The sequence below is a fragment of the Salvelinus fontinalis genome, chromosome 13, assembly GCF_029448725.1.
Source record: "Salvelinus fontinalis isolate EN_2023a chromosome 13, ASM2944872v1, whole genome shotgun sequence".
Lineage (NCBI taxonomy): Eukaryota > Metazoa > Chordata > Actinopteri > Salmoniformes > Salmonidae > Salvelinus > Salvelinus fontinalis.
Genome location: NC_074677.1, coordinates 53,610,083 through 53,674,189, shown reverse-complemented (window position 1 = coordinate 53,674,189; position 64,107 = coordinate 53,610,083). Strand labels below are relative to the sequence as shown.

The 64,107-nt window shown below is 42.1% G+C and overlaps 1 protein-coding gene and 1 pseudogene across 1 annotated transcript; both read right to left on the bottom strand.

Annotated features, from left to right (window-relative positions):
- Positions 1-4,129: 4,129 nt before the first annotated feature.
- Positions 4,130-25,219, bottom strand: LOC129867876 (M-phase inducer phosphatase 3-like; annotated as a pseudogene).
- Positions 24,013-36,105, bottom strand: LOC129869035 (UDP-glucose 6-dehydrogenase-like). Its single transcript, XM_055943486.1, has 12 exons — positions 35,920-36,105; positions 34,575-34,743; positions 34,368-34,469; positions 33,986-34,186; positions 33,699-33,896; positions 33,402-33,549; positions 33,144-33,238; positions 32,860-32,990; positions 32,609-32,751; positions 29,913-30,004; positions 29,618-29,728; positions 24,013-29,381 (listed from the first exon to the last, which is right to left on the bottom strand). The coding sequence occupies exons 2-12, from the start codon at positions 34,734-34,736 to the stop codon at positions 29,277-29,279; spliced, it is 1,488 nt and encodes a 495-aa protein (XP_055799461.1). The 5' UTR covers positions 34,737-34,743; positions 35,920-36,105; the 3' UTR covers positions 24,013-29,276.
- Between the last annotated feature and the right edge of the window lie 28,002 nt (positions 36,106-64,107).

Below are 64,107 nucleotides of genomic sequence, written 5' to 3'. Positions count from 1 at the left end.
CGTGGTTCTGGGATTTTTGCTCACCGTTCTTGTGATCATTTTGACCCCACGGGGTGAGATCTTGCGTGGAGCCCCAGATCGAGGGAGATTATCAGTGGTCTTGTATGTCTTCCATTTCCTAATAATTGCTCCCACAGTTGATTTCTTCAAACCAAGCTGCTTACCTATTGCAAATTCAGTCTTCCCAGCCTGGTGCAGGTCTACAATTTTGTTTCTGGTGTCCTTTGACAGCTCTTTGGTCTTGGCCATAGTGGAGTTTGGAGTGTGACTGTTTGAGGTTGTGGACAGGTGTCTTTTATACTGATAACAAGTTCAAACAGGTGCCATTAATACAGGTAACGAGTGGAGGACAGAGGAGCCTCTTAAAGAAAGGTCTGTGAGAGCCAGAAATCTTGCTTGTTTGTAGGTGACCAAATACTTATTTTCCACCATAATTTGCAAATAAATTCATTAAAAATCCTACAATGTGATTTTCTGGATTTTTTTTTTCTCATTTTGTCTGTCATAGTTGAAGTGTACCTATGATGAAAATTACAGGCCTCTCTCATCTTTTTAAGTGGGAGAACTTGCACAATTGGTGGCTGACTAAATACTTTTTTGCCCCACTGTACATCACCTCTACATAGTGTCATAAACTTACTGATGAACTCAATTCTAATACACCTCAAATACTTCCAGCCTGAGCAACAGCAGCATTATCCCACCACTGCCACCAGCAGGGACATCCTGCACCCCAAAAATCTGAGGGGGCTCAAAGTATGTGAGGATGGCTGGGGGGTGGTCCAACCTGGTCTCAGAGCAGTTTGTATTATTCTGTCAGTAAATCTGAGAATATCCAATTAGTATGATATGTTACATTTCATATGGTATTTATTAATTTGTGGATGTCCATCGTCCATTTTATATGATATGTTATGAATTACAATACATATACGTATGTTACAAATACCAATTTCTTGTGGCTAACTTTGACTAGGCTAGGGGTTAGGGGATAAGGTTAGGGTTAAGGTGAGGGTTTAGGAATTCGCTTAAAGTGTTATTAAGGTTATGAGGTACCTTAAAGAGTTAGGGTTAGGGAAAGGGTTAGCTAATATGTTAAGTAGTTGCAAAGTAGATAAAAAGTTATAATAAAGTTGTCCATGATGAGATTCGAACACGCAACCTTTGGGTAGCTAGACATTCATGTTATACGCCCACCCTACCACCCTCATTTCATTTTTGACTTAAGTAACCTTATGTCTTATGTAACCATAACAAACGTAACATATCAAACTAATTTGAGTGCCCCGGATGTACATTTACTATGTTACGTCTAGTCTATGAGACCAGGCTGAGTGGTCAGGAGGGGGGCTAAGCACCTGAAACAGCTTTTTCCCTGCAATCTAGAGCCATAATCATTATGCTTCATTCTCTGTAAAAAAATATTTCTGCATATCTAAACATACCTCTTGAGCTGTCTCTATCCTCCTGACTGGAGGTTATTCTTTTAAAGAAACAAACTATGAATCTCTTCTAAAATCTGTGTAAAAGATTGAAAGGAATGTGAGTCTTATTCAGTACGTTTAGTTATTGCATGCTTTTCTAAAGTCTACCAACCTTGCCAGCACGTATGCCAGCTAAGATAGTTAGACAAGCTACAGTTGAAGTCGGAAGTTTACATACACCTTAGCCAAATACATTTAAACTCAGTTTTTCCACAATTCCTGACATTTAAACCTAGTAAAAATTCCCTGTCTTAGGTCAGTTAGGATCACCACTTTATTTTAAGAATGTGAAATGTCAGAATAATAGTAGAGAGAATGATTTGATTTATTTCAGCTTTTATTTCTTTCATCACATTCCCAGTGGGTCAGAAGTGTACATACACTCAATTAGTATTTGGTAGCATTGCCTTTAAATTGTTTAACTTGGGTCAAACGTTTCGGGTAGCCTCCCACAATCTTCCCACAATAAGTTGGGTGAATTTTGGCCCCTTCCTCCTGACAGAGCTGGTGTAACTGAGTCAGGTTTGTAGGCCTCCTTGCTCGCACACAATTTTTCAGTTCTGTCCACACATTTTCTATGGGATTGAGGTCAGGGCTTTGTGATGGCTACTCCAATACCTTGATTTTGTTGTCCTTCAGCCATTTTGCCACAACTTTGGAAGTATGCATGGGGTCATTGTCCATTTGGAAGACCCATTTGCAACCAAGCTTTAACTTCCTGACTGATGTCTTGAGATGTTGCTTCAATATATCCACATAATTTTGCTTCCTCATGATACCATCTATTTTGTGAAGTGGACCAGTCCCTCCTGCAGCAAAGCACCCCCACAACATGATGCTGCCACCAACGTGCTTCACGGTTGGGATGGTGTTCTTCGGCTTGCAAGACCCCCCCTTTTTCCTACAAACATAACGATGGTCATTATGTCATTATGTTTCATCAGACCAGAGGACATTTCTCTAAGAAAGTACGATCTTTGTCCCCATGTGCAGTTGCAAACTGTAGTCTTGCTTTTTTGTGGCGGTTTTGGAGCAGTGGCTTCTTCCTTTCTGAGTGGCCTTTCAGGTTATGTTGATATAGGACTCGTTTTACTGTGGATATAGATACTTTTGTTCCTGTTTCCTCCAGCATCTTCACAAGGTCCTTTGCTGTTGTTCTGGGATTGATCTGCACTTTTCGACCACCAAAGTACGTTCATCTCTAGGAGACATGAGCGGTATGACGGCTGCGTGGTCCCATGGTGTTTATACTTGCGTACCACTGTTTGTACAGATGAACGTGGTACCGTCAGGTGTTTGGAAATTGCTCCCAAGGATGAACCAGACTTGTGGTCTACAATTTTTTGGCTGATTTCTTTTGATTTTCCCATGATGTCAAGCAAAGAGGCACTGAGTTTGGAGCTAGGCCTTGAAATACATCCACAGGTACACCTCCAATTGACTCAGATGATGTCAATTAGCCTATCAGAAGCTTCTAAAGCCATGACATCCTTTTCTGGAATTTTCCGAGCTGTTTAAATCCACAGTCAACTTAGTGTATGTAAACTTCTGAACCACTGGAACTGTGATACAGTGAATTGTAAAATTCAAAATAATAGTTTGTTAACAAGAAATTTGTGGAGTGGTTGAAAAACGAGTTTTAATGACTCCAAACTAAGTGTACGTAAACTTCCGACTTCAGCTGTATATATATTCTCTAAGAGCGTTGCACACCTGGATTGCACATTATTCTTTTTTTTTAATCTTCAAGCTTTGTCAAGTTGGTTATTGATCACTGCTAGACATCCAATTTCAAGTCTTTCCATAGATTTTCAAGCAGATTTAAGTCAAAACTGTAATTAGGCCACTCAGGAACATTCAATGTCGTCTTGGTAAGCAACTCCAGTGTATATCTGTCCTTGTGTTTTAGGTTATTGTCCAGCTGAAAGGTGAAGTTGTATTCAAGTGTCTGTTAGAAAGCAGACTGAATGAACCAGGTTTTGTTCTAGGATTTTTCCTGTGCTTAGCTCTATTCCGTTTCTTTTTATCCAAACCAAAAAATTCTAGTACTTGCTGATGACAAACACACCCATAACATGATGCAGCCACCGCCATGCTTGAAAATGTGAAGACTGGTACTCAGTGATGTGTTGGATTTTCCCCAATGATAATGCTTTGTACTCAGAACATAAAGATAATTTCTTTGGCACATTTTTTTGCAGTTTTACTTTAGTGCCTTATGGCAAACATGTATGTTTTGGAATATTTTTATTCTGTACAAGCTTCCTTCTTTTCACTCTGTCATTTAGGTTAGTATTGTGGAGTAACTACAATGTTGTTAATCCATCCTCAGTTTTCTCCTTTCCCAGCCAATAAACTTTGTAACTGTTTTAAAATCCCCATTGCCCTCATGGTGATATCCCTGAGCCGTTTCCTTCCTTTCTGGCAACTGAGTTAGGAAGGACGCCTGGTTTTTGTGGTTGAATCTGTGTTTGAAATTCACTGCTCGACTGAGGGACCTTACAGAGTATGGTACAGAGTGTGGTACAGAGATGAGGAAGTCATTTAAAAAATCATATTAAACACTATTATTGCACACAGAGGGAGTCCATGCAACTTCTTATGTGACTTGTTGAGCACATTTCTACTCCTGAATTTATTTAGGCTTGCCATAACAATGAGGTTGAATACTTATTCACTCAAGACATTTCAGCTTTTCATTTTGAATTAATTTGTCAACATGTCTAAAAGCATAATTCCACTTTGACTTTATGGAGTATTGTGTGTCCAGTGACACACAATCTCAATTTAATCCATTTTAAATTCTGGCTGAAACACAATTTTTCTTGTAAAAAGTCAATGGGTGTGAATACTTTCTGAAGGCCAACATGATGTCCTTCTCTATTGAAATGTAATTTGACCCTGCAGAAAATAACTGGACTCCAAAAACGAGCAAATTGTAGTCAGCTATAAGGTTGGATTTCCTCTCACTGTAGCAGTTGGGCTTTTGCACCTGGGCTTCCTGCATATTGCGCTGACAGACAATAACTAATCTCTCCATCATCGGCACTCTAATAATGCCACTTATAAACAAGATGGAATGGATCATTTCACTTTCCCCCCTGTTACCTCTCCACTCTGGACTGCATGACTTGAGGAGCAAGGATTAAGGAACTCAAAATCCATTGGCTCAGTTGAAACCAGCCTGTATATTCCAAACATTGCACCGCACCAGAAAGCATTTTTAGACACATACAGTCATGGTAGTCGACAGGATGATTTTGTTGAGCAAGTGACTTTTGAAAACTGCAATTTGATACCTCCACTTGGACATAGCTGTTGATCTCATGTGATTTCTTAATTCCCAATTTTCTCCAACAATATCCAAAATCCCCTGTCCTCTCATGGCCTTGCCTGGGACTCTGGGTTGTTGTGCCAGAGATATGAGTATGTAGGCCCATACGTGGTATTAAAAACCCATAAAAACTGACTGACAAAAGGTCATTCACTGCAACAGCCAGCCAGTACCAGCCTTCCTTCCTCCTGGGAAAGGTCTGAAGTCTGAACCATGGCCATTCCCACCCTATCTGCTTTCAGTATAGCCGGATACCACTTTTTGGGGCCTGTGAAATCCCACAGTTGTTCCGCAATTACAGCTGCTGTGCATAGAAGAGGGGGGCTTTTTAACAGCGAGGGGGATAGAGTTAACCCAGCTGTGTTGGGGGAGGAATCACAGCTGCAAACTAGACACACCTGTGGCACCGGCAGGGATAAGGACTAAGGATATTCACAAGGACAAGCCTAATAAAAAAAGACTTCTAAAGATTTTTCCTTTATGTTGTGGTTTTACTGTCCATGGGCCATATTATACCCATTGAAATTATATAATTAAAATAAGAGTTACGTTTTTTGGTGTGTTTTTTAATTATAAACGTCATAGTTAATGCATTAATTCATGTGCAGGTCCCTGATATAATCAAAACATTAAAAACTATTCAACCTAAACTCCACGGTCATTCACTCTGGTTAAAAAAATGGTATTCAGAAGAGCTCAAATTAAGTCATGATTCCCATTAATAATAAAAACATACATCCATGATTGACACTGGAAATAATGCCACCATTTTCTGCTCTGCAATGTGGAAATGACATTAAAGCAATTTGAAAAGGCGACCTGCGGTCTCTACTGTAATTAAAATATACTACAAAATGGACAAAGGCATCAGTGAACATCGACAAAGTGCATAGTTTACATGACAGCATGTGAAAAAGGGTTCCATTTGGAAAGCTGGCAAGCACAACAAAAGGGCAATTTGTTATCACATAGTCAAGTAGGTTCCTGTAGGATGATTAAACGGACGATCTCCAGGTCACTGTTTGGATTCAGCTGTCCCTCTGAGTGTCTGTTCTTCTCCCGGACTCCATCCCCGACACGACTGGCTCAGAGTTTGACAAAAGTTTGGATGTGGTGGCGTCTGCGGCGCTCCTAGGCGGAGGCTCGGCTGTGTGTGCGGCACCGCAGCAGCTCCTTTCTGTGGTCCTCGTGGTGCATGGGTCAGTAGGACTTGGGCTCCCAGTGCTCCTGACAGACAGACGAGACCAGGGGAGTGAGAAATAAACTGATCACAGCCTTGCCCAACAGCCCAGAGTCTATTTGAGTATTGGAGCCAAGCTGATCCTCAACACTGGGGCACCTCAGGTGTGCGTGCTTAGTCTCCTCCTGTACTCCCTGTTCACCCACGACTGCGTGGCCAAGCACAACTCCAACACCATCATTAAGTTTGCTGACGACACAACAGTGGTAGGCCTGATCAGAGACAACGATGAGACAGCCTATACGGAGGAGGTCAGAGACCTGGCAGTGTGGTGCCAGGACAACAACCTCTCCCTCAATGTGTGTAAGACAAAGGAGCTGATCGTGGACTATGGGAAAAGGAGGCCTGGTATGGCAACTGCTCAGCAACTGACCGTAAGGCGCTACAGAGGGTAGTGTATCACATCACTGATCACCCAGCACATCACATCACTGAGGACAAGCTTTCTGACATCCAGGACCTATATACTAGGCGGTGTCAGAGGAAGGGCCCCAAAATGTGTCAAAGACTCCAATCCCCCAAGTCACAGACTGTTCTCTCTGCTACCGCACGACAAGGGGCACCGGAGCGCCAAGTCTAAGACCAAAAGGTTCCTTTAACAGCTTCTATCCCCAAGCCATTAGACTGCTGAACAATTAATCAAATGGCCACCCACATGTCAATTTTTTAGTTTGTAAATATTTTCTTAACTCTATTTCTTGAACTGCATTGTTGGTTAAGGGCTTATAAGTAAGCATTTCACAGTAAGGTCTACAACTGTTGTATTCGGCGCATGCGACAAATACAATTTGATTTGATTTATTGTCAGGTCCATACCTGGTGAGAGAAGTCTCTGTAGCCACCCTTGAGGATAGTGCAGGGCTGGGTATTCGTTCATGCTGTGGTCCACACTGCGCAGGAGGCGACAACTACAGAAGGAGAAAAGCACTCTCTCATGAGGAGAGACTTAATCTCAAATGGAATACATGCAGAAAAAAACACATTTCTGGTCAGGAGTCAAAAGCAGATAATAGGTAATCTGCAGATTTGATACACACACACGGACACGAAAACACACACAGGAGGATGTGACAAAAAGGAATGTACGTCACGTTCTGGGTGCTCTTTCGGAGGAGAATTCACAGTGCAGCTCCAACACAAGCCTCTTATCAAATGTGTGGGCTTTTAGCCTCTGGGACAGTATGCTATCCATGGCCTCGTCTGTGTTGGGCAGGCTCAGAGCACCCTGCAGGTGATGAGAGGGATAACACTAACTCAGACGAACACACTCAGTTCACACTCCACATTGATATAAACAAAGATTGCACTGCCCAGGGAATTATTCTCACCATATTGTGTCCTCCCTGATACTCATATGGGTAACAGCAGTCCACCACGGCAAAAGACTCAACCAAGCAGCTGAACTTCCCTTCCAGAAGAACACTCATCTGGGACAATGAGAGAATTAAGTATTTTTAGGTATAATGTATCTTCCTGCAAATGTAAGGTGCACTATGTTAGGAGGAGCACTACATCGCATTACACTTACTGTGTCAACCATCATGTACGTCAAGCCATGGACACGTGAGAAAAGGAAAGGGCAGGGGAGAGATTAAAAATTGGGGAAAAAGGAAGGAGTCTTGTTGGAAGACAGAAAAAAAAGGAAGAAGATCTGGGGAAGAATTATTCAAAGCTGTAGCAACAGAGATTTAACCGTGCATTGAATACAGGTTCAAGATTCACACAGGTGCAAACCTCGCTGCATGATCCATTTAGTGACAAAGATTAACACAATGGGGCAAGAGCTGAAGACAAGTCTATGAGATCCAGATCACGTCATCAGCTTCCTGCTCCAGGATTTCCATGAATCCATCTGGATCCCCTGGAGAGTGCTGGGTTAGGGGGGGGAGATGCAGGGTAGATGGGACTTCCCAAGGCACAGGGCTCACTGTCACCTTGGAGCTGAGAGTCTGGAATAGGCATAAAACACTTTGGCTTGCCCTGAGAACTCTTCCTGGGGCCATCTAAACACAGGGGAAACCACAGCAATGTAGTCATTGTAATTCAGGTGAGATACAGAGAATGCGTAACTCCTCAAAAACACATCCACAACAGAGGTGGAGAAACTTGAGCAATCCCATTCTGTCATCTAGTGGCCATAGTTGAATAAGCCCCACAGGGCACTGAGCTGTTGCTGAAACGTAATCATTTATGCCATTGAAAGGTTCAATCTCTGACTGATGACAGAATTTAAATAAAGCATATTGTAGCCCTGAATGTCAAAATGCATCCGTTCACATTCTCCTTGTTACTGAATGGACGTTCACTGAATGGAAGCTTTGGACTGCTACACAGCAACCTGAGCTGAGTGAGAAGAGAGTGTGGTAAACACACTGAGAATCATATAAAACACATTCATAGGTCGAGTGCGTCCACAGACTGTTCTTTACCAGGAAGGACCGTAACTGGGGCGGCAGCGTAGCCTAGTGGTTAGAGCGTTGGACTAGTAACCGAAAGGTTGCAAGTTCAAATCCCCGAGCTGACAAGGTACAAATCTGTCGTTCTGCCCCTGAACAAGGCAGTTAATCCACTGATCCTAGGCCGTCATTGAAAATAAGAATTTGTTCTTAACTGACTTGCCTGGCAAGGTAAAACATAAACTTCTTAGTGCGACTGCTCCCGGAACAAAGGAGAACATCATCACTTGAGATAGCAACACAATACCACTCCATCCCTCCACAATACCACTCCATCCCTCCACAAATGATAACAGCATTCATACGTGTTTCCAGACTGTTTCTATACACAGGGTTCAAGTTAATGGTGTTCTTGAAGGTGAGAGGAATAAGCCTGGCACCTACAGTAGGTGCAGGAGAGCCCAAGGCCACTGGAGAAGAAGTAGGCTTATCTGCAAACCAACAGGAAATAATGTGCCAAAAAAGCATGAGGATGAGGATGGTGAGGATGGAGTGAAAACAGCATATCACGATGCAACAACATACAAAAGACAAACAAAGTCAAAGGAGTGGCAACTGAAATTAAAATGGTGAAACATTTTACTGAAAGTGCAAAGCCTCTGCTGCTTTACCTGAGTTTGTGGACAGAATATGCAATGCACACACCAGCATAGATGGTCATACACTCTGAACTTATGCCCAGCCAAGACTGGCGTCTCGGGTCTTCCTACCTTGGGAGTTAGAGGTCTTAACGGGTCCAAAAAGTTGGGAATGGATCCATGGCTTTCCCGCCTGACCGATATGCATAAATACATTTTCAAAAAACAGAGACCCGTTCCAAATGGACGCGAGAACAGTCAGACCCTTTCTGAAAAGTAGTGTGGAAAACAGACCCAAACAGACCTGTGCTGGTTCGGATCCGAGACCTGTTCAGATCCTTGCCATTGTCTCCTCTACTTTTCTTTGGGGGTTTCCCTGGGTTGCTGACTTGCTGTCAAGCATGTTTTGTGTGTGAATGAATAGGCCTTTGTAAATGAATTGCTCACCTTTGCGTGGTGATCCCTGTGCAGCAGCATCATCTACACTCCCAGTGCTGAGGTTGGACAGGTCCAGACATCGCCTGCATTACTTAGTTTCACTCCTCTGCGATGTCTAGACATGTCCAACCATCGCCGAGGAGTGTCACTAAGTAATGCAGGCGATGCATGGGATAAAGATGGGTAAATATGGAGGTATAAAGATCATGGTTGTAGGTTTAGCCTCGTCTTATTCACAAGTCATGGCACTAGCTCTCGAGAACTCAAGGGGGCCCAAAATGGCATACAGCCAGTCCCTGTCTTGGGTTCTCAGCTGATTGTATGGACAGCTGGATCCATGTGAAGGAGAATCCAGATAGATATATAAGGGGGGGGGGGGGGGGGGGGGGTACTAAGCTAACATATGGAATTGTTTCAAGATGGTCATACCATGGCCCATTTAGCTATTTGGTTTAGAATTTTAGGACCCCTTTAGGTAAAAAAAAATTCTAAACTAATTATTCGATAAAACATTGAACTTGGCCTTTACTACGATAGAAACACATTGAATAACACACAAGACAGCTCAGGAACGAGTCCCGTTACACTTGTGTTTTATATTAGTTTGCTGTGTTGTAAAGTACTTCAGTAAAAATACTTTAAAGTACTACTTAACTACTAAGTCGTTTTTTGTGTATCCGTACTTTACCATTTATATTTTTAACAACTTTTACTTTACTTCACTTCATTACATTCCTAAAGAAAATAATGTATTTTTTACTCCATATATTTTCTCTGATATCCAAAAGTACTTGTTACATTTTGACAGGGAAATGGTCCAATTCACACACTTATCAAGAGAACATCCCTGGCCATCCCTACTGCCTCTGATCTGGCAGACTCACTAAATCAAATCAAATGTATTTATATAGCCCTTCTTACATTAGCTGATATCTCAAAGTGCTGTACAGAAACCCAGCCTAAAACCCCAAACAGCAAGCAATGCAGGTGTAGAAGCACGGTGGCTAGGAAAAACTCCCTAGAAAGTCCAAAACCTAGGAAGAAACCTAGAGAGGAACCAGGCTATGAGGGTGTGCCAGTCCTCTTCTGGCTGTGCCGGGTGGAGATTATAACAGAACATGGCCAAGATGTTCAAATGTTCATAAATGACCAGCATGGTTAAATAATAATAATCACAGTAGTTGTCGAGGGTGCAGCAAGTCAGCACCTCAGGAGTAAATGTCAGTTGGCTTTTCATAGCCAATCATTAAGAGTATCTCTACCGCTCCTGCGGTCTCTAGAAAGTTGAAAACAGCAGGTCTGGGACAGGTAGCATGTCCGGTGAACAGGTCAGGGTTCCATAGCCGTACTTCTTTTCCCCCATACTTTTGAAACTTACAGTAAGTATATTTAAAACCAAATACTTTTAGACTTTTACTCAAGTAATATTTTACTGGATGACTTTCACTTGAGTTATTTTCTATTAAGGTATCTTTACTTTCACTCAAGTATGACTTTTGAGTACTTTTCCACCAATGTTAGGTTGTAGTTCAAACGGAGCACATCAGCATAATCAAATTGAAACGAGTCCCGTGACACTTGTTGGGGGCGTAGAGCAAAACGGAGTTTCCCCTTTCCATAGCGTGGTCATAATAATTATTGGGATGCCCTACCCCATTGATGTTTACATTTAAAATGGTTAAGGTAAGGGTTATAGTTAGGGTGAGTAAAGGTAAGGGTTTAAGGATCTTTGATTTTTTTTAAATAGAAGAGTGGTAACCATGACAACAATAACACCACATGATTGAAAAATGGAAAAGGGACAAAGGGCGGTTTTCAGAGCAGCAAGCTATATTTCAGCGGTTTGACGACCTAAAACATATTTTCTATCACAAAAATAATACAACTGCTGCTCGCAAATTTAGACAGGAAGCATGGCATAAAATTGCCGATTCAGTCAACGCTTAAGTAGCTGCCATATAGACAACCTACAGTACCCAGTGAGTGGCAAGTTAGCCCCTGTAGCTGTAGCTAATATTATGTTGGATAGAATGTTATGCTAGCTAGCGGTGGATTGATTGGTTAATAAGGACCCAACCGTAAAAAAAAAAAAAAACGCTAAAAAGTCATACCCAAATCTAACTGCCTGTAGCTCAGGACCCGAAGCAAGGATATGCATATTCTTGATGCCATTTGAAAGGAAACACTTTGAAGTTTGTGGAAATGTGAAATTAATGTAGGACAATATAACACATAAAATATAATACAAAGAAAAAAACATGCGTTTTTTGTACAATCATCTTTGAAATGCAAGAGAAATAACATAATGTATTATATTCCAGGCGCAATTTAGATTTTTTCCACTAGAAGACAGCAGTGTATATGCAAAGTTATAGACTGATCCAATGAACCATTGAATGTCTGTTAAAAATGTTGTATCAAGACTGCCCAAATGTGCCTAATTTGGGCCTGCATATTTAGTTAGAAGAAATTCTTGTTAACAGGCAATATTAAGTAGGGAAATTGAGTCACTTCTCTTGTGTTCAGTGCAAGCAGAGTCAGGGTAAATGCAGCAGTTTGGGCCGCCTGGCTCGTTGCGAACTGTGTGAAGACCATTTCTTCCTAAGACCGTAATTAATTTGCCAGAATCTTACATAATTATGACATAACATTGAAGGTTGTGCAATGTAGCAGCAATATTTAGACTTAGGGTTGCCACCCGTTCGATAAAATACGGAACGGTTCCGTATTTCACTGAAAGAATAACCTTTTTTCTTTGTTGAAATTATAGTTTCCGGATTTGACCATATTAATCACCAAAGGCTCGTATTTCTGTGTGTTTATTATATTATAATTAAGTCTATGATTTAATATGATAGAGCAGTCTGACTGAGCGGTGGTAGGCAGCAGCAGGCTCGTACGCATTCATTCAAACAGCACTTTCCTGCATTTGCCAGCAGCTCTTCGCAATGCTTGAAGCATAGCGTTGTTTATGACTTCAAGCCTATCAACTCCCGAGATTAGGCTGGCAATACTATAGTGCCTATAAGAACATACAATAGTCAAAGGTATATGAAATACAAATGGTATAGAGAGAAATAGTCCTATCAATTCCATTAATAACTGCAACCTAAAACTTAACTGGGAATATTGAAGACTCATGTTAAAAGGAACCACCAGCTTTCATATGTTCTCATGTTCTGAGCAAGGAACTTAAACGTTAGGTTTTTTACATGGCACCTTTGCACTTTTACTTTTTTCTCAAGAAAGAATGTGTTTTGCCATTATTTAAACCAAATTTAACATGTTTCATTATTTATTTGAGACTAAATAGATTTTTTTTATTTATGTATTATATTAAGTTAAAATAAGTGTTCATTCAGTATTGTTGTAATTGTCATTATTACAAATATATATAAAAAAAATGGTCTGTTTAAATCGGTATCGGCTTTTTTGGTCCTCCAATAATCAGTATCGGCGTTGAAAAATCATAATCGGTCAACCTCTAATCTGGAGTAAAACAAAGTTGGGTGCAGGTCAAGGTGAAATATAAGAATATGGTACAAACAAGTGAGTTGCACAGTCAGTGCCCCTAACTCTCCACTGTGACGTTTTGTCAAGTGTTACGTTCCCCAGTTTCTGTGTTCTGTTTTGTACACTGCTCAAAAAAATAAAGGGAACACTTAAACAACACAATGTAACTCCAAGTCAATCACACTTCTGTGAAATCAAACTGTCCACTTAGGAAGCAACACTGATTGACAATACATTTCACATGCTGTTGTGCAAATGGAATAGACAAAAGGTGGAAATTATAGGCAATTAGCAAGACACCCCCCAAAACAGGAGTGATTCTGCAGGTGGTGACCACAGACCACTTCTCAGTTCCTATTCTTCCTGGCTGATGTTTTGGTCACTTTTGAATTCTGGCGGTGCTCTCACTATAGTGGTAGCATGAGACGGAGTCTACAACCCACACAAGTGGCTCAGGTAGTGCAGTTCATCCAGGATGGCACATCAATGTGAACTGTGGCAAGAAGGTTTGCTGTGTCTGTCAGCGTAGTGTCCAGAGCATGCAGGCGCTACCAGGAGACAGGCCAGTACTTCAGGAGATGTGGAGGAGGCCGTAGGAGGGCAACAACCCAGCAGCAGGACCGGTACCTCCGCCTTAGTGCAAGGAGGTGCACTGCCAGCGCCCTGCAAAATGACCTCCAGCAGACCACAAATGTGCATGTGTCAGCATATGGTCTCACAAGGGGTCTGAGGATCTCATCTCGGTACCTAATGGCAGTCAGGCTACCTCTGGCGAGCACATGGAGGGCTGTGCGGCCCCACAAAGAAATGCCACCCCACACCATGACTGACCCATCGCCAAACCGGTCATGCTGGAGGATGTTGCAGGCAGCAGAACGTTCTCCACGGCGTCTCCAGACTCTGTCACGTCTGTCACATGTGCTCATGTGCTCAGTGTGAACCTGCTTTCATCTGTGAAGAGCACAGGGCGCCAGTGGCGAATTTGCCAATCTTGGTGTTCTCTGGCAAATGCCAAACGTCCTGCACGGTGTTGGGCTGTAAGCACAACCCCCAACTGTGGACGTCGGGCCCTCATACCACCCTCATGGAGTCTGTTTCTGACCGTTTGAGCAGACACATGCACATTTGTGGCCTGCTGGAGGTCATTTTGCAGGGCGCTGGCAGTGCACCTCCTTGCACAAAGGCGGAGGTAGCGGTCCTGCTGCTGGGTTGTTGCCCTCCTACGGCCTCCTCCACGTCTCCTGATGTACTGGCCTGTCTCCTGGTAGCGCCTCCATGCTCTGGACACTACGCTGACAGACACAGCAAACCTTTTTGACACAGTTCGCATTGATGTGCCATCCTGGATGAACTGCACTACCTGAGCCACTTGTGTGGGTTGTAGACTCCGTCTCATGCTACCACTAGAGTGAGAGCACCGCCAGCATTCAAAAGTGACCAAAACATCAGCCAGGAAGCATAGGAACTGAGAAGTGGTCTGTGGTCACCACCTGCAGAATCACTCCTGTTTTGGGGGGTGTCTTGCTAATTGCCTATAATTTCCACCTTTTGTCTATTCCATTTGCACAACAGCATGTGAAATGTATTGTCAATCAGTGTTGCTTCCTAAGTGGACAGTTTGATTTCACAGAAGTGACATTGACTTGGAGTTACATTGTGTTTTTTAAGTGTTCCCTTTATTTTTTTGAGCAGTGTATTTAAGTGTGTGTGTTTCAGGAGATGGCTTCCTGAAATACTCCCCAACCAGCTGATTGGTCTACCCCCAGGCTAATTGATGATTGGAGCTGACCCCGCCCCCTCGTCAAGAAGCAGCTGACTAATTAACATTGCCACCTGAAGATATAAAAACCAGTTTTCTGTTCAGGAGATTAGAGAGAGAGGAGAGAGATGAGATAAGGAGTAGAGATTTGGAGATTGAGAGAGAAAAATTAGATTGTGATATAGTGTTGGTTGTGTATCAGAAAGTGTGGTATGTACTGTTGTTGTTGGTAGCAGTTTTGCTATGTCCTGTGTTTGTGAAATCGTTAATAATTACTCTGTTTCATTTGTTCCTAGGGGGGAAGGAGAAGGCACTTTGGGAGTGCTTAGGCAAGAGGCCCGCGGGCATACATATACCCGTAGTATATTTACTGTCTAGGCACACTAGGTAAGACCTGGGTGGACCACCCCCTGTATTTTGGTTAGGGCACCAGGCGGTGCTAAGTTAGGTAAGTTAAGTGGGTAGGCAGGTTAGATAGGAGAGGGGGACCTTTGATATTTACTTTCTTTGCTTTGGTTTCGTCCAGCCCCTTTTCCCCATATTACCGTGTATGAAAATAAATCCTAGTAAACGGTAAATTCTGCTTTTGTGTTATCCTTACTCGCACCTACAGTCCATACCTCTTGCACTTCAGAGAGTTGAGTTGTAGCAGGGAGTTGCGTTCCCTCTTCTTAGAGGCGTGCGTAACATCAAGATACAGATGTACAATGTAATCTCTGATTCCAGACCAAATAAAGCAGAGAGGCGTATGACCAGGGAAGGCTCACTACAACCTGTCTTTTCTGCTGCAAAGGAACATATGGATGAAACCCAACAGTTCTGTTCCACTATAGACTGTATGACAGGAGAAACCTCCGAGCTTGAGTCAACACTGTCCCGCTCAAACTTTGTGAGGCAAGATCCTTTGGGATCATCTCTGCGTCTTTTATTAGATCTGGCGTGGACCTCACCATGGTTTTAAGAGCATTATGCTTTTGCAGCGCTAGTAAACCACATGACATCAGAGGAGACAGCAGCAGAATCTGGGTCCAGAGTGTCTTTGAGTAATGTGAGTTATGAAAAGCTATAGAAAACATTCAAGCAGTGGTTACTTAGCCTACAGTACTTTTGTTATTTTGACCGCTGTATGTTTTAGGTACCAGTCATATACATTGACAATGCAGAAGAAATCACGTCAGAATCCTCTAGACATGAGGTAGGCGTAATACCGTTTATTTAGAAGACATTTGTGCGGTTGGAAAATGTTTGTGGAATTTGTTAAATACATTTATTGATGTATACATTATCATTGAAAGTGAAAAAGTATTCTGTAAGTGGCCTAATCAGTAATCAGACATCATGGATAAAGATAATGGCCTAAACATTACACCTCATAGGGTCCAGGCATAAACGAGAACCTGCATGAGGCCACAGCATCCACTTCCAAAACATGGGACAGAGGTAAGATTATTACACTAACTCAATGATAAGTTGTTGAAAAAAAGTGTTTGCCGTATAAGGCCTTATTTCTACATTATGAATACAATGTACTGAGAAAATGGGTGAAATGGCAGCTGTTAAACAATTACAATTATGCATTTGATTTAAATCAATGTTTTTCAGGGTGACAAACAAAGAAAGCCCTCAAATGTCAATATGAAGGACTTGTATATTAAATACTTGCAACAGGAGATCAACTACAGGAAATTCAAGACGCAAAAGATTACCTTGGTGATTAAATTACTTGAGAAACAATTAAATGTACATTTCACAATTTAAAGTTTACAGGATGTCATAAAAAAAGCAGTATCATGTTTGTATAATTGTAGAAGGATGGTTAAATAAATAATAAACTAAGAGCTTTGTATGAACAGTAAGTCAAACTTGGTGGAATTCAAGGCCCAAGATTGGGGAAACTAACTGGATATCCGTTCGGGAATGCATATTAACTTTCCACATCACTTCAACAACCACTTCTCATGTTTCTAATTTAACCAATTTAGGATTTATTCTAGTGATGCACCGATACCCGGTATTTTCTTTGCCCAAAAAAACGATACCTATATTCAACATTTTAGCTGCCTTTTAAGCATTCTAGTAGTTAAATAGTTAACACACGGACGCAGAGGTCTAAGGCACTGCATCTGAGTGCAGGCTGTATCACATCCGGCCGTGATTGGGAATCCCATAGGGCAGCACACAATTGGCCCAGCGTCGTCTGGGGTAGGCCGTCATTGTAAATAAGAATTTGTTCTTAACTGACTTGCCTAGTTAAATAAAAGGTTACAAACACACACACCACACTGACCATAAAATTATTTTGTTGGCATTTACGTATGTTCCCATTAACAGTAAAATATAATCAAAACCTATTTATTTCACTTACTTGCTGTGCTGTTTCGTTGTTCATTTGTTCAGTCGTTCCATTCTCAACCAGGATTTCTATGGAACACCTTTTGAGTCTTTGCGTGTCAAAACAATATACTATTTAACACTACCTGACGTGTCAAATAACACTATTTGACGTGTCAATTAAGCTTGTTGACCAATCAGGACCTGAATATGACTGCACGTCACATAATCATTTAACCACATGAAGCTAGCTGGCTGCTTACAACATTAGCTTTGGGCAACACGGTTAAGTAGCTGGCTAGCTATTTATTTTCATGAACTGAAGTTCAATTTCAATAGACGAACTACATGTGGCAACCTAGCTAATACTTACTCACAAGGATTCCTAAATCATTGCTAAGAATGATGAAAATGACAGCAGTTTCTACTGGTCATTGTTTTCAGGCTGGTTGTATTGGTGCTAGCTAGGTACCAAGCTAAAGCTAGCTACCCCAGAAGTTGCCGTCGAACAAACGATGCTTTATTACAAACGTGGTATTGAAAACACATCGTTCATGGCCGGTGTTTGCTTGTTTGCAGACTTTTTTATATAGCTTTGACAGTACTACTGTATCTTTTTTGACACGCAAAGACCCATAGTATTGTAACGACCCTGGGTTTATAAGCGCGATATCGACTCTGCCGCTGGAGCATGCTTTTGCGGCACAGTCGATAGCACGCTGGACTTTGGGCTAGAAGGTCAAGGGTTCGAGGCCTGCTCCCTGCCTGTTTCATTACATTGGTGTCAGAAGTGATCGGACCTTGCATCCACGACAGTGCGTGTGCTTGGTCGGTGAGCGCGTTCCTATAAGACGTTGAGTCGCAAGCTAGCGCGAGGACACGCTCTTTGAAAGGAGGGAGTAGTGTAACGACCCTGGGTTTATAAGCGTGGATATCAACTCTGCCGCTCGAGTATGCTTTTGGAGCACAGTCAATAGCGCGCTGGACTTCGGGCTAGAAGGTCGAGGGTTCGAGACCTGCTCCCTGCCTGTTTCATTACAGTGTGTATGTCGTGAAGCTAGTAGTAGTGACGCTATTACTGTGTAACTCTGGTAGGGCAACATCTGAAAAATAGCGCACTTGGTAGTGTGTGCTCGACCAGTCGACGAAAGCCAACATCACCCACGACAGAGAACGGTTGATTGTCAAGGGCAATGCATTCCATTATCTTGTCTTTAATGGATGTTGCCATTGAGTTGTCTTGCTGAAATGTTCTTACTATTTCAAATGACTGCTCGACTTGTTGACTGCTCGATCCACACAGCAGACATTGTGGGCTAAGTTAGGAATGCTGTGTTGCACGTGAAGCCTTTGTTTCTCTTCTCAGTCATGAACCACAAGGAACATAAATGAATCATGCTTATGTTGTTATTGCAATCTTCCAGTTTAACTTTTTTAATAAATGTCCCTTTTTCAAATAAACATTTGTCAACAGATTCCTTCTTTCGATATCATTTACTAATCTCTGGAGAGCATATTCTTGCAGTGTCTGTAGTCACAAATTTTTGTTCAGTCACTTAGTGGAGCGAGTCCTCTCTTACCCTTTTGGCTTTTTGGGGTGAAATTATCATAACACTTGTCTGCATGATGTAAAGAGCCAAGCAGCGATGCTATCCCTGATTGCAGTACCAGTTGATCACAGTGAACAGGCTCTGGGTTTTTTGCAGGACATTGATTGAAAAGCTAGAAAAGCTAGAAAAGCTTAACCAAGTTTAATTCTTCCAAAGAGTCGACACAGCTGTATTCAGACCCAAACATGTTTCCAACAATACAAATATACACTGCTCAAAAAAATAAAGGGAACACTAAAATAACACATCCTAGATCTGAATGAATGAAATATTCTTATTAAATACTTTTTTCTTTACATAGTTGAATGTGCTGACAACAAAATCACACAAAAATTATCAATGGAAATCAAATTTATCAACCCATGGAGGTCTGGATTTGGAGTCACACTCAAAATTAAAGTGGATAACCACACTACAGGCTGATCCAACTTTGATGTAATGTCCTTAAAACAAGTCAAAATGAGGCTCAGTAGTGTGTGTGGCCTCCACGTGCATGTATGACCTCCCTACAACGCCTGGGCATGCTCCTGATGAGGTGGCGGATGGTCTCCTGAGGGATCTCCTCCCAGACCTGGACTAAAGTATCCGCCAACTCCTGGACAGTCTGTGGTGCAACGTGGCGTTGGTGGATGGAGCGAGACATGATGTCCCAGATGTGCTCAATTGGATTCAGGTCTGGGGAACGGGCGGGCCAGTCCATAGCATCAATGCCTTCCTATTGCAGGAACTGCTGACACACTCCAGCCACATGAGGTCTAGCATTGTCTTGCATTAGGAGGAACCCAGGGCCAACCGCACCAGCATATGGTCTCACAAGGGGTCTGAGGATCTCATCTCGGTACCTAATGGCAGTCAGGCTACCTCTGGCGAGCACATGGAGGGCTGTGCGGCCCCCAAAGAAATGCCACCCCACACCATGACTGACCCACCGCCAAACCGGTCATGCTGGAGGATGTTGCAGGCAGCAGAACGTTCTCCACGGCGTCTCCAGACTCTGTCACGTCTGTCACATGTGCTCATGTGCTCAGTGTGAACCTGCTTTCATCTGTGAAGAGCACAGGGCGCCAGTGGCGAATTTGACAATCTTGGTGTTCTCTGGCAAATGCCAAACGTCCTGCACGGTGTTGGGCTGTAAGCACAACCCCCACCTGTGGACGTCAGTGTCACGGTTCATGAATCCACTGCCTCTCTCTCTCTCTCTCTCTCTCTCCTGTGTTTGTGTGGGCGTGGTTCCCAATCTTGGCCTGATTGTCTGCGCCAGCTGGAATTAATTATCTTCCCCTTTATATGTTCTGTAACCTGTGTTTCTTGTTGTCAGATCGTTGTTTCTTCCCTGAGGTTGTGTCGTGTGTCAGTGCTCTTTCTCTCGCAGCCCTTGTGGGGATTATCTGCTGTGCTCCTTCCTACCCAGCCGGACTCACTCCCTTGGATTTCTCAGCACGCTATCATCAGAGGATGTGCCCTAGGCCCTGGGTTGTATTCTGTCTGACTATATTCTGTCTGTCCTGTTGATGCTGTAAACTTTTTCATTAAACCATCGTTGCTTGCATCTTGCATCCGCCTCTGTATTGTGACAGTCGGGCCCTCATACCACCCTCATGGAGTCTGTTTCTGACCGTTTGAGCAGACACATGCACATTTGTGGCCTGCTGGAGGTCATTTTGCAGGGCTCTGGCAGTGCTCCTCCCGCTCCTTCTTGCACAAAGGCGGAGGTAGCGGTCCTGCTGCTGGGTTGTTGCCCTCCTACGGCCTCCTCCACGTCTCCTGATGTACTGGCCTGTCACCTGGTAGCGCCTCCATGCTCTGGACACTACGCTGACAGACACAGCAAACCTTCTTGCCACAGCTCGCATTGATGTGCCCTCCTGGATGAGCTGCACTACCTGAGCCACTTGTGTGGGTTGTAGACTCCGTCTCATGCTACCACTAGAGTGAAAGCACCGCCAGCATTCAAAAGTGACCAAAACATCAGCCAGGAAGCATAGGAACTGAGAAGTGGTCTGTGGTCACCACCTGCAGAACCACTCCTTTATTGGGGGTGTCTTGCTAATTGCCTATAATTTCCACCTGTTGTCTATTCCATTTGCACAACAGCATGTGAAATTTATTGTCAATCAGTGTTGCTTCCTAAGTGGACAGTTTGATTTCACAGAAGTGTGATTGACTTGGAGTTACATTGTGTTGTTTAAGTGTTCCCTTTATTTTTTTGAGCAGTGTATATACTCCACTTTAGGCACTCCTCCTTCTCTCCAATCCTTACATCTTATGGTTCGACAGGAAGACGAAGTGACAGAGTAATAAACCGTTCTGTCTCCCTTAAGGTGACCTGACCTGACCTCAACCCCCTTGATGTCTAATCCAAAGCTCTCCACCCGTATCACCTATCGCACTGCCGTGACTCCCTCCCGTCCACCCAGCACATTCCACAGCCACTCTGTCTTTCTACAGAGAACCATTAACCTCTGACATAAAAACCAGTCTCTTCCACTCCTTTATATACTATGCTTATGCGTATAACAATGTTAAAAGTTTACCCCAAATCCAACAGTACTCACCAGACATGACACCCATTGGGCATGTTTGGGATGCTCTGGATCGACATGTACGACAACGTGTTCTAGTTCCCGCCAATATCCAACAACTTCGCACAGCCATTGAAGAGGAGTGGGACAACATTCCACAGGCCACAATCAACAGCCCGATCAACTCTATGTGAAGGAGAGTGTTGCGCTGCATGATTTTGCGCTGGTTTTCTGATCCACGCCCCTACCTTTTTCTAAGGTATCTGTGACCAACTGATGCATATCTGTATTCCCAGTCATGTGAAATCCATAAATTAGGGCCTAATGACTTTATTTAAATTGACTCAGTAAAATCTTTGAAATTGTTGCATTTATATTTTTGTTCAGTGTATTTATCAGAGTTATTGACCTTACAATAAGCCAGATTTGAGTAATTTACATTGTGATGTTAAAACAGCCACGGCACAATCAATCGGAAGTGGACAGCTCATGGTGGTGAAAGTAGGCAAATTCGAGTAGGCATAATTCATTTCAACGTCTTTATTTTAATTAGACTTTACTAACAACGAGGACTTTGTGTTGGAGCATATTTCTTCGTATTTAAGAAATAAGAGGTAGGCCTACCTGTTTGACAGACTAAATTAGTCCATAGGCTGCTATATCCATAGATTTGTCGGTCAATTCCTCCACCGTCCATGCACTCTTTAAATAGCCTACCTCCGTGTCAATTAAGGGCTGTTAAGTTAAAACCAAGACTCCAATTGAGTGGGTATGAGAGGGTCTGCCATATAACTACCTTTAATTAAAGAAAATGTCAAAAAGCACAGGTCTACCCCTTGTTAGCTTAAGATTTTGAAGAAAATAAAATAGATCCGATTATATACAATGATTTACAACAGAGCTTTGTTCCGCGATGCTTTATGCTACAAAGACGTGACTCCAATACATATGGGGATATCATTGTTTAATTTCTTTGACATTCATAGGCTGGCTTTGCTTGGGAAGTAATCTGTCACTGTCAATTGATTAAGCTATTCACTTTCTGTACAATAGATGTTTAAATCCAGACAGCTTTTATGGAAACGCTTGTGACCTTCTCTCGTTGGGTTACGCCACGGAAGAAGAGTAGCGAACAGTTAACGCTTAAATGTTTCTGCATTGATAAGCCTACTCTTGTCTGGGGTGGAAAGGTAGGCCTAACTTTTGAAAGTGCCATGCTCAGATTCCTAATTATTTGCAAACAGGGACAGTTTAGTTTGCAAACAAGACACATTGATTTCGCATTGGGGAAATATGATAAGAGGAAGACATATGCCTATCTCTGTTCATTAGCTCTAGCGACTTCTGGTGGCGGGCCGGGCGCCTGCAGGCTGACCTCGGTCGTCAGTTGAACAGTGTTTCCTCCGACACGTTGGTGCGGCTTGCTTCCGGGTTAAGCGGGCGGGTGTTAAGAACCGCGGTTTTGCGGGTCATGTTTCAGAGGACGCATGACTCGACCTTCGTCTTGCGAGCTCGTTGGGGAGTTGCAGCGATGAGACAAGATCAAAATTGCGTTGAAAAAAAGGGTGTAAAATTGAAAAATAATACGTAGAATTGCATGAAATGTGAATTTTTTCTTGACCTGCAAATAAGATGATAGATTCATGCAATGCTTTTACTATAAAGAAGATCTTTCCAGCCCTACTCTTGTCCACGGTGGTCTACAAACCCATAATCTTCTGTCCCGCAGCCCTGTGCTCTATCAAAATTCCCATGTTGACGTGTAATGCTTACAATAGAATAGTTTCTAAAACGGCATATCTAAGGCTCTGGCCTGTCCAAGAAGTGAGGGTAAACTGTAGACATGCTCTCTGCTATTCACGTTGTTTTAATTATTATTTCAGGTATAGGGGAGGGTTACTTTTTTGTTATGTGTTCAGGGAGGGTTTAGGTCAAATATATTTTGCTGAAGGGAGGGCTATCCATTTTCATTTCAGAGAGGTCCAATTATTTCCATGTAACCCATATTATAAATAACCTTTACAGGTTATCCCCCCCCCCCCCCCCCCCCAGTCCCTATGAGGAATGTATTTTGAGTATTCTATAATACCAATTACATGAGCCTGCATGTCATTAAAATGCTGCCTGTCTCTGAATATGGAGTGGTAGAGATTGCATAAAAGTAACTGAAACTGAATAAGGAAAGCTATGGTGACTTACCAATGCAATCAATCCACTTTGGCATAATCATCCATGGTTTAGCTCTAAGCTGTAATTGAAAGGAAATAGCAGATTTATGATTAACACTAGTGGACAGCACATCAGTGCGTCATGGGCCTTGTTTTGCGAAAGTGCATTTGTCAGAGCCGAACAGATGTTTATGATTAGGTTCATGTGTCACATAAAGCCACTGACCCATGGCTGATCCACAGGAAACCCAGCAGTGGGTCAAGACTGTCGACAGAGGTACGCCGTTCCGTGAGGAAAGTCTTCCCGTTCCCAGAATTAACTGTCAGAATGACTAAGCAAATGCCTGACCAAACAAGAGCCATGCAACTAATAAGGATTGAGTTGAGTTGCTTGCAACTTTGAGTTGACCCAGAGCAACCTTGAATTGTTTTGAATAAAAGCATCTAATGTAAACTGGCAACATCACTACATAGTACACAAAATAATTGAGAGAAAGTGGCATAAAACAACTTATGTTTGAACATTATTATAGTACAGTACAATTGATTCTAGGTATGCAAAAAACATGGATTCACAGATACTAAACATGGTTTTATTTTGCAGGTAAAAAATGTAATGTTTTACTTTACAGAGTTCTTACATTATAAAACAACATATAATTATAATATTGCATATCGGGTACATGTTTACACTAACGCCGCTCAAATTCACATTCAACCAGCACTAGTCACTTTAATAATGTTTACATATTTTTGCTTTACTAATCTCATATGTATATACTGTATTCTATTCTACTGTATTTGTCTATGCCAGTCTGACATTGCTCATCCTAATATTTATATATTCCTTAATTCCATTATTTTACTTTTGTGTGTATTGTTTTGTATTGCTAGGTATTACTGCACTGTTGGAGCTAGAAACACAAGCATTTCGCAACACCCGCAATAACATCTGCTAAACAAATATATGTGACCAATAACATTTTATTTTATTTCATAAAAATTGCTTAGAAGTGAATCAAAACTAAAAGAGCACTGGAATCAGTCATCCAAAAATGCTTTCATACATGACTATTTTGGGGCAAATATTCTTAAAAAGGGAAAATATAGAAACATCTGAAATTTAATTAAGTTGTTTTCCCCCTTGTGTAAGTTAAACATCCAAATCCTGGTAATTATCCAACATGCACAAACAAATAAACGAGGTTGGAGGGGTATTGTTACCACATGTTGCTGACAAACAAGGTCCTCAACCCTAACTTCGAAGCATTGCCCAAAACTTCTTTCATTGTAGCTGACATAATTATTTGTTTCAAGTCACCATATCAAGTTGATGAGGATGCTGAAATGACTAATTAGGGCTGGGCGATATGGCCAAAAAGTAATATAACAATATATATATATTTTTTACAGTATTTGACGGTATTTATTATTTTTTATATATAAACATTTTCTAAATATGCTTTATGAGTAGTTTATGACCCTAGGGTGACATGACATAAATTATATGTGATTTCATTTGGGCTTTCTCCATTGCCCCCGCATGATATGGGGGGAAAAATCTAGGCCTAATAAACTGGTGAACTGTTCGAATTATCAAAAATTAATGATTCTAATGATATTTTAGGAATATAGTGGGCAGCATTTTTAATACATTGTCGTTTGACATGACAACGAATGAAAAAGCCATGGAGGAATTTTTGTGAGCGTTTCCCAAGGGACCCTAATTAGATGCTACATTACATGTTTTCTCTTACTCCATGTAGCTAACGTAAACTCACCCCATTCCGTACAAATGTGCGCAACCACAACATTCAAACGAGGCTACAAAGAAAACTAATGGGACTGTATCGCTACGCTGTATCGCTGTGTTGACTTCAAAATCCGGGGTGTGAACTAGGTTTCTATTCAAGCGTTGATCGACATGGTAATGGCTCTATAGTATTGGAGAAAAGTTGAAAAAACAGACCCTCCGTTACATCTAGACGTGTCATGTCGTAACAGCACGCATAAAGCAATTATTTATGTCTTACAATCTCTCTCCACCAGGTGTAGCACTTCTCTCATCCTTTAAAAACAAGAAATGGACAGTGACGGGGGTAAGGGGGGATACCTAGTCATTTTTTGCGTCTTCATTGCATGCGATCACCATTCTCAAAGCCGCTCTTTACTTCGAAGATCACTTTAGCACCGCCCTAAAAACCCGATTCAAATTCGACACAAACCTTCAAATAGGTATGTAATGACACATTATTTAAACTCTTTATAGTGTTTTATTTACATTTTAGAGGCGATAAGGTGATAAGTTGGACAGATCGAGTGAAAAAAAGCAATTTTCCCACACAATATCTCTCCTTCTCAGTCTCACGCATTAGTTTCCGTCCTTTTTTAAAAAGACCCGATGGGGCTCATTGCCTGCTTGAATTATGCAGAAACGGGCAGCGTTTAGGTCATGTCATTTATTCTGTTGGAAATGGGAGAAATTGTGCTTTACAATGGTATTGACATTACAGTTGATCTGGAAGTATTACGTTTTGGGGCAATTGTACGAACAAAAGCGATGTACGAGTTTACGTTAGCTAGCGCAAGCTACAATATGAATGCTTTGCATATTCCTCTGCTTTAGAAGATACTGTTGCACAAACAACATGCTAATCTAGGCCTACACCAGCACTGGTATCAGTCTGTATTAGCTAGCTAAGTTTGCTCTGATTCTTTGTCCATTTAGCTAGCCAGCTAACACAATTTATTTTTGCAACAACTTGCTAAGACAAGACCCACTAGCTGTTTGCAGACAGTGTCACGGATCCCCCGGTACTGATGCTCATTCTGTTCACCAGTTCCGGCGGTCTACGTCACCGGCTTTCTAGGCTTCACTGAACAGATTCATTCCGAAGAAGACCTGCGCGGAATTCAGACTACTGAACAAGGCCACCGTCAAGTTCAGCTATCCTTTACCCCTTATCCCAACCATCATCGAACAAATGCATGGGGCGCAGTACTTACATTTACATTTAAGTCATTTAGCAGACGCTCTTATCCAGAGCGACTTACAAATTGACTACTTCACGAAGCTGGACTTTAGGAGTGCCTACAATCTGGTATGCATGAATGGAAGACTACCTTTTCCACGACCACGGGTCATTACGAGTATCTCGTAATGCCCTTTGGCCTGTCTAATGCTCCTTCAGTCTTCCAGTCCTTATCAACGAAGTGTTTCGGGACATGCTAGGACGGGGCGTAGTGGTCTATATAGACAACATTTTGATCTAATCTGCTGACCGCGAGCAAGTTGGTATTGATGCTCATTCTGTTCACCAGTTCCGGAGGTCTACGTCACCGGCTTTCTAGGCTTCACTGAACGGGATTCATTATCATCAACCCCGGACTGCCTTGTCTGATTATATTCACCTGGTTCCCATTTCCCCTGATTAGTATGCTATATATGTGCCCTCTCTTCCCTCTGTCTTTGTGGGTTATTGTTCCCATGTCCGTTGGTGGTGCGAGTACCTATGCGTGTTATGCTGCGTGCTTATATATATATATATATTGTATATTACGGGTATCGTCCCGTGTCATTCAGTGAGGTTTACTCTCGCTCTTTTGTTTGGGTACAGCCCAGTGTTTTTGTATACGTGTTTGTTTTGGGTGTATTAAAAACCCCTATTGTGTATCGCCTGCGCCTGTCTTCAAAATCCTTTATACCAGTGTGACAGACAGTAGGATACACAAACTAATAGGGTAATAATAGAACACTTGTAGATTTACAGTGCCTTCGTAAAGTATTCAGACCCCTTGAACTTTTCCACATTTTGTAAGGTTATACAGCCTTATTCTAAAATTTATTAAATATGTTCAATTCTCAGCAATCTACACACAATAACCCATAATGACAAAGCGAAAACAGGTTTTTAGAAATGTTTGCAAAAAAAAGAGACCTTATTTACATAAGTATTCAGACCCTTTGCTATGAACCTCGATATTGAGCTCAGGTGCATCCTGTTTCCATTGATCATCCTGGAAATGTTTCTACAGCCCGCTTGGAGTTTGCCAAAAGGCACCTAAAGACCCTCAAACCATGAGAAACAAGATTCTCTGGTCTGATGAAACCAAGATTGAAGTCTTTGGCCTGAATGCCAAGTGTCACATCTGGAGGAAACCTGGCACCATCCCTATGGTGAAGCATGGTGTTAGCAGCATTAAGCTGTGGGGATGTTTTCAGTGGCAAGGACTCGGAGACTAGTCAGGATCGAGGCAAAGATGAACGGAGCAAAGTACAGAGAGATCCTTGATATAAACGTGCTCCAAAGTGCTCAGGACCTCAGACTGGGGAGAAGGTTCACCTTCCAACAGGACAACGACCCTAAGCACACAACCAAGACAACGCAGGAGTGGCTTCGGGATACGTCTCTGAATGTCCTTGAGTGGCCCAGCCAGATCCCAGACTTGAACCTGACCGAACATCTCTGGAGAGACCTGAAAATAGTTGTGCAGCAACGCTCACCATCCAACCTGACAGAACTTGAGAGGAAAGGGAGAAACTCCCACAATACAGGTGTGCCAAGCCTGTAGCATCCTAACCAAAGTAGACTCCAGGCTGTAATAGTTGCCACGGGTGCTTCAACAAAGTACTGAGTAAAGGATCTGAATACTTATGTAAATATGATATTTCTAAAACCCTGTTTTTGCTTTCTCATTATGGGGTATCGTGTGTAGATTGATGAATAAGAAAAACAATTGAATCAATTTTAGAATAAGGCTGTAACAAAATGTGGAAAAAGTCAAGGGGTCTGAATACTTTCCGAATGCACTGTATATTAAGAAGCAAAGAATAAATCAGCATCATTGTCCCCAACACCTCGTTGCATCTGACCATGCAGACAGAGTGAAAGCAGAGAAGAAGAGGTGAAGCGAGAGGATTTACTCTACCCAAAATTTGTCCACATGAGATAAGCTCTTTTTTGTATGGAAGTCTATGAGTGTCTAATTATGGTAGGCTCATTTGATCTAATAGAAGTTTTGTAATGTTTAGGTTGTTACAAATTTACTGATATAAGTGGATGCACGTGGCATTATATTGACAAGATAGTCAAGTGACCACTCTAACAATGGAAATACACGTCCGCAAAGATGGAAGGCAGGCGGGAGGAGGCGAGATCAGGTGGGACCTTTCTTGCAAACGAGAGGGCAAATATGCGTGTGAACAACAGGCCATAGAGATGTATAGGACTCATCATTTTATCTGTGCATTATAGCAGCTGTGACAGCGAGGGCAACGCCATTGAGGCTATCTCTATTTTAAAGTAGTCAATGATCTTCTTCATTGGCCGATTGCTCCCAACTCATAGGAATCCCTGACTACTTTAAAATGGTGGAACCCCTCAAAGGCAATGTCCATGCTAAACGTTTCCAAAATGCAACGTGCGTCCACTTATATCAGTGCATTTTTAACAACCTAACCAATACGAAAGTTCCATTGATCAAATAATCCTCACGTAGCAAATTAGCAAGTAAAACCTCTCGCTTCACCTCTTCCTCTCGGGCGGCATGCAGGAGGAGAGGGAGAGCGATGGCCCAAGTAGCAAAGGGAGTAAACTATAAAAACGAACATTACACGCGTGAGTCGCGTATCACACATTTAACAAACCAAAACATTGAAACACCGTTAGAAGGTAAAGCAAAAACCCAAACCGGTCCGTGCATCAATACTGGGGTGTATATAGTCAAATACGGTATACCGCCTAGCCATCCCACTGATTTAATATTACATAAAAAAATGATAACTTGGTTTAATATATTACTGCACTGAGCTGGCTCTGTCGCTCCTGTCCCATAAGCCCGCTTCATAGTTTGATCTTCTTCAATGGTTGCTGTTGGTCTATTTCTGACTTGTCCTCAATGGCAGTGAAGTGGATCCTCTGGTTAACTCTTTTCCCAATAGTCTCCACCTGGTAAAAGACAAACAATTACTTTGGAAACTACTGGACTGTCCATTACTTGACATTTCTCAAATACTAATTAGAGGAGCTGCTGCAAATGGATCTTTTTGGCTTTTTGTCAGTGCAGCCTTCCAAAAGCAAAAACAACTCCTTTGTTTGTACCTAGGGTGTTTTCATATTAAAGCCATTACCTCATCAGAATCCTAGATAGTGTTTACTGTCTTTCTGGGGTTGTGGTTACTTGCCTGGAAGCCGATATGCTGGAGTTGGTCGTGCAAGCTGTCCAAGATCCTTCTACCGTCAAAGATGAAGGCAGGTTTCAGCATGGCTTTATAGATCTTCTCATAGTCCAGCTCCTGCAGTACAAATATGGACTCTATGGTTTACATTGAGAGCTCCCTTTAATCCATGTACAGTCCAATGCAACTATGTATGTAATTATCATTGCCACCAAAATATCTGTGTGGTCAGAGTCATCTCCTTGCCATTTGATGTCAGTAATTGATGAGTGAGTAGCTTCAAAAATAAAATAAAACACACCGTGAACATATCCCACTCTGTGCAGATGACAATTGCATGGGCGTTCTCACAAGCCTTGTATGGGTCAGTGACGATGGTGACTAGACGAGAAACTAGGACGAGAGAGTATAAACCAAGTTTACTTCATGCAGATAAATATAAATCAACTTTTTCAAGCAGTTATATAACAAACATTCATCCCATCTCATTAGAATGATCAAAACAAGTCCCCAGTTATGTATGGCAACCAAAACCTAATGCAGAGATAACAGTACACCCAGTACACCCATATTGAAATATCAACAGGCCACTGTAGGCCTAAAAAGGGCCGAATTTTTAAAATATGGTTTGTGTTACAACTGTAAAAGACATATCAAACATCCTTCCTCCCAATTAACCTATTTAATCCCATCGGTCACAATAGTGACCGTAAAAAACGTTTCCAGTTATAAGGCTCTAAAACATTTACTGAATGATCAATCAATGCATTTCCAGCAAATATTGAAATAATAAAGGGTCTCAATGAAAGATGTGCAGTGTCACATGTTTAGTGTAAATTGTCACATGACCAGAGCTGTTTACTTCCTGGTTGCACCAAGAGAAGAGGATGGCTGCATCAAAGGTCCCAAACAAAAGGTTGGTAAAGTATGTTAACATAAAGATAGGACAAAGATTTTTGGTACACATCATCTTTAAAGTGTCTAGTATTGATACATGCATTTGCAATTACTCAACTTTGTTCAGTGTGGTCATAGAATGTGTAAACATGTTGACGCCAACAATAGTGACCGGCGGGATAACACAGTGCGTCTAGGTATTCACATACTTATACACATACATAGTTCTTGTTCTACCTAACTTTCTACTCTGTTATTTCTTTTAGTTTCACTTTGAGTCAAGTTCTGGATATGTTGGATCTAGGTGACTGCCCAGACAAGCCATGCAACATTGCAGTTATCCCTCAAAATGAGAAAGATGCTGTCCTCAGTGATTGTGATAGCGATGGATCAGATATGGACTATGGACAGGCCATTTGCTAGCCAGGCTGTTGAATGCATATGCTGATCCTATGCAAACAGATCATGACAGGAACAACGTTATCAGTGATGACCTACCCCTCACCTCCCCCTCACCCCCCTCCATTGTTGATAATGACGAGCCAAGGGCCTCTACCTGCCAGAGGGTCCAGTCAGAAGAGCCAAGGGCCTCTACAAGCCATAGATGTCAGCCAGAAGAGACAAGGGAAAGCTGCAGGTGGCCAAAAATAAAGATTGAGTGTTCAAACGATCGAAGAGGCCTGCCACCACTGTGATTCCAAAACACATAGTATACAGCCCAAATATGCAAAAGTTTGGCACGAAACCACTGAGCCATGGAAGGAGATCTTTACTGGCTGCTACTGTTGAAGATCAGGCATGATATGACAAAGCTTCTCACTGGCCAATCAACACGATGCACCGGTTCCAGAGATGTCGTCATTGTGACAAACGTACTACCTATGCATGTGAGAAATGCAAAGTGCCACTGCACATTGAGTGCTTCAAGATATACCATGGACAGTAGAAAAGGAGATAAGCGCGAATGAAAAAGGGCTGAAAAAGACAATAAAAGAAAAATAGAAAAGTTGATAAAGGGTGAGGAGAAGCAGTACAACGGACTCTAGGAAGAAAAGAAAAGTCGACAAAAAAGACAATCAAAATTACTGAAATGTTTTTGGAAAAGAAGGTCAATTGATTCAAGACATCCTGTATGACAGTAGGACTGACTGATCTTAGTTCAAAATAGTTATGCACAAACTAATCTTGCACTTGGTTCTGAAGCCCACCTCTATGATATATATATATATATATATATATATATATATATATATATATATATATATATATATATATATGCACTCATTGTGCAGTGGCGCTTTTTATATAAATAATTGTATTTTGTTCAGTGTATTCCTCTACTTGAATGCATATTCTACAGGCTACCTCTATCCTAAATGTTACCTTTATGTTCAGTGGGAATGAATCCCACGACTGCTATACAGTTGTTAGTGAATGTTGCACTAAAATGTCACAATGACAAGGTTACAATGAATTTTGCACTAAAGTACAAGTTCAAAAGTTACAATATTAGTGTTTCAATACATGTTGCACTAAAGTAACAGTGTTACAATAAAGTAACAATGTTGAAATACGTTGATGGTTGTTTTTTTTCTTTGCTCTCAGTATTCATATCGTGTTGTAAAAGGGTTTTGATGTGTAAAATAGTCACAGTAGAATGTGAAGGGGCATTCTAGAGGCAGTACTGGGGACTGCTAATGACAGTTTTAAATGTGTTAATAACTGGGCTGGGATTTATAAGAACTTTGATAACTGCATAGGAGAAATATGTTAATTTAGTATAGGTAACATTATCCCACCGGTCACAATTGTGACCGACCATAAAACACACTTTTTCACCTACTTTTCCATAAGAATTTCGAAAAATAATGATTGATTACTTCAAAGGGTTACTAATGGCACTTGATTTGGATATTTTCATGTCTGGGAAAAATTCGGGATTAAATGGGTTAAGTTTGTATGTGAGAATTGCCAGAACAATCTGAGGTGCCAAAAATATTTTTGGGGCCATGCTGTCATGGAATCACCCTAATGTTAGAATCTGCTTATTGATTTACTATACTATTAATTTACACAAAGAACACAGAATACTGTGGCTACCTGTGGCGGGGTCATGTCTTTCTGAGGGTGTGGGCTGAGTCAGGTCGTGCATGATCTGCTGCGCTTTAACCTTGGGGTCATAGATGTGTAGACAGGCTCCCTCCTCCAGCAGGTAGCGACTGATGTAGATACTAGAGGATTCCCTGAAAACAAAATACACACAAGATAGCCTTGGAGGGGGAAGCAGAAAGAAAATGCGCTCTGAGAGCTTTGGATGTAAGCAGAGAAAGATTTTAAATGCCCCTCCATACCTTGTATCGCCTGTGTTTTTCTTGAAAGCGAATCCTAGCAAGGCTATCTTCTTGTCCGTCACTGTGTTGAAGAGGCAGCTGATTATCCGTGAAGAGAATCGTTTTCGCTGGTAATCGTTTATCTCTATAACCTGGGAGACAACATTTGGATGTTCCACATTTTTGCCATTGTGATATTTTACTGACTGTAAAACAGTGTTGCGAGAGACAATTACAGGAATTTATTTTCAAATGAGAAGTAAGTTATATTGCACTACTTTGAGTTGATGAAAAAAGAAGCACACCTGTTGCCAGTATCTTGCAACCTCTGGTAGGTTTAGCACCTCGCATAGGTACACAAGATTGAGGACATCCTTCTGGAAACAACTGCCACCAAATCCTGTGAAACAAACACAGAATGTATCATGACTGAACTCACCCAATCAATTCCCAGTAGTTCATAACTGAAACCCAATCCCTCAGTCATCCAATAATCTCATCCAACCACCAACTAATACTGCCCCACAAGTCAACCAATCCAGCTTTGCTTCCCTCTCACTCACCCACGCTGGCCTTCAGGAAGCAACTGCCTATTCTCTGGTCTGTCCCGATGGCATGAGCCACCTCCTCTACATCAGCACCAGTTACCTCGCACAGGGCACTGATGGAGTTGATGCTACTGATACGTTGGGCCAGAAAGGCATTGGCTGCCTGTAAACACGGAAAAGGAAAAAAACAAGGATAGAAGTGAGCAAATGAATAAAGGCAGGAAACATCACAGGAGGAGGTGTCTGCGATCGTAATGCTGCTGAGCTGAGATTGTACTGATATAACAGACGGACATAAAATGGTATTAATACCAGCTTGGAGAGCTCAGAGGACCAGGTGTTGGTGGTGATAATCTTGCTCTTGGGGACCCAGTGCTCATAGATGCTCCGCAGGGCCTCAATAGCATGTTGGCCCTCAGGGGTCTCATCCCCTCCAATCAATACCCTGTCTGGATTCTTCAGATCAGTGATGGCTGTTCCCTCAGCAAGAAACTCTGGGTTTGAGAGGACCTGCAGGAGAACAAGATCATGCTTATAAGACCTGATGGCATGGCAGACCGATGAATGTAGACGTTTGATACACTGTCCCCTGCAATCACCTGAAAGTTGAAGCTACTCTTGGTGTTGGCGTTGAAGATGCGGCGGATGCTCTCAGCAGCACGTACAGGAACTGTGCTTTTCTCTACAACAATCTTACACCCGATGGACACATCAGCAATGCGCCGGGCACATGCTTCTATGTGCTTCAGGTCCGCTGCTCGACCCTTACCAATCCCAAATGTCTTGGTAGGCGTATTGACCTGGCAAAGGAAGGGGGAGATGTTTCAGGTGGATTCAATCATGGATCTTGCTCCATCACTGTATCTTACCTTTAAAGAAAGCCAAACTGAGTTCCATTCGTCTTAACAATACTTTCAAGGAAATTGTGTGAAAGCCATTGACATTATAAGAAGGGAAAGTGTTGAAAAAAAAAGTATTTACAGATATGAAAACCAGGTCTGCATTTTTTATGGCCTCATCCATGTCTGTGGAGAAGAAAAGGTTGACCCCGCGGCATGAGTCCACCACTTCCTGGAGTCCAGGCTAGAAAGAAAGGAGAGATTGTTGTTAGACATGAATGTGTAATCGTTTTACGTCATATCCTGCAGTTGATGTTAGTTCCTTGTATTTATATCATCTCACACTCACCTCAAAGATGGGAAGGCTATCAGAATTCCAGGCACGGATGCGGTCCTCGTTCACGTCCACCACGGTAACCGTCACCTCGGGGCACATCTGGGCGATCACGCTGCAGGTGGGACCGCCCACGTAGCCAGCCCCAATACAACAGATCTTCCTCACCTCCACCATTCTCCCTCTCAAAAAGAAAGAAAATACAAGCACTTAAGACAGGGGTCTCAAATCCTCTATTTTTGTGATAGAATAGCTATTTTTCCTACTTTTCCATTTAACAGGATCTAAGCAAATACACAGTTGGGCTAAGAATAAAAGATTCAAATAAAATTCTAACCCATGCATCAACCGATGGTTTCAGTCAAGCCTTTGAGTTTGTCCTTTCCCAATAATGTCTGGTATCCTGCACATCATTGACAAAGGCTCAAGGGCAAAACGTTGGGTTTATGTGCTGTACTATTTGAAATTCAATATTGATATGGTCGAAACAAAAAATGTGTTGAAACCAAAAAAATATTCCAATGCAAAATCTGAATATGCCATGGCAATACAAGATTTACACTTGGATTCCCCAGTGGGTATCAATGGAATACAGTTAAAGGAAAATTCCGTGGAGCAAATCAAACCACCTCTATTTGGCCAGTTTGCCCCTCACTCCAGCCATTCTGCCACGCTCTCTAGATCACAGAGAGAGCTCTATGTGCAGTGTGGTCAGATGGAACACCCTGGGACATACACACACAACTGGCCCCTAGATACAAAAGCCACATTATTCCTAACTTTTACTCCAGAAATTACTAAATAACGTGCAGGACCTGGCAGATATTAATCATCACACTAATGTAAAGATTATTGACTTTGGTCTGGTTAGAATAGCTAGCTACTGTACTGTGATACATTTCTGTGATGTACTATTTACTAGTGATAAACGGCTGCCAGTTGTACGTGTTAAGTGAGCCTAAGAGATCTGTACAGAAGGACCAAAAGAAACCATTGAAAATTATTCAGTGAATAAAACTACATTTCACAATCAGAAACCATTTTGTGGCCGGTGAGGAACGTTTCCTGCTGTGATGATGCTGGACTGTAACGTTAGGGTTTAATATAAAACTTGCCACACGTTTCCAAATTGGAGCCACTACTTCGATGTTATATTACTAGCTAACGTTAGTTACCTAGCGCTAGCGGTATCTCTTGCTAACTTGCGCCTGTACAACAGCCAATTATACTTTATTCAGACCCGTTCTTTACATGAATGTAGCCCCATCCCGTCGATTATCAATATGTGTTGCAAAACCAATTTAGCTAGCTAACAATAACTTATAGCACCCGCTAAACACAAAACAAACGGGACACTTACCAGCAGTTGATGAGTGCGCAGCTGAACCGAATACAAATATTTCAGAGACTCTCAACCACGTAAAACCGAGACCGTATTATTTTATTCCAGGGGATTGGTTGCTGATCTGTGGTGATGATACTCCGATGTGTAGAACCTTGCTCCAGTGATGAGTTTGAAATGCTTAGTGCCACGGTGAAACTTATATCTAAATCTCAGACAGGGGGCAGGCTTTCACAATCCTTTGACATCACATCCCCACTGATGCTTACCAGAAAGGGGCTTATTCAAGAGGACACAACCATTCCGTCAATGGCACAAAGTTACAGAAATTCATATTAGACAACTTATTACAGGGTTATTACATTGGTATGACATTGTGTGGCTGAAAAGTGTTATAGAACGCAGGGATGTTAGGATTTAGTCCTTTGAGATCCAACCAATGTATGTATGTTAAGTAAGTCTATAGTACATGGGCGTGACAAACATTTCCAAATGTAAAGAACACGCATTCTTTCACATTATGTACGATTTATAAACCTTGGGAACAAAACATGACACTGAGCAAAATAGAACTATAGGAGAAGGAATTTGATGATGTGTCTGGGAGAGGTAATGGTGGGAGGGAGGGTATCTATCTATCTATCTATCTAGTAGTCTGATGATGATATACTGTTATATCACACGGATGTATAAATGGAAAACAAGATAGAAATATAGACAGTGGGATTTGTAAGAGAAAGAAATCCACACATGGTAATGATTTAATAGTAAACTCCCACCCAGGCCCAGTCACCCATCTGCATGGAAAGCATGAGGCACAATCCAGCTCAATTTGAGACCAGACATTCACCGACCACAGCTGAGGGAGTGTCCCCCTTGTTATTATAGATATATTAATCTCTGGAGAGAGTAACGCAGCTGGGTGGAAAGAAAACAGTCATTGTGCTGGTTACAGCAGGAGACAGAAATTTGTTATTTAAAGCCAAGGGAATTGCGTCACAGTCCTATTGTGGTCTCTCATTCCGTACACATCACGGTAGTAGTTGGCTAATTAACAGTGCTGATTAGTGTTGTTCAATGAGGAAAGTGTAAGACACTCATTGCTGACGTTTTACAGTGCAGGGTCCTTTTGGTCCCTTTCATTAGTCCGTCCCCCCTCAACATCACGGCAGCTGTCTTTGTGTTGTGTTACAAAGAAAACAAGGCAAGGATCCAGCCACTCATCAGATTAAGTCATACCCAGCTCCCCAAAATTGTTACTAACCCAGGAAAAGTTAGGAGTCATTACCTAGTCATATGTTTGATATTATAAACTGGGTGGTTCGAGCCCTGAATGCCGATTGGCTGACACAGCCGTATACCACGGGTATGACAAAGCATTTTATTTTACTGCTCTAATTTCATTGGTAACCAGTTTATAATAGCAATAAGGCACCTCAGGGGTTTGTGGTGTATGGCCAATATACCACCGCTAAGGGCAGTATCCAGGCACTTTGCGTTGTGTCATGCCTAATAACAGCCCTTAGCTGTGGTATATTCGCCACATACCACACTCCCTCTGGCCTTATTGCTTAATTATAAATGATTGTACCCCAGGTTAAATTTGGAGAAAAAAACCCACATTGATATGGTCTATAACCAGCACAGTTACAATACCAGAACTAATGTTGTATATTGTAAAATCCCAAGAGTAAACAGTACCATGAGGAGCACGCTATTCTATACAGGCATTTGTCTATGGAATAGCCTCCCCATGGAGATCAAGCAAAGAAATAGCAGAAACGGCTTTAAAAAGCAGTCAAGGGTTTTCATTTGGAGGAGGTTGTCTGACTAAGTGAAACCACTCCACTGCCTCCGTGTGCACCATCTTGTTACTGCTATTACTGGTCAGCTTGGATTTTGTTAGAGATGGGGATGATGCGCAACTAAAACTTGTTTTTTACAGTTAGGAATGATGTGCAATGAATTAGTACCATTAAAGTTAGGTTGATGTGTAATGAGTTAGTTTGTATTTTTAAGGTTAGGGATTATGTGTACTTTTTAGGATGTCAGTATGAATCAATGTGATGGGTTTGTTGGTCGTTTTGTCTTGTCATCATTAGATGTTCTTACCATCGAGGACAACTTTGTGTAAGAACTGTCGCTCTCCTCATCCTCGGATGAGGTGAGGAGAGAAGGATCTTCAGACCAATATGCGGAGTCAGGGAAATATGCCATCTTTATTTATTAATAACGAAAACTGATGGCAACACGAAAACAAAACAAACACTTTCAAAATTTACAAAATAACAAAACGACGTTGACGCAACCTGAACATAAACTTACATAGACAAACGTAAACTCACGAACAGGAACGGACATCGAAACATACGAACAGCCAAACAGCTCCAAAAGTGAATACATCGAACACAAACGAAGACATCACAGGAGACAATCACCCACAAACAAACAGTGAGAATGCCCTACCTAAATATGACTCTTGATTAGAGGAAAATGCAAACCACCTGCCTCTAATCAAGAGCCATACCAGGCAAACCGAAACCAACATAGAAACAGATAACATAGACTGCCCACCCAAAACACATGCCCTGACCATAAACACATAAAAACTAACATAAATAGGTCAGGACTGTTACACTTTGGAAACAAGTGTTGTAGTTCATTTAAGTGCTATCTTCTGGGAACATATTGTACATATTTGTACATAAATATTGTTGTAAATGTCTTTTGCCCAAATAAATGTATGCACACTATCAAAGCTCTAGTCATTCACTTCTCTCTCCACCCTTAGGGCAGAAGTAACTACCTTAGTCTACTTCCAGGTGCCCCTTTGTTGTAAGTAGAGATAATAGTATCCACTTAAAACACCCCATTCTTGAAACATCTGTTCTAGTTAACATTGGTCAAACTTAACTGCCCTCAAATAAGGAGCTGTATAGATTAGAAAAAGGAACTGAAAGTTAGATTTACGATGCCACCTTCTAAATTGATTCTGGGCCCTGTAATTCAAACCAAGATGGTGAGGCAACCTCTCTCTCTGATGAGGGAGCCTTACGGAGATGAATGGGACCGTTAAAATGCTGCTGCCCTGTTGATCCTTGAGTTTGTGGCCTCTAACAGACAAAGCTGTTGGAATGTGTATTTTGTGCTGGCGGTGCTCTCCTCACTACGAGGGTCTTCAAAAATCAACAGAACAAGACCATCACCTTACTTGGTTATTTTTACAAGATGCCAATGAGTGCTGATATACTTTAGAATATTACATACATTTTTATGCTGTACATTACAGACATGTGCATGATGCCATGTTACAATGGACTGGTAATAAAGGCATTCAACGATACTTGTAATGAACACGATAGGAGACAGAGAGCTGGTTTCAAGCACGGGGCGCAGCAGGTGTTCATTGTCAAGGACCACAGGAGGAGGCAGGTGGCTGGGTCCAGGTGCAGGCAGAAGGTCATACACAGGGGTCCAAAAAGGCAACAGTACAGGCAGGGAAAAGGCTAGTAACGTAGTCCGGGAGATCGGGTAATAGGTTGATAACAGGAAATCCGATCGACTAAAATACAGGCAGGGAATAGGCAAAAGGCGTCATTAGTGAGGCAGGCAAAAACTATCATACACATGAAGAGTAAATTACAGGAAAACCAGCACTCCGATTAAAAGTGTGTCACAAAAACAAACAATACCTCACAATGATGGGGTGCAAAGAGAACTGAACTAAATAGTGTGTGATAATGACATACAGGTGATCAGAGTTCAGGTGATTGGGATCTGGAGAGTGAGCTGGGTTCAGGGGATCTATGTGTTTGAGAGTGTGAGCTGGAAAGTGAGCTGCGTTCAGGGGATCTACGTGTTGAGCGTGTGAGTTGGAAGCAGACGTTACAATACTACTGCAAACCAGGCAGAGGGATTTCCTTTAGAACAGTGATACTTGACCTCTGACCCTATAAGCAGCCTCAAACTTCCTTAATCCTGAGTTACCATATCTCATCACTAGTGGCAGACTCCAACAACATTTATGGGACTCATTTACAAGGCCTCTAAACTTGGAACATAAAAACAGTTACCATACCTTACTTTACCTTAGAACACAACATATTTTTGCCTGGGATTGCACCAGATTTAAATAGACTTTTGAAGAGTTGTGTTTCACGGGGAAAACACTCTGCAAGCAGTGGATGAAAGAGACTGTTCTCATCTCCAGGGCTATGTCTCAAGTATATGCCATCTAAAGCCTTCACTCTGCCAAGATGCCTCTGTTTTAACAGTGTCGGTTGAGAGGACTTAAATTGATGCAACGGTCAGGAGTTTGACCAATAGCACACATCACTTCTGGCAATACATGAAGACAGACTTGACTTCCACAAGTACATTTTTATTAATTGTCGCTGTCACTTTCATTCTCAATGTCTCCTTCTTCCTCTTCTTTCTCTTCCTTTTCGGCCTCTGTCTCCTCCATCAGCCCAGAAAAGAGAAAATCCCCACCTCCATAAGCTTTCTTGCTTAGGGACTTGAGGTTTCTATCATTCTTCTTACGCTCCGGTAGTCACAGACTGTCATGTCACGGAGACTTGAAATGTCCCAGAACTTGATCATCTGGTCGTGGGCACAACTTGCCAGGAAACGTGAGTCGCGAGAGTGGGTCATTTGCTCAATAGGCTCCCAACATGCTGCCCTACAGTGGGGCAAAAAAGTATTTAGTCAGCCACCAATTGTGCAAGTTCTCCCACGTAAAAAGATGAGAGAGGCCTGTAATTTTCATCATAGGTACACTTCAACCATGACAGACAAAATGAGAAAAAAAATCCAGAAAATCACATTGTAGGATTTTTAATAAATTTATTTGCAAATTTTGGTGGAAAATAAGTATTTGGTCACCTACAAACAAGCAAGATTTCTGGCTCTCACAGACCTGTAACTTCTTCTTTAAGAGGCTCCTCTGTCCTCCACTCGTTACCTGTATTAATGGCACCTGTTTGAACTTGTTATCAGTATAAAAGACACCTGTCCACAACCTCAAACAGTCACACTCCAAACTCCACTATGGCCAAGACCAAAGAGCTGTCAAAGGACACCAGAAACAAAATTGTAGACCTGCACCAGGCTGGGAAGACTGAATTTGCAATAGGTAAGCAGCTTGGTTTGAAGAAATCAACTGTGGGAGCAATTATTAGGAAATGGAAGACATACAAGACCACTGATAATCTCCCTCGATCTGGGGCTCCACGCAAGATCTCACCCCGTGGGGTCAAAATGATCACAAGAACGGTGAGCAAAAATCCCAGAACCACGCGGGGGGACCTAGTGAATGACCTGCAGAGAGCTGGGACCAAAGTAACAAAGCCTACCATCAGTAACACACTACGCCGCCAGGGACTCAAATCCTGCAGTGCCAGACGTGTCCCCCTGCTTAAGCCAGTACATGTCCAGGCCCGTCTGAAGTTTGCTAGAGAGCATTTGGATGATCCAGAAAAAGATTGGGAGAATGTCATATGGTCAGATGAAACCAAAATATAACTTTTTGGTAAAAACTCAACTCGTCGTGTTTGGAGGACAAAGAATGCTGAGTTGCATCCAAAGAACACCATACCTACTGTGAAGCATGGGGGTGGAAACATCATGCTTTGGGGCTGTTTTTCTGCAAAGGGACCAGGACGACTGACCCGTGTAAAGGACAGATTGAATGGGGCCATGTATCGTGAGATTTTGAATGAAAACCTCCTTCCATCAGCAAGGGCATTGAAGATGAAACGTGGCTGGGTCTTTCAGCATGACAATGATCCCAAACACACCGCCCGGGCAACGAAGGAGTGGCTTCGTAAGAAGCATTTCAAGGTCCTGGAGTGGCCTAGCCTGGAGTGGCCTAGCCACTCTCCAGATCTCAACCCCATAGAAAATCTTTGGAGGGAGTTGAAAGTCCGTGTTGCCCAGCAACAGCCGCAAAACATCACTGCTCTAGAGGAGATCTGCATGGAGGAATGGGCCAAAATACCAGCAACAGTGTGTGAAAACCTTGTGAAGACTTACAGAAAATGTTTGACCTCTGTCATTGCCAACAAAGGGTATATAACAAAGTATTGAGATAAACTTTTGTTATTGACCAAATACTTATTTTCCACCATAATTTGCAAAGAAATTTGCAAAGAAAATCCTACAAAACAATTTTCTGGATTTTTTTTCCTCATTTTGTCTGTCATAGTTGAAGTGTACCTATGATGAAAATTACAGGCCTCTCTCATCTTTTTAAGTAGGAGAACTTGCACAATTGGTGGCTTACTAAATACTTTTTTGCCCCACTGTATTTACAAATCAAGCTATTACACGGGTAGAATCTATTTTACTTCATTGGTCACCATAAATGTGTGTGGAGTGAGCCTAGCACGACGCCAGTTAACATCAAACGATGAAGCCCAGCAAAATATAGCAGAAAGAATCGATTTCTGTCAAGCCTGCTCCCAGCGGTGTGCGTAATGAAGGCTGTCCTTCATTACGCACACCTGTCACCATCATTATGCACATCAGCGCTCATTGGACTCACCTGGACTCCTTCACGATGTTGATTGCCCCCTCTATATCTGTTTGTTCCTCAGTTTTGTTCTCCGTGTCAGCATTAATGTTGCTATATTTTCATGTCCATGCTGTCTTGTCCTGTTCCATGTCCGTTGTTAATTAAACGTTCACTCCCTGTAATTGTTTCTCGTCTACCAGCGTCATTCCTTTTTGAATGCTGACACCACTATTTGAAGCTTCAGTGAGTTCTTGTTTTTTGTTTCTGGTGGTGACGTCGGTTACGGGTGCCTACGCCAATGGAACCGGGGGTGCCTCAGCTGGCTTGTCGGGCTTCCACGCCGTAGCTGGCTCGAGAGGTTTCCTTGCCTCAGTGAGCTCGGCACGCTCCCATTCCACGTCATGCCTCAGCCCCCTTGTCGGGCTCCTACATCTCAGCCGGCTCATCAGGCTCCCATCCCACGTCATGCCTCAGCCAGCCAAACAGGCTCCCACGCCTCAGCAGGATCATCAGGCTTTCACGCCTCAGCCGGATCGTCAGGCTCCCACGCCTCAGCCGGCTCATCGGGCTTCTACGCCTCAGCCAGCCAGTCCTGCGCCCATACCTCGGCCGGCACGTCAGGCTCGCCCAGGTGGGACCTCGGGTGGCGCCCCCAGGGGGCCCCGCTTCCCCTCCCTGGCGCTCAAAGGCGCCAGGCTGCCCTTCATTACGCACATCTGTCACCATCATTACGCACATCAGCGCTCATTGGACTCACCTGGACTCCTTCACGTTGTTGATTGCCCCCTCTATATCTGTTTGTTCCTCAGTTCTGTTCCCCGTGTCAGCATTATTGCCGTCATGTCGTTTTGTTCCCCCCGTCCAGCTATTCTTGTCTTGTTTGATGTCCATTTTCCATGAAATGTTCACTCCCTGTACTTGTTTCTCGTCTCCAGCGTCGGTCCTTACATATTTCATGTAGAAAATATGCCTCAATCATTTTATTTTTTATTTTCTTATCAAGTAAACCTATGCCATTTACCTCGATAGGAGATGTTCCAAAATATGCATTATCCGGAGGTAAAGATTTTATCCCACTAGGTATAGCTTTTATAACAGTGTCATATTCCTTGATTGAAACCTCAAAGTTGTATCTTTCCATAAATTCTCTCCGCCTAAATAGATTCCCACTAATACTAACTAATTGGCTGACAAGGACAATGTTTTTTCATAACAAATTCTGGTAAAATAACATCTTGTTTCTATATAATATCAACCCATTATTCCATATAAAACATGTATGAGGTGAAAAGTTGTGTTTATACAGTAAAGACCAGCACATTAAAGCCTGCTTGTGAAAATCTGCCAATTTCACAGGACGTTTACTCACAATATAGGGACATTGTAGTAAAAAATGAATCCCTCCGAGCTTCTGAAAAACAAAATGAGGTACAATATTCCAGAAACTAAGAGGATTTTTTAAGTACCTTTTAACCCAGATGACTTTTGATATCTGATTAAAGAGAGTGAAGTCTAAGACATTTAGAACGCCATCACAAACCCTGTTGGTGATAACATCTCTTTTTATCTTATGTGGCTTATTTTTCCACATGAAGTTGTACAATAGCCTATCTAAGGTACAGCAAGTGGATTTGGGAATGTCAATAGATGAAAAAAAGATGTACGAGATAGCCCCTCAGCTTTGGATAGAAACACCCTTCCTTGAAGACTTAAATCCCTCCCTAACCATGAGGAGAAGTTAGGTGTCATCTGCCAGTTGGGATATCTTGATCTCCCTGGAATGTAATGCCTTCAAATGGACTTTGATAAACTAATGAGCATACGGTTTGAGATAATAACAAAAATAAAAAAGGTGAGATTGGACAACCTTGTCATATTCCTTTGTAAATGTTAAACCTTGAGGATGTTCAATGACAGAGTTTGATACAGCTATTGTTCTAATAGCAATAATTCCCAAACTTCAAATGCTTAAGACAATCAAAGTTAAATTGTGACTTACGGTATCAAACGCTTTCGTAAAATCCCAAAATAAGGTAAACAGGGAAGTCATCCAATAGATCACAATACTCAACCAAATCAAAGACTTATCAAAGACTCAAGCCACAGAAGTCATAGACTGTTCTCTCTACTACCGCACGGCAAGCGGTACCAACGCATCAAGTCTGGAACCAACAGGACCCTGAACAGTTACTACCCCCAAGCCACAAGACTACTAAATAGTTAGTCCAGGTAGCTATTGGTTAACTATGTAACTATATGCATTTACCCTTTTTGAGCCTACTCTTTTGACTCTTCACATACACTGCTGTTACTGTTTATTATTTATCCTGTTGCCTAGTAACTTTATCCCTACCTCTATGTACATACTGCATCTACCTCAATTACCATGTACCCCTTCACATCGACTCGGTACTGGTACTCCGTGTATATAGTCAAGTTATTGTTACTCATTGTGTATTTACTCCTTGTGTTAATCTTTTAATGAATTTATCTTTTTCACTCTGCATTGTTGGGAAGGGCCGTAAGTAGACATTTCATTCTCAGTGTTACGGATACAGGTATCCTGTGTGTATTTCTTTGCTCTCCTTCTTCCCTCACAGGTGGCAATCATCATTCCCCAATCAGTCATCAATCAGAAGACACACCTCCTCCTGTTTCCATTACCCTATCACATCCCCTTTCCCTTGGTTTAAAAACCCTGTCAGTTGTTTTCGCATGAGCTCAATCTCTCTGTGTAGCTCGATCGCTCTGTCATGCGATCTCTCTGTCATGCGATCTCTCTGTCATGCAATCTCTTGTTTTTGCAATTACATGTCCCTTTGTCCGTTACCCTGTGAGTATTGTTTTGTTATGGTGTTTGACTGAGTTTGGGACCGAGTTTGGGAAACCTTGCACAAGATAACAGCAAACATTAACCACAGTAGTCAAGACATGGTATGTCCACTAGATGGCAGCAAAATAACCACTAAGACCCTACAGTAATGGTAAGAAATCCATATCTTCATTTAAGTCAGAAGTTTCCTTTTTTTACAACCAAATTGCAATTTTTTAGGAAAATTGCATTTACCCCAACCAGTGAATCATTTCCTCATCCTTGTTTAACAGTATGTGGCCCCATTTAAAAACATGATCAAAGGCTCCTAAAACACCCAAAATATGTCCTTTTAGAAACGGTAAAGTTCTCAGCATAGTAATTCATGTCTTTAGATGTTGTACATGTGACATTGTGTCATTCTGAACTTTGTCCGCAACGTTGTATTCAATTTTGATCGACAAGACAACGTTGACCCCGCGAGTCTACCCCACTCAGTGCAACAATTGACAATTACTTTTCAGCACTCATCAATCCTGCAGTTGTAGAAATGTTTTTCGATGAGCCAAAAATAAACTGGAAGAAGAGACCTTGGTCAGAGTGACCTAATGGTCAGTTGTCAATAACATGTGTGTGTTTGATAAATAGTTTTCCCAGTGTTGCAGTATTCTGTTATACTTTGTGTAAAAAAAATGCCAGTTCTCACACATACACAACATTGACAATAGTATGTGGACACCTGTTCGCCAAACATTTCATTAAAAAAACATAAGTGTTAATATGGAGTTGGTCACCCCCTTTGCTATAACATCCTCCACTCTTCTGGGAAGGCTTTCCACTAGATGTTGGAACATTGCTAGATGCTGGAAGCGTTTTCCTGGCATCCGCCAAAATCAGATTTGTCCGTCGCACTGCCAGATAGTGAAGTGTGATTCATCACTCCAGAGAACATGTTTCCACTGCCCCAGAGTCCAATGGCGGCTAGCTTTATACCACTCCAGCCATCGTTTGGTATTGAGCATGGTGATCTTTGGCTTGCTTGGCCATGGAAACACATTTCATGGAACTCGGTAGTGAGTGTTGCAACTGAGAACAGACGATTTTTACGAACTTCAGCACTCGGCAGTCCAGTTCTGTTAGCTTGTGTGGCCTACCACTTCGCGGCTGAACTGTTGTTGCTCCTAGATGTTTCCACTTCACAATAACAGCACTTACAGTTGACCGGGGCAGCTCTAGCAGGGCAGAAATTTGATGAACTGACTTGTTGGAAAGGTGGCATCCTATAACAGTGCCACGTTGAAAGTCACTGAGCTTTCCACTAAGGCCATTTTACTGCCAATGTTTTTGGTGGAGATTGCATGGCTGTGTGCTCGATTCTATACACCTGTCAGCAACGGGTGTGGCTGAAATAGCCAAATCCATTAATTTGAAGGGGTGTCTTTTGGCCATGTAGTGTATATTTTTCATCAGAGTAGATCTACCTAGTGTTATTCCGCTTTGGTATAGCAAGCTCACCTGTTTTATATTTTTCCTTAGGCAATTTAGGCTGGTTTCTTACAGAGTAGTCTTGGCATGGGGTTGATCAGCGAACAACTTGGCCGTTGTCAAGACGAGTGATGCCCAGTTGCGTCGTGAATACCATCCGCAACAAGTACTCATCCCCCACCGGTGACGGTGTCAACATTGGATTCAAGTAGGCAGATGAGGCATTCGTAATTCTTTGAATTGTAGGTGATGCTATACCACGACTCTATAGTGAAGCTTTGCAGACTATTGATACTCCCTGCGCAGGCACAATTCATCCAGGACTGCTTGAATCAACCATTCCACCCACCTTTCCTTTCTATATGTCCTTTTGTCATTTATAGACTTCTGTTAAATTAACCTTTTAGCTGCCAATGTGTACAAGATCAAATAAACCTTACTATACATACAGTGCATTCGGAAAGTACAGTATTCAGACCCCTTGACTTTTTCCACATTTTGTTACATTACAGCCTTATTCTAAAATGTATTAAATAGTTTTTTCTCCTCATCAATCTACAGTACACCGACTACCCGATGATGACAAAGCAAAAACAGATTTTTAGAATCAATAAGAAAGGAGGACCAAGGCACTCTTCATATAATTAATTAAAATGCCTTTATTTGTATGGCATGTTCAAATGAATTTTTATTTTTTTAAACGACGCGTTTCGGCTGCATGGCCTTCGTCAGGGAGTACAAAGAAATAATAGAATGTCCTCTTTTGAACAGCTTTTCTTCCAATAGAAGAATCTAAAAAGGACAGACAAGTAATCCAAATAGAAATTGAAGAAGGAAAATCACAGAACACAGTGACAAGATGGCAAGGTCTTTGCCTGGAGAAAACCAACGCGCGAGAATTCAGAATCACATCCGCAGAGGAGGAAGCCTAGATCTGTTTCTTTCAACTTTACGAGCAGTGACGATGAGGATCACCTCAGACACTCAGAGGCCAGCTCCTCCCAAGATTTTTTAGATCAGGAAGAGGGGTCACGCAGGTTCCTCAACAAGAGAGGGAGAGGACGCGGAAAAGGCCAACACGAAGGGGGAGGAAGAAATCAAGACTATCCAACCATACGGAGCAGGACCAGAACAAGGCTGTGATCAACATTTCTGGAGAACCCCTTTCTGATGATTGCATAAGGGTCTTGTCTAAAGGACTGTCCTTTGCCCCCACATACTCAACTAATTAATTTAATATGAAGATTGACCTATTTCGTTTCTACAGGAATCTACATCTGATGTAGATTGCCTGGTACAAGCAAAACATCTCTCCAACTACAGACACCAGTGTCTCAGGTCAGGCAGTTTCTGTTCCCTCAAAAACACCTTTTAAGCCCAAGTCCACCTTTTGTCCCATCGTCCAGAATGCCACACTAAATACATTTGCCAAGAAAGTGAATTTTGATGTAGAGAATCGGTTTAAGGATAAAAATTGACTCCAACCAAACACAACGTAATCTTTCTAAGACAGAGGGGATGCAGTTGAATCATTGTCCAAAAATGAACGGATTGTGGTTAAAAAAGCAGACCAAGGTGGCGCTACAGTAGTGTGGAGTAAAGACAAATATGTGACAGAAGCCTACCGTCAATTAGACAATGATGAATTCTACCAATCTCTTGTCTTCAACCCTACAGAGGACCTAAAAACTGAATTGAAAGGGATCCTCACAGAAGCTAAGGAGAATGTCTACATTTCAGACAATGAGTTCAAATTTATTTTCAATGGCAGTCCGTGTAAGGCTTCTTTTTACCTTCTTCCAAAAGTCCACAAAAATCTTGAAAATCCCCCAGGAAGACCAGTCATTAGTGGTAATGAAAGTCTGACAGAACCCATCTCTAAGTACATTGATTACTTTATTAAGCCTTTTCTGACGTCACTCCCGGGCTATCTTCAAGATACCACAGATGTGTTGAACAAAATTAAGGAATTGAACAATATAGGTACAGCTTCCTTTTTAGTCACCATGGATGTGGAGTCTCTATACACCACCATTGAACATGAACAAGGTTTGGCAGCTATGCACCATTTCTTGAGTACCTGACCTGAAACTGAGATGCCTCCTACAGAATTCATTGTATCACTGACTGAATGGACTCTTAATCATAACATCTTTATCTTCCAGGACCGTATTTTTAAACAGGTCAAAGGATGTGCCATGGGAGCTTGCTACAGCCCTTCCTACGCTGGTTTGTACTTGGGTAAATGGGAAAATGACTTCATTTTGGATCCTTCTAATAACCATTTCTTTGACCGGATTATATGGTGGGGACGCTATATTGATGTTTGCCTGTTTTGGTCCGGCTCAGATGATGAACTTATTTCCTTCCACCAATACCTTAACAGCATTAACCCTAATATCAAACTAACTATGGAGTACAGCAAGGATAACATTCATTTTTTGGACCTCGACATTAGTAAAAATGACAAAGGTTGTTTGCACACATCAATCTTTAGGAAGCCTACAGATGGGAATACCATTCTGAAGGCAGACAGCTTTCACCCCAAAAGGCTAAAAGAGAATATTCCATATGGCCAATTCCAAAGAGTCTGCAGAATTTGCGATCAGGAAACAGACTACAGTGTCAAATCTGCTGAATTGGAGAATCGCTTCTTGAATCAGGGCTACAGCGTTCAGGTCCTGAAAGATGCAGGTTACTTGACAGAAAGAACTTGTTGCGAAGGGGAGTGCCTCGTGATACATCAGAGAGAGTGTATTTTGTTACAAAATACAGCACTGAAGCAGAGAACATTAAAAGAATCATTAAAAATAATTGGGGAATCATCCAAAGTGATACGCTACTACGCCAAGTCTTTCCTGAGCCACCAGTCATAAGCTTTAAGAGATGTCCTACCCTAAATTACAAATTAGTCCACAGTTATTTTTAATTTTGTATTTTATTTATTTCACCTTTATTTAACCAGGTAGGCTAGTTGAGAACAAGTTCTCATTTGCAACTGTGACCTGGTCAAGATGAAGCAAAGCAATTTGACACAAACAACAACACAGAGTTACACATGGAATAAACAAAACACAGTCAAAAATACAGTAGAAAAAATGAACAAAAAGTCTATATACAGTGAGTGCAAATTAGGTAAGATAAGGGAGTTAATATTAAGGCAATACATAGGCCATGGTGGCGAAGTAATTATAATATAGCAATTAAACATTGGAATGGTAGATGTGCAGAAGATGAATGTGCAAGTAGAGATATGGGGTGCAAAGGAGCAAGACAAATAAATAAATACAGTATGGGGATGAGGTAGATAGATGGGCTGTTTACAGATGGGCTATGTACAGGCGCAGTGATCTGTGAGCTGCTCTGACAGCTGGTGCTTAAAGCTAGTGAGGGAGATATGAGTCTCCAGCTTCAGTGATTTTTGCAGTTCGTTCCAGTCATTAACAGCAGAGAACTTGAAGGAAGGCGACCAAAGGAGGAATTGGCTTTGGGGTGACCAGTGAGATATACCTGCTGGAGTGCGTGCTACGAGTGGGTGCTGCTATGGTGACCAGTGAGCTGAGATAAGGCGGGGCTTTACCTAGCAGAGACTTGTAGATGACCTGGAGCCAGTGTGTTTGGCAACGAGTATGAAGCGAGGGCCAACCAACGAGAGCGTATATGTCGCAGTGGTGGGTAGTGTATGGGGCTTTGGTGACAAAACGGATGGCACTGTGATAGACTGCATCTAATTTGTTGAGTAGAGTGCTGGAGGCTATTTTATAGATGACATCGCCGAAGTCGAGGATAAGTAGGATGGTCAGTTTTACAAGGGTGTGTTTGGCAGCATGAGTGAAGGATGCTTTGTTGCAATATAGGAAGCCGATTCTAGATTTAATTCTGGATTGGACATGCTTAATGTGAGTCTGGAAGGAGAGTTTACAGTCTAACCAGACACCTAGGTATTTGTAGTTGTCCACATATTCTAAGTCAGAGCCGTCCAGAGTAGTGATGCTGGACGGGCAGGCAGGTACGGGCAGTGATCGATTGAATAGCATGCATTTAGTTTTACTTGCATTTAAGAGCAGTTGGAGGCCACGGAAGGAGAGTTGTATGGCATTGAAGCTCGTCTGGAGGTTAGTTAACACAGTGTCCAAAGAGGGGCCAGAAGTATACAGAATGGTGTCGTCCGTGTAGAGAGACTGCCAGAGGTCCGGACAACCGGCCCTCCGATTTGACACACTGAACTCTATCAGAGAAGTAGTTGGTAAACCAGGCGAGGCAATCATTTCAGAAACCAAGGCTGTCGAGTCTGCCAATAAGAATGTGGTGATTGACAGAGTCGAAAGCCTTGGCCAGGTCGATGAATACGGCTGCACAGTAATGTCTCTTATCGATGGCGGTTATGATATCGTTTAGGACCTTGAGCGTGGCTGAGTTGCACCCATGACCAGCTCTGAAACCAGATTGCATAGCGGAGAAGGTACGGTGGGATTCGAAATGGACGGTAATCTGTTTGTTAACTTGGCTTTCGAAGACCTTAGAAAGACAGGGTAGGATTGATATAGGTCTGTAGCAATTTGGGTCTAGAGTGTCACCCCCTTTGAAGAGGGGGATGACCACGGCAGCTTTCCATTCTTTGGGAATCTCAGACGATACGAAAGAGGTTGAACAGGCTAGTAATAGGGGTTGCAACGATTTCGTCAGATAAAATTATCTCCCGGGTGACTCTCAAAAAACTTGGCTTGACCACAAACCCAAGGGCTCTTTTAAATGTAACCAGTGCAACCATTGCAGAAATATTGCACAGAAAAAGTATTTTGTTGACACAGCTTCCAAAATGGAGTATTACGTCAAGCATTTCATTAACTGCAAAACCACTCATGTCATCTATAGATTGGAATGTCCACAGTGCAAGGTGTTCTACATTGGACGGACAAAGAGACGCCTTCAAGACAGCTTAGCGGAACACAAGTATGCTATACTGGTCGTCAATGAAGACTACCCCATGGCAAACCACTACAAGTCCTTACACCATGGCAACCCTGCCTCCCTACAAGCTATGGGTATTGATCATGTTCCGGCCTCTATTAGAAAAGGGGACCGTCTTAAACAGTTAAACCAAAGGGAAAGTTTGGGGATTTACAAACTACAGGCCATGTCACGATCGTGTGGAGGAGAGACGGACCAAAACGCAGCATTTGGAAAATAAGCCATCTTCCTTTTATTGAGAAGAAGGAAAAAACGAAACAAAAACACTTACAAACTAACCAAAACAATAAACGACCGTGAAGCTAATAAACGTCGTGCACATACACATGCTACAAACGTTCAGACATAGACAATTACCCACATCAAACGAAAGCCTATGGCTACCTTAAATATGGCTCCCAATCAGAGACAACAGAAATCAGCTGTCTCTAATTGGGAACCCATTCAGGCAACCATAGACTTTCCTAGACAACTACACCCAACATAGACACAGCTAGACACATACACTCAACACAAACCCATACACTACACCCAACACCCCCTTTACCATATAACCACCCAAAACCGACAAAACACAAACATTCCCCATGTCACACCCTGACCTAACTAAAATAATAAAGAAAACAAAGAATTACTAAGGCCAGGGCGTGACAGGCCACTAAATACCCTGGTTTAAATGAAGATATGGATTTCTCACCCTTCCTGTAGGGTCGTGATAGGTCCATTTGCTGTCATCTAGTGGACATTTTACTCAATTGCCCTCAGCTATGTTAGACTGTTGTTCATGTTTTGCTGTGTTCTAGTGTACTATGGAATATATTGCTTTCTTATTCTTGACACTTCTCCCAGTCATATTTAAGGTTAGAACTACCTTTCTAAGTGTTCTGATACTTCTAGCTTGGAGTTGTATTTTTTTGATAACATAGCTAGAGTATTTAACTTTTTAATGTGTATAGTATTGTTTATTAGGTGTGTCCAATCAATTTTGTAACCACTTTCTCTTCAAATTAGGGCTAATTTGCTGTGTCTTTGCTGTACACTGTATAAAAATACAGCTTACAGTAGGTCCGTTGGGCACATTGAGTCAAGTCAGAGGTTGTTGTTATTGCATAGGGCACAGGTGTCAAACTAATTCCACGGGGGCGAGTGTCTGCGGGTTTTCGCTCCTCCCTTATACTTGATTGATGAATTAACATCACTAATTAGTTAGGAACTCCCCACACCTGGTTGTCTAGGGCTTTATTGAAAGGAAAAAACAAAAACCTGCAGACACTAGGCCCTCCGTGGAATGAGTTTGACACCCCTGGCATAGGGTGTGTGTGTGTGGTGTGTAAGGCTGTGTTTTCCAAATCCAGTCCTCAAGAAACCCCACCAACACACATTTTTGTTGTAGCCACAGACAAGCACACCTGATTCAACTTGTCAACTAATCATAAAGCCCTCAATTATTTGAATCAGTTGAGTTTGTCTTGGGCAACAACAAAAATGTGTGTTGGTGGGACTGGAGTTGGGAAACACTTCAATCTTGACAAAAGGCAATATTTGACTCCCAATTAAGAAAACAAAGTACGGCAGTACAAAACCAATACACAACCAGCACTCTGGATCAGCCGAGTCCTTCTGAAATGCTCCACAGATATACACGTCCAAGCTGGCCTAAACCGGTTTTGACTTCCATTTTTGTGGTGGCTGTGAAATGGATACTCCAAAAACCAGTTAATGCCAACTCAGGTAGAATGCTTTGTTATAGTTTCAACTGCTGATTGCCGAATTTGAAGGAGTGGCTCTCCCATAGACATGCAATGCGATAGCAGCTGGGTCTACTTAAGCCTCGTTCACAATGCAGGCCTTAATGCTCTCAGTTTTGTTTTTCAAATCCATTTTGGACTACTGACAGTCCAAAGAGAAAGTTACAAGTGACCAAATCGTATTTGTGTGTGTTCAGACAGCAGTAATTTGCTGACAAGGCAATGCTAGTTGTCATAGTAACGACAGGTGTGTGTGCAGTGTTGTAGGCTGCTCGGTGGTGGTATTTGTGCTTCCTATCACTGCGAAGTTACGTCGCAAGCTAAGGTGACAACAATGCATGCCATGGATGTTTCCCAGTTGCTTTGAATGTTGAAAATCACAGGGTAAGAACACTTTTAAAGCCTCAAAGGATAAGATGATCCAACTTTCAAAACAAGTCCTTTTTTTGGCTAGCCACAGCAGTCAACTAGCTAGCTAACTTAGGTAGCCGTTTAGCTTTCTAGCACATTCACACATTTTTTTTGTAAACAATTACCAGTGGTGGAAAAAGTACCCAATTGTCACACTTGAGTAAAAGTAAAGATACCTTAATAGAAAAGGACTCAAGTTAAAGTTAGTCACCCAGTAAAATACTACTTGAGTAAAAGTCTAAAAGTATTTGGCTTTAAATACACGTATCAAAAGTAAATGTAATTTGCAAAAATATACTTAAGTATCAAAAGTAAAAGTATGAGTCATTTCAAACCCCTTAGGTTGTTGCTCCGGACCCACACTGCCAGGTCACTGACCTCCTCCCTTTAGGCTGTCTCATCATCGTCGGTGATCAGGCCTACCACCGTTGTGTCATCAGCAAACTTGATGATGGTGTTGGAGTCGTGCGTGGCCACGCAGTTGTGGGTAAACAGGGAGTACAGGAGGGGACTAAGCACACACCTCTGTAGGGCCCACATGTTGAGAGTCAGTGTGGCAGAGGTGACCACCTGTGGTCGGCCCTTCAGGAAGTCCAGGATCCAGTTGCAGAGGGAGGTGTTCAGTCCCAGGATTTTAAGCTTGGTGACGAGCTTGGAGGGGACAATGGTGTTGAACGCTGAGCTGTAGTCAATCAACAGCATTCTCACATTGGTATTCCTCTAATCTATGTGGGTGAGGGCAGTGTGGCGTGCAATTAAGATGGCATCATCTATGGATCTTTTGGGGTGGTATGCAAATTGTAGTGGGTCTAGGGTGTCTGGTATGAGGAGTTGATGTGTGCCATAACCAGCCTTTCAAAGCACTTCACGATTACAGAGTGCTACAGGGGGGTAGCCATTGTGGCATGAAGCCTTAGAGATATTGGGAACAGGAATGATGGTGGTAATCCTTAAACATGTAGAGATTACAGACTAGGACAAGGAGAGGTGGAAAATGACCGTGAATATACCTGCCAGCTATTCTGCGCATGCTCTGAGAATGCGCCCCTGATTAAAGACTTTACTTATGTTGGCCTCTGAGAGAGCAAGATCGCCCAATCGTTTGGGTCGGTGGCTGCCTTCACACCCAGCACGATGTTATTGTCAAAGCGTGCATAAAATGCATTGAGTTAATCTGGTAGAGGCATCGTTGGGCAGATCATGGCTGGGTCTTTCTGGCAAAGCAGTCTAGCATAATCTCCATTTCTCAATGGAGCAAGTCATGGCGAATTCCTGTTTGAGCTTCTGCTTGTAAACAAGAAGCAGGAGTATGGAGTCATGATCTGATTTGCCAAAAGGTGGATAAGGCAGGGGATAAGGCAGTATGCTTGCTTGTGGGTAGAAAAACAGTGGTCTAGGACGTGTTGAGGGAAGTTTGACATCACTTGTAATGACGCAGAACTAAAATCGGCAGCAACCAGAAAAGCAGCCTCTGGATGTACGTTTTCCTCGTATAGTTCACTTGTTATTTTTCTTGGAATATGTACAACAGTCACGATAACAGCTGAAAACTCCCTCTGGAGGTAAAAGGATTTGACAATCAGGTATTCCATGATGGGTCAACAATGGGTCGACACTTCCACCGCGCTCGAGTCAGCACACCAGTTGTTGTTGATGAAGACTCAACCCCCCCCATACATCAAGTTGGAGAGCCATGTTTCAGAAAAGCAGAGAATATTGCAGTCGGAGGTCATCCATCTTCTTATCAAGTGACATTGGCCAGTAGAATGAAGGGAAGAGGTGGCCGGATCCCCACTCTCTTGCCTCCGTAACATGGGCGTTTCCTCTTCGGTAGTGGAAAATTGGGTAGGAATTACAGAAAGAGCCCAGGGCAGATGAGTCAAAGTTGAAGCCGGAATTGATGTAAGTAACTGCCGATCTGATGTTCAAAAGTTTTTATCGGTTCGTAGAAATGATAGCGGATACATTTAGAGAAAATAAAGTCAAAATAAACAACAAAAGGACCACAAATTGAATTTGCAGGCAGGTCCCCAAGTACTGCGTTCCCAAAAATGAATGCATGAATTAGCTTTTCTGCATTCGATGTGGTGAGAGGGTCTTAGGCAGGAGATGTTCTTCAGGTGAAAGAATTATGTTTTACAGATGTAACTAATGTGGGCATAGAAGAAGAGTGCAGGGTTTGAATTTCACACCCAAATTAGTGATCACTGAGGAGAGGGGAAGGATGTGGCTATCTATAACTGGACACGGACATTAATAAGAAAACAAATCCCTTATCAAAGACAATATCGCCAAGGGCAGGCTAGTTGAAAAATCTATCGTGCTGTCTTGTATAAGCTAACCTGTAAAGGCTAATGGAGTATCACATTTACCCGTTACAATCTGCTAGCTAGAAAAAGGTGTCGTCCACAAGAGCACTAGTCCCTGGAAGATGGTAGTTTTGTGTTGACTATTTTAATGACCCATGGGCTGGATATAACTCTCACTACTGCTGAGCTACAAAATATAGAAATACAGGAAGGAGAGATCTGAGCAGCGTAACTGTAACATCTACTCCCGCTCTCCCTATCTGGCGTTTGACGTCGCCGGTCTACTAACCACCGGTCCTGGCAACCCATCATTATGCACACCTGGCAACCCTCATTACGCACACCTGCACCCCATCATGAGGCACACCTGCACCCCATCAAGAGGCACACCTGGACTCAATCACCTGACTACTCCCCCTTTATCTAGCACTCCCTTGCATCACTCTTCAGGTAGTATTGGTTATGTTTACTTGTCAGACGCTTCTCTTGTTTTGTATCGTTCTACGTTCATTATTATTAAAACTCACTAACTGCACCTGCTTCTTGACTCCCTGCGTCGGCGTTACCGTCGCGGTCAGCTAAAGACTGTAGAATCAGCACCTTTACTGCCAACATCAGCAACATCAGCACATTTACCGCCGACGCCAGCATCGGCAGAGCTAAAAATGGAGCCTGGGGAAGGTCAATGGAAAACAAACTTCCTCCTACCCCCTCCTTTGACGTCCTTCTGGAGGTCAACAAATGCAACGAAGAATGGGACTGGGGTGGGGGGGTGACTCTGACGGTATATACAGTGCCTTTCGGGAAAGTATTCAGACCCCTTGACTTTTTCCACATTTTGTTACATTACAAAATGGATGAAATGAATAAAAATCCTCAGCAATCTACACACTATCCCATAATGGCAAAGCGAAAACAGTTTTTAGAAATGTTTGCAAATGTATTAAAAATTAAAAACATAAGTATTCAGGCCCTTTGTTATGAGACTCGAAATTGAGCTCAGGTGCATCCTTGATCACAACTTTCCTTTTTTCCCCCCTTTTTTTAGGATGCAAACCAGTAACATTGCATCCTAAAAAAAAATCAAAGTTGTGTTTTGCTGCATAATAATTCTACCCATATGATGTGGATCATTGTCAGGTTATTAGATGTATACGTTTCAGAAACAACAGAACACCATGGCTGCAATAACACTTTTAACAGGTAGTTTGTAAATGTGTAGAATGTGTTTGTTTTGGGTCATCACTGGTAAATGAATTGATGTAAATGAGACAGTCAGAGGATATTCTGAGTAACTGGTCAGGGAATAGCACTGTTGATCCATCCGGTTTTGATCTAATGAGATGGATGTAGGATCTAATGAGATGGATGTAGGATCTAATGAGATGGATGTAGGATCTTCTACGGCCTAGAATCTAGGCCTTTCCCAGTCATGAAGGACAGAAAGCTGCATCTGTGCACCTCACTGACGACCACTACTGTATTGGGGTCAGATATAGTGTTAGTTGCACGCAGGGGGCCTAGTAGGACAGGTTGCAGCCGTTCTCACTCAGTGGAGGCATGCACGAGGCTAGACCCCTCTTGGTTCTCATTAGCTTAGACTGAACTCAAGTTAGGGTTAGGGATTATATTTCATGTCAGAATCTCCTGTATCACTTTGCCAAACATGTTATACCCCAGAGGTTGTAAATAAACCTTTTTTAAGCTAATATAACTTGTATCATTATCACAGGGTTCTGAAACCCATAGCCGAATGGCTTCGGAGTCCAGACTGATCATTTCATATCAAGCAGATATTTACAACTATTTAAACATGTCAATCAATCCTGAAACATTGAAACTACAAACATTTAACCAGTTAAAGATCATGAATTAATGACAGTGAACTACATAAAAAATATTGTTTTTAAAAACAATTAATACCAAAGTCAAGAGTTGGCTATAACATGAGTACAAACAAAGTGAGTGTGTGAGTGTAAGCGTGTGAGTGTGTGTATTATGGTGCAGTGGACAGGGAATGTGTGTGTCACCTCTGATCCGGACCCTGTCCAGCCCCACACAAATCAGGACTCCAGTATTACAAGGACTATACATTTGTAATGGATCTTATTATGCAATAGTTACCGGTAAAGTTCTAAATTCCCAATGTAAACCATACACTAATTCCATAACAACTGTTAGCAACAGTATTGTAACACAGTCAGCAAATAAATGCTAGAATATGGACCATAGCACAACATATTTACATAAAATAACATCAATGTCAAAACTGATGAGGAAATTACACTGAACAAAAATATAAACGCAACATGCAACAATTTCAAAGATTTTACTGAGTTACAGTTCATATAAGGAAATCAGTCAATTTACATAAATAAATTAGGCCCTAATCAATGGATTTCACATGACTGGGAATACAAATATGCATCTGTTGGTCACAGATACCTTTAAAAAAAGGTAGGGGTGTGGATCAGAAAACCAGTCAGTATCTGGTGTGAACACCATTTGCCTCATGCAGCGCGACATCTCCTTCGCATAGAGTTGATCAGACTGTTGATTGTGGATGTTGTTCCACTCCTCTTCAATGGCTGTGCTAGGGAGGTCAAAGACCTGGTCGTATGGAGCCAGGACAACAACCTCTCCCTCAACGTGCTCAAGACAAAGCAGATGATTGTGGACTACAGGAAAAGGAGGACCGAGCACGCCCCCATTCTCATCGACGGGGGCTGTAGTGGAGCAGGTTGAGAGCTTCAAGTTTCTTGGTGTCCACATCACCAACAAACTATCATGGTCCAAACACACCGAACTAGTCGTGAAGAGGGCATAACAAAGCCTATTCCCCCTCAGGAGACTGAAAAGATTTGGCATGGGTCCTCAGATCCTAAAAAAGTTATACAGCTGCACCATCGAGGGCATCCTGACTGGTTGCATCACTGCCTGTTATGGCAACTGCTCGGCCTCCATCCGCAAGGCACTACAGAGGGTAGTGCATACATCACTGGGGCCAAGCTTTCTGCCATCCAGGACCTCTATACAAGGCGGTGTCAGGGGAAGGCACTAAAAATTGTAGACTGTTCTCTCTGCTACATCACGGCAAGCAGTACCGGAGCGCCAAGTCTGGGTCCAAAAGGCTTCTTAACAGCTTCTATCCCCAAGACATAAGACCGCTGCTACTACTCTTATTTATTTTATTTATTATCTATGCATAGTCACTTTAACTCTACCTACATGTACATATTACCTCAATTACCTCAACTAACCGATGCCCCTACACATTGACTCTGTACTGGTATCCCGTTTATAGCCTCACTATTGTTACTGTTCATAGCCTCGCTACTGCTCTTTAATTATGTTACTTTTATTTTTTACTTATCTATTTTTTACTTTACACTTATTTTTCTTAAAACCGCATTGTTGGTTAAGGGTTTGTAAGTAAACATTTCACTGTAAGGTCTACACCTGTTGTATTTGGCACATGTGTCAATTTGATTTGATTTGCAGGATATTGGCGGGAACTGGAACACGCTGTCGTACACGCCGATCCAGAGCATCCCAAAAAATGCTCAATGAGAGACATGTTTGGTAAGTATGTAGGCCATGGAAGAACTTCCAGGAATTGTGTACGGATCCTTACAACATGGGGCCGTTCATTATCATGCTGAAATTTGATGCTGGCGGATGAATAGCACAATTCAAATTGCCATTGATAAAATGCAATTGTGTTCATTGTCCGTAGCTTATGCCTGCCCATACCATAATCCCACCGCCATCATGGGGCACTCTGTTCATAACGTTGACATTAGCAAACCACTCGCCATACACGCTGTCTGCCATCTGCCCGTTACAGTTGAAACCGGGATTCATTCATGAAGAGCACATTTCTCCAACGTGCCAGTGGCCATCGAAGGTGAGCTTTTGCCCACTGAAGTTGGTTTTGATGCCGAACTGCAGTCACCCCCGGTGAGGACGACGAGCACGCAGATTAGCTTCCCTGAGACAGTTTCTGACAGTTTGTGCAGAAATTCTTCAGTTGTGCAAATAAATAAGCTTTTTGTGGATATGGGAAATATTTTGTCAGCTCATGAAACATGGGACCAACACTTTACATGTTGCGTTTATATTTTAGTTCAGTATAGTTCATAACTGGAATACAATATAATAATATAATCCAACTCAAATTATACCTTTTCCATAAAAATACCTTGGGAAAACAGGAATCATATCTAACTCAAACAATACCATTTCAAACAGTCATTCCTTAACCACTTTCATCCTCTGGGTCACTGTCCACCACCTCTACATCAGTCCTGACCATACCACCCCCAGCCAACATTGTAAATGCTTGCTGGAAGTTCAATCTGTTTTGCATTTTATTTGGGAGCAGCACAGAGGCACCCATGTGAAAGCGTGTTGGCTCGGCCTCACACTGCCCAAGAGAAGCAAGGGCCTCTTCAAAAAGCCCCAGCTCTCTCTGGCAATAAAAAAGGCCATTGTGTAGGTGTGCCTCTATAAGGTGCCTCTCCTCAGCTGCCCTAAGGCACATGTTGTGCAGCATCACTACACGCTGCTTGGCCCGGAGCAGACTGTCTCCCAAGCACCCGATTTGTCCAACTTATCAACTCTAAAATGTAAATAAAACACTATAAAGAGTAAAAAAAAGAAAAAGAAAGACTGTCTCCCAAGCTGTTGGACACCTGGGACCAGACTGGATGGTCTTGCTGGAGAACATCCACGTACTCCAGTCTTTTTGAGGTTCCTTCCATTGTCGGCGTCGATCTGGTGTTTTATTCTCTGCTATTTCCGCTTGACATTTCTGGAGAGCCGCACAGCAATGGTTTATCCATCTAAAAACATTTGAAAATAAATGGTAATATAAATCTTGACGTTTGATCGAAATCTTTCATATACAGTTGTACCAACACAGTGGGACAAATATGATGGAGACAGCGTCCTAAAAAAGTGATTTGCATTTCAAGCAGAGTGGTCAGCTGTGATTGTTGTTTACACAAACCAAAAACAGTGCATTATAAATCGCAATCTGGTTCAGGTGGGCATGATTTGAAAGATTGATCTATTGCCAACATGGCTAGCTATGTTATAAAATAGGATCTTACAGTGTCAGGCTTTCACAATGCAATCCGGGGAAACAGCATTTTGGTGAGCATCGAAAGGAATCTTGAGTGGCAGGTGCGTGTGCCAGGGCCAATTTCCTTCACAATAAACAAACATAGGTTAATTTTGTTCAGGACCACCCAGGGTGTGATGCCGTGTCATCTTCTAACTATACATCAAACAAAGTTAGTGATCATAAATGTTGACACTGCATATGACATGCGTTTTAAGATTTGGAAATGTGAAGTGTAATTTTGGACTCACGGGTGTTTGGCTTGCTTGTATGACGTCAAAGTGATATTTATTATATCCTCCACGTCTTATCTTTCAAAATACAAAATCATTTCAAAATCATTTTCATTTCAAAATCATTTCAAGCATTTCCCCCACTCAGACAACAAGAAATGTGCAAAAGTTGCCTAATTAGCGGGAGGGATGGGGGGAACTTCTTGTCACGTGCAGTGCTCAAGTTCAGAACGACTGTCAGTCAAAACCCATACAGAGCTGTGAATCGCAGAGCCTGAGCTCTGACGTCATGTATAGCATGTTACTGTATAGCCACGTTACAATTTAGGCTCTTATTAGTGCCCAAATCTGCTATTTTCAACCCGTATACGGGTACGAGTGTAAAGGGTTACTAGGCAGTGGAGGGGGCACTTAAGTTTCTGGGATATGTAGTGGAAAATGGCAGGTGATAGCAGGAGGTGGTGATCAGAGTATAAAGCAACAGGGAGTAGCTATGCAGATCCAGGAGATGGTGGGACCAGGACACAGCGCACAGTAGGCTATAGGAGCGTGTCTGTCATGAATGGCAGGGCTAAGCCAGACAGAAAGGGGTGTCTATAGATTGGGATAAAACCTTAGGTCAGAGATGTAGCAACTACTTGCTGTGCGAGACTTTCCACGTATCAGGGACAACATCTTCTTGTCTGTGAGGGTCTCTTTTATCTGACAGGTTCAAACCTCTACGTCCGACAGTGTGCTGCCTATGACATATTCAACTGATTGAATTGGCAGAAAGGGATCATTACATATAAACAAAAGATATGAGCAAAACACATGGAATCTAACCTGGAATGCTGCCTAGCAGCACCATCAACTCCTCCTTTGCCTCGGTTTCCTCTTTCAGGACGTTCTGCCGACAGAGTTGTGTTTCCAGTGCTAAAACATGAAGGGGAACATACATTTCATAGATTGTTTAAAATACATTGCCGTTGTATTCTGTGCAAAATGATGGGATATCAACACAATCGTGAAAAATGGGCTTTCTCAATACTTAACTGATTTCCAGTTATAAATTCCTACCTTGGCCTGACCCTGGCTTAGTAATAGAGGAGGGAATCAATGAGGGTGTCAACACGATGAGCTGGTGTCATCTCGTTTGTGATCTTCCCAAACTTTTGTAGGTAAGACCACAAACTTAATTTGTTCTCCACCAGCAAGCCTGCTACCAGTCACATATCTGGTACCATCTGTGACCTGAAATGTAAAGTACAATCAGAAACCATAATGAGCATTACAATGGGTGATGTTTAATTAAGGAACTAGGACAGATTACAGCTAGCTGTTTATGAATACAGTCAGGGCAACGGTTTGCAACTATACAAAAAAGCAGTGTATAACAGAAGAAATGATCAATCATTTTTGTTGTTGTTGTAATTATCTGCCAGTCACCATCGTAAGCATAGTCATGATTGGCTGACACTGTCCACCATCAGATTGGGACTGTTTTTGTAAATGTCAAAACAATTTAGTGTAAAGAGCATTTCTTTCATGCATTTTTGTGTAAAACATTACTTCAAAGTGGGTATGGAGAAATCCATATCAAGCCATTCATAAAACCATGTCAAGCGATTCATGAATGACGAACGTAGTCAATATAACTATGTGTTCAGCACTTTTGAAATGTACAGTGACAGAATGCAGAACATTCCCTGTACACCAAGTCAGAATCGTAGGATAAATAAAGAGGGCATATAAGCAGACAATGAAAGCTCTTACAATATTAGATGATGACATTGCTCAAAAAACAGGTTATTGGCTACATGTGCACCACCAAGTCAGAACAGTAGGTGAAATTAAGAGGTGAAAATAGATCAAATTATTAGGATGAGGCACATGGGCTACTAACAGCTTACTACACAACATACACTTATTATTACTTTCTTAGCTACTGTATACATATATCCCTGGCATATTACATCATTTATGCAGCAGCATATAAGACATTTTTGGACTCAACTTGTTGTGATGTGCTCACTTGAACAGGGTGGCGCAGCGATTCTTCGTGGGCAAATGTTTTACAATTTTACAGAGATTTACAATTCCGAGTTGGATGACCTTTCAAAACATATTTTCCCAGTCTGAACTCATTTATTCCCGACTTCCCAGTTGCAATGATTGCAGGTATCAACTGTCACGATTACTTCTAAACCACTCATTGTTGAATTTGTGATTTCCAACTTGTTGTAAAATGTTTATGGCCGATGAGCACCGATACGTTTTATCTGTAATTTATCTTAATTATTTCTCTTCATATGACCAGGATTAAAAAGGATTTGCCAGCAGATAGTGGACTTGATTCATGATGATGACTGCTAGCTAAGATTTTCAAAGTAAGATGTTGACATGATCAGTCCAATCAAAGCTACTGCACATATAATGTGATTTAACGTCATTTTATCTATGGCCAATGACCTTGAGCCTTCTTGGAAGGGCATTACTAATGTAACTATATGGCAGGACCCAGAGGGCTAGAATTTTCGATGTCTACCCTTACTATGGACTGGTGACGTAGTTTCCCCATGAGTGACCGAACACTGAGCCAATCACGGCACAACGCTC

Bases quoted from the DNA above. Each gene is read 5' to 3' on its own strand.
- LOC129869035 (XM_055943486.1), bottom strand. From the start codon at position 34,736: ATGGTGGAGGTGAGGAAGATCTGTTGTATTGGGGCTGGCTACGTGGGC. The intron at 34,187-34,367 runs GTAAATACTTTT...TTCCTTTGCCAG, and splicing joins CAGACCTGGTTTTCATATCT to GTCAATACGCCTACCAAGAC. The intron at 33,239-33,401 runs GTGAGTGAGAGG...TTTGTTTCACAG, and splicing joins CTTCCTGAAGGCCAGCGTGG to GATTTGGTGGCAGTTGTTTC.